The 72,089-nt window shown below is 25.6% G+C and overlaps 6 protein-coding genes across 11 annotated transcripts in view; 4 read left to right on the forward strand and 2 right to left on the reverse strand.

Annotated features, from left to right (window-relative positions):
• Nucleotides 1-2,949: 2,949 nt before the first annotated feature.
• Nucleotides 2,950-6,549, reverse strand: LOC126906909 (uncharacterized). 3 transcript variants are annotated; one of them, XM_050687846.1, is made up of 3 exons: nt 6,263-6,549; nt 5,777-5,884; nt 2,950-5,681 (listed from the first exon to the last, which is right to left on the reverse strand). In XM_050687846.1, coding segments are annotated over exons 2-3 (1,293 nt in total). In that variant the 5' UTR covers nt 5,779-5,884; nt 6,263-6,549; the 3' UTR covers nt 2,950-4,390. The 3 variants fall into 3 exon arrangements, with proteins under 3 accessions (XP_050543803.1, XP_050543804.1, XP_050543802.1); XM_050687847.1 differs by lacking the exon at nt 5,777-5,884; XM_050687845.1 differs by having other exon boundaries at nt 2,950-5,884; nt 6,263-6,548.
• A 2,782-nt stretch (nt 6,550-9,331) lies between these two features.
• On the reverse strand, nt 9,332-17,923 carry LOC126906913 (uncharacterized). The gene is made up of 4 exons (XM_050687853.1): nt 17,691-17,923; nt 10,632-10,927; nt 10,323-10,438; nt 9,332-10,163 (listed from the first exon to the last, which is right to left on the reverse strand). Exons 2-4 carry the CDS (start codon nt 10,907-10,909, stop codon nt 9,367-9,369), a joined length of 1,191 nt encoding a protein of 396 aa, XP_050543810.1. The 5' UTR covers nt 10,910-10,927; nt 17,691-17,923; the 3' UTR covers nt 9,332-9,366.
• Nucleotides 10,808-14,953, forward strand: LOC126906926 (uncharacterized). The gene is made up of 6 exons (XM_050687871.1): nt 10,808-10,916; nt 10,980-11,087; nt 13,816-13,993; nt 14,088-14,173; nt 14,227-14,526; nt 14,627-14,953. Exons 3-6 carry the CDS (start codon nt 13,864-13,866, stop codon nt 14,672-14,674), a joined length of 564 nt encoding a protein of 187 aa, XP_050543828.1. The 5' UTR covers nt 10,808-10,916; nt 10,980-11,087; nt 13,816-13,863; the 3' UTR covers nt 14,675-14,953.
• A 12,230-nt stretch (nt 17,924-30,153) lies between the features above and the next one.
• Nucleotides 30,154-33,942, forward strand: LOC126906908 (cell growth-regulating nucleolar protein). 3 transcript variants are annotated; one of them, XM_050687841.1, is made up of 5 exons: nt 30,154-30,282; nt 30,349-30,497; nt 31,650-31,878; nt 31,961-32,759; nt 33,587-33,942. In XM_050687841.1, exons 2-5 carry the CDS (start codon nt 30,364-30,366, stop codon nt 33,844-33,846), a joined length of 1,422 nt encoding a protein of 473 aa, XP_050543798.1. In that variant the 5' UTR covers nt 30,154-30,282; nt 30,349-30,363; the 3' UTR covers nt 33,847-33,942. The 3 variants fall into 3 exon arrangements, with proteins under 3 accessions (XP_050543798.1, XP_050543800.1, XP_050543801.1); XM_050687843.1 differs by having other exon boundaries at nt 30,154-30,242; XM_050687844.1 differs by having other exon boundaries at nt 30,173-30,193.
• A 2,112-nt stretch (nt 33,943-36,054) lies between these two features.
• LOC126906903 (serine/threonine-protein phosphatase 4 regulatory subunit 3A) lies at nt 36,055-43,378 on the forward strand. 2 transcript variants are annotated; one of them, XM_050687831.1, is made up of 13 exons: nt 36,055-36,776; nt 37,337-37,392; nt 37,467-37,709; nt 37,768-37,972; nt 38,045-38,138; nt 38,879-39,059; nt 39,828-39,977; nt 40,040-40,196; nt 40,606-40,827; nt 40,894-41,407; nt 41,473-41,645; nt 41,963-42,117; nt 42,817-43,378. In XM_050687831.1, exons 1-13 carry the CDS (start codon nt 36,623-36,625, stop codon nt 42,904-42,906), a joined length of 2,394 nt encoding a protein of 797 aa, XP_050543788.1. In that variant the 5' UTR covers nt 36,055-36,622; the 3' UTR covers nt 42,907-43,378. The 2 variants fall into 2 exon arrangements, with proteins under 2 accessions (XP_050543788.1, XP_050543787.1); XM_050687830.1 differs by having other exon boundaries at nt 36,056-36,776; nt 41,467-41,645.
• A 12,091-nt stretch (nt 43,379-55,469) lies between these two features.
• Nucleotides 55,470-72,089, forward strand: part of LOC126906929 (cardioactive peptide) — a 17,777-nt gene continuing 1,157 nt past the window's right edge. The window contains exons 1-4 of the mRNA XM_050687879.1: nt 55,470-55,590; nt 64,556-64,664; nt 65,300-65,366; nt 68,181-68,341. Of these exons, the coding sequence (XP_050543836.1) occupies nt 64,572-64,664; nt 65,300-65,366; nt 68,181-68,341 (321 nt within the window). The 5' untranslated portion in view covers nt 55,470-55,590; nt 64,556-64,571. The remainder of the gene's footprint in view (nt 55,591-64,555; nt 64,665-65,299; nt 65,367-68,180; nt 68,342-72,089) is intronic.

Raw genomic sequence — 72,089 nt, forward strand, 5'->3', positions numbered from 1 at the left:
CAAAATAGTATAAGACCAGTTATTAAATAATGTAACGACACAAATTTATGTTGAAAATTAAAATGGCATTAATCAATAAACACAGCAGAACAAATTAATAAATATGCATTAATTAAATTACATAAATTACGCACAGATCAGTGCGTTCTCTGGGCTTCAGAAGAGGAGATTATATATAATAAATTTTTTGCTACCCCTCCGAAATATACTAGTATCTGTATCATATATTTATTTTCATCATGAGGAGTTATATCTTCCATATCATCCTCGTAAGAACTACCATAGTACAAACGACGATATGGAGAACCATTGGTGCCTCAACAATTCGCTGAGGCTATGGGAAGAAACTTCTGTTTAGCGACGAATGGTATACCGATCGGTATTAGTTAAACTTTGTATCACCGCATATGATAAGTGATACGCGATCAAAAATTGTCTATAAAATAATTTTAATAATAATACAATTATAATAACATTTTGCTACTTGAAAATAATAAATGTTGATTTAAATTTAAAATTAATTTAAATACAAGTCAACCGGTCCAGTGATCAGTACCTGGTTTTGTGTAACAGCTGACCACACACAGTGCATCCCCAAAATGTATGTAACTTTCTACGAACCATGCGGTTTTTCTAAACAACATCGAGATGTTTAGTTGTCAACCATGATGGCGTGAGTCGGTGAATATGGCCGACATGATTGGAAATCACGATGTGTAAAAAAAACGCCTGATATGTAGAAAGTTATTTTAGGATAAGTATTTTAATACATTGAGTAGGTATATTTTGAAATGGTAACAGTTCGTACAGGTGTACGTATATTTCGCTCGCGTTCCATACACTCTCTTGATTAAAGTGCTTGATCAACATTTTTTGTAGAAAAATAGCTAATAAATATCTTTTTTAAAATTTCGAAAAAAAAAAAATATATTTTATTAGTGATAAATAATAAATATATGCTTTAAACAAAGTCTAAGAGCGCAATAATTATTTTGAAAAAAAAATCCAACAAAATGATAATTATATCAAAAGTTTTAAGAATTGTCTGTTAAATATGTTCCTTCTGGAATATAAGTGTTATCAGTTAAGTCTAGGCTTAAATGCATTTTACCACACCATCGAGTTTTTTCAAATTTTTTTTAATTGATTCAGTTTTTTATACTGACTAAGAATATATAAAAAAAATTTCTCGGCAAAGTCCAGTTTAAAAGTTATGAGCTTTCAAAGTTTTCAACCATCATTGACAAATTTTGTTATATACTTCTGTTCTTTTTGTTTTTTTGCATTAATTCATTAGAAAAAGTATTCTCGATGATTTAGTAATCGAATTTTATTTATTTATTTATACTAAAAAAAATATTTATGTGTGTGTAGGTACTTAAATAAAAAAATTTACGACGCGCCGCTCAATTCAAACTGTTGCTGAAATGGTATTGCTGATACTTTTTAACACGCTTATATTAGTTTCACCTGTATGTATGTATGTATGTATGTATGTATGTTTGTAACTCTCCAAACGCCACGCGTTATCGCATATTCCGTCGTCTAGACTAGACTGTCATAACGCATTCACCCCTCCCCACGCCTCGCTCACCACACGACGGCACACTATTCCTATAAAAATTTATTTTTAGTTATCGTACCCGTACACGCGTGCTTGTCATCAATATTATATATATATAAACAAATTTTTATTTTGACTGACCAATACCGCCCGCGTCTAATGCGCCTTACGTATATATATTTATATATTCCTACCACCGTTTATACCTCAGGTATAACGTTAGTCCGACCCGCCCGCCCACAAAATACGGTTATACCTAGTGCATGATACGTTTACGTACTTAAGTTGCATTATTTGTATATATATTCTAATTACTATTAAAATTTATATATTAACACGATTTATTCTAATTAAGAGATATAAAGTATTCATTCCGATTACGAGGGATGATTCCCGTATCGTCATTTTTCGTCACTACCTCCATGTTCCGGGAGTGGGTAATTTACGCGCCTGCTGCTTTCCTTGGATGTGGTAGCCGTTTCTCAGACTCCCTCTCCGGAATCGAACCCTCATTTCTCGTTACCCGTTACAACCATAACTACTATCATAACTTGAAACTAAAAAGTAAAAAATAAATATAGTTTAAAAAAACTAAAAAAACACGATTTTAAAGCACATCGAACTAAAAAGTTCACAATAATTTTTAAAATAAGCTTAAAACAATAATGAACGAAAAATACTAGTATTATTGTAATAAAAGCGTAGGTGCTTTGTGCCATATTTTTCGTATATTGAGCGCCCGACGCTTTTATCACAATAATACTAGTATTTTTCGTTCATTATTGTTTTAAGCTTATTTTAAAAATTATTTTGAACTTTTTAGTTCGATGTGCTTTAAAAGCGTGTTTTTTTAGTTTTTTTAAACTATATTTATTATACATACAGTAACAGTTTCAATTCTAACTATTTATAAAATTTTTTGCATTATTATAATTTACTTTAAATACATGGCTGAAGATTATCACAGCTGTAATTGTCATACCCAAGCATCATTATGCATTACTAGTTCAGGAAGTAATAAGGACAGACCGTATTACTGCTGTGCAAAATCGCGCACGAACCCACAAAGATGCAATTATTTTAAATGGTATCAAAATGAATACTGAAATTTCAATATCTAATGTAATAGTATTTTTTTTTTGTTTTCAACAAGTGTTAATTGATATACATAATATACAATTCTAAGTAAAACACCACATCGTGGTCTTTTTTTTTTTTTTTGCTCAACTTGAATTAATTGAGTTTCTTGTTATTACCTAATCACTTATATAAAATTTTATGAAAACCCCATTTTTATTTCGTATTGCGTAATTTTGAAAAAAAAAATTTGGAAAATCCTTATTTTTAAAGTTAATTTTGATTTTAGGATTTTTAGAATGAGGATATTATGTAATAATTACGTCATTATAGTTTCACAATAGTATCATGAGAAAAAATCCCAAAAATTAACAAAAAAAAACAATTTTTGAGCTATTTTTAGTTTTTGACGTTTCAACTTTAAAAAGCTATAACTTTTGAACCAATTTTTTCAAACACTTTTGAAAAAAACATTGAAAAATACACGTTTTAAAAAAAAAAAAATTGAAAAAACTCGATGGGGTGGTAAAATGCATTTGTTCCTAAGTCTGAGACACATTGTATATATGTATAAAATTATAATTTATGCAATCGCAAAGCTCCAACAATAAATAATCTATACATCTAACAGCTGTATTTAAAGAGTCATAAATTTATACATACATTAAACTTGTGTTTTTTATTATAGCTTTCAATATATAGTTTTGGGTGTATATGAATATCGATCCCACTATGTTGAGGCTCAAGAACTGACGCTATTAGAACGTTATCAACTTACCCCTTAATATTTTGTTTATTAAATAATTTAATTTACCTGTGAAACAAAAAAAAATTTAGCTTGATTTGTTTTTAAAAAAAATTACGTATTGAATAATTATTTTATACATTTTTTAGGAATAATTTTGCTTAATCTATATACAAATTATTTTATTTAGTTCAAAAATTATATTTTGGTGTACAAATGTTAAAATCACGAGATAAGATGAGGTAAATCCCCTCATCTCTTTAATTATCCTATATGGGTTGATGCCACTTTACAAACTTTACTTGAGAACCACCACTATTTTAATGTAAAATTGGAATCCATAATTATTTTTATTGGATAAAATATTCTGATTACCAGTATATTGGAATACAATATTTTAAATTAATATAACTTATAAGAAAGGACATGAAGGTTACCCAACATGACAGTATTCCAATTTATGTATTATAGTAAAATAGAGTATAGCTAAACATTCTTCATTAAGTCTAAATCTTTAAACATCATTATCTTAAAAAGTACTACTTGAAAACTGGTTATCAACTACAGACATAATTTTATTGAGTACGTTCTTATGAATAAAACATTGTTTAAGGAAAACAATTAGATGCTGTATTTTTAATAAAACATGCTGTATAATGCATTTCTTTGATCAAAATGATACTTAAATCTTGTAATTCTGAATGTTTGTTCATTTGTCAGTTTATCAGATTATTTTCTTAAAACATATTTCTTATATATGTATAATATAATAATAAAATGAAATTTAATAAAATAGTGTATGATTCCCTACTCATTTATTGACATTATTTGCTGAATATCTTATATTTACAATTTTTGTTGACATGATCATAATAAATGTTTAAGGTTTCACCATAATTCACAATAACCATTAGACATACATAATTATCATTTAATATATAATAAAAATTTGAACATTATATAAAAATTATTGGCATTATTTCGATATTTTTTTTTTTGTTAACTTATTGCTTACTTATTTTGTCTATATAATTTATAAATGATTTTATAACGCCGAAATCATTTTTTTTCATATTTAATATGATACGATTAAGAAAAATTCTCGCATTGAGTAAACTGTAATGTTCGACGGTTTTAACTTCTGTGGGATAGTGTGGTGGTTTATCTGCTTCGTCAGGAAGTTCATCGCCGAACAACACCATTGGCCTTACTGCAAAACAACCCAACGGTTCGCAAATATCTACTAGAATTACTTTTAAATCAGATAATAGTCTCGAATAGTATTCTCGGTAATAACTTGAAAACTCAAACTTGTCGACTAATCCGTTTGTATATTTTGGAATATATTTAATAAAATTAATAATACTTGTTTTAATTTTGACAATATCAAAATCATTATCTACACATGTAAGCTGTAAAAAATTATCCATTATCAGTAACCATTCTTTTGCAAAATGTTCTACGATATTGATATTTTGGAATTCAAGATATAAGAAATGTTTCCAAGTTAACCTTAAAATAATAACTTTAAAGAAGTTAAAAATCACTACATAAAAATCTTTAATGTTTTTAAAGTTTCCGTCTGACCAGTTAAGTAAACTAGCAGTTTGAAACATAATCTTGAATTTTTTTATCATTTCAACGTTCCAAACAACTTGGACATAGTGAGTATATTCGAAAAAAATTATTGCACTTGCATTTGTTGCGAAATATTTCATAAATATGCTGTTTTTAGTAAATTTTTCGGTATTTTCTGTGAACAGCAATTCAGGCCTATTACTTTCTTTTATAAATTTTTCTATATTCTCTATATTCTTACTCATTTTTGAATTTAAAATTGTATATGTTTCTTTAGTTAGATGATCAAAATCTGTTGTATCACTATAGAATACATTATTTGTATCACAATGGGTAACATCTTGTTGCAAAATTTGCATAATATAATCATGAGTTTCCACAACATTTTTGTACCGGCTATTTTTTCTATTTAGCTCTGGGTTTTTTTTTAACATAGGCATACTTATAAATCCGTATACGCCACTTGAATATATATTTAATAGCCACAATGATCCAATATTCTCATTATCTTTGTCATACAATGTACATATTTGTTCTTTTACAATATCAGCATACTTACTTATGTTCAGTATTACAGTTATCAAACTTACTTTTTCGTTTTTCAACATAAGCTGAGTTATTCTCATATGAGTCAATGCACTAAATAAGTAAGAGCATTTTAAAAAGTCATTTCCCTTAGTTGAACTTAAATCAATTGAATCCATTGTTTTAACATACCTTTGAACACAAAAAACTAGTAAGCATAGCTCAATGATAATAAAAATTTTAAATTTTAACATATTTTTTCAATGTATAAAAATATTTTACGTTACATTATTTAGATCTGCAAGCCGAGATTATACATATATATATATTAATTTCACCATGCATATATACGTGTGTGTTTTAATTCGCAATTATTATAAGTGTATGTTTGTTACCTAAAAATAAAATATGAAATAATTTGTTCTAAAAAAAAAGTACAGATATATGGTTTAGTTAAATGCGATGTCATCATTTTTATAAAGAAATTAAGCAACTAATAATGTAATGCAAATAAGTTACTTTAAAATAGATAAAATATAAAAGAGAGATGAAAACTCCCTTTAAATATAGAAAATGTTAAGAGAGAAGTAAAAGGAAGAGTATATTGTAAATAAAGGGGTGATGTAAATGTAATAACTAAAAATAATATGGAGGGGGTGATATTAATAAAGAAGAATGATAATGGCATCATCTGTAAAGACATAATAAATAAAAGTACTTTGTTTCTAGATATAACTTGATTAGTGTAGTTAGTGTGTTAAAACATCTCTTACCTGATATTGCTTGACAGCAGAGCACGGTCCACAGAGTACAGAGGAGAGATGAATAATGCAGGTTTATTAGATATTAAATAAGAAAAATAGATTGTTACAAAAGCCTATATTATAAATTAATTAATAATTATTTTGACAAGAATATATCTTAAATTAAACTAATGACTTATATTAATAAAGAGACACTAAATCACAATACAAGTGTTAAAGAATAAAATGAAGAAAAACTGCAAAGTAAAATAAGAGGGTTAAGCTAAGCACAAAAGTGTAGTCGCGAAACGAGAAAAATGAGAGTGAGTCATTGACGGATGTCAAAGGACAGATCAAGTCCTAGAGGGTTCTTAGGTCTGTTATAATGAGTCACAGTAATAAAACTTAGTGACAATATAATTTATTTAATTAAAAGAAAGGTATCTTTTACAATACAGTGCGAGGAGTTATTTTAACTACATCATTGTTTGTTTAGGATATGCAAACAAATAATGACGAGTAATATGTTGTATATAGCTAATTCTTATGTGAAATTGTATGCGCTTATTAATAGCTTATTTGGTAAGGATTATGTAAACAAAAATTAAATGATTACACGCCTCAACGGCGTCAGTATATCTTTGCTAAGCGTAGGTGAAATGTATTGATTTTATTTAGTAATGTAAAAGAATATTACAAAATGTACCTCTGTTTTTTTTAAAAAAAGCATGTCCCCATGCTGCATAATAATGAATATGCATATTTTTAACAAAATTTGTGATTATGCTCTCTATTTTAAAGCGGTATATTTACTAGTGTTATATGAGTTGGTGTCAAATGTTAAAATGTATAATTTTTTCATTACTTTTATACAATTAAGAAATAATAATATTATATCAGAAAAAAGTTAAAGGTGATATTTTTTTATTCGAAGTCTTCATCATTTGTTTTGTGTTTTCTCGAGTATTTACATGTTCACTCAAACATTGTCGTACATCATTCTTACTTTTCTATTACCATCGTCCTGATTGACTGGTTGAGTATTATTCTATTTGGTTAATGAAGTCATATGTATGTGTCATACTATGTTTAGCAGACATTTTTTATTTTGTTACATTGTGTCAAGTTCTTTTGCTAATTCATAAGATGAATATTTTAAGATCTCTTATAATGATTCTATTGGATACACATCGGTCGAATGTGCTGTTGAGAAATTGTGTTGTGATTATTTGTGCTATTGTTGTGCTACATCAAGTTGTTGTCGATCTTCTCTCTATGTATGCACTGTCGCCGCCATTTTAGCTATAAGTTCTATGGCGTTTTCTAGTCAGTAGTTTTGTATTTGTTTTGTTGTAAAAGTTAAACATCACCTTTGTGATTGCCGCACCCTTGTGCGCTCAGTATATCGCCGTTGGGTATACATATTTTCTGAGATATATCATAGTACCATTTACAGCATATTGTACATGTTGTTCAGCTACTTGCATTCGACTTCAATTGATCCATTCAATATTCAACATTATCATCAGCCGTTTCAATTAGCTGATAAGTATAATTTTTGTTCATCTATATGACTTACTCACATTTATAATTTATTATTTGTTTAAAAATTTTATTATAATGGTAAATGTTTTTATTAATTGTGGCAAATTTATTGTTACTTAGTGGGTAGTTACAGGATTTCGAATTTCTCTATATATACTTTAAATTAAAGGTTATGTAATATAATTTATTATGGAAAACAAAAATTTTGGAATTTATTTTGTCTTCATGGTGAAAATGGCTACTAAATACTATTATTGTATGAAAATTCTCGATTTTATATTTTGAATTTTTAACTTTATATTTATATAACTTTTTAAAAATATATATGGATTAATAACATTTTTTTATGATAAATACTATTTATATTTTCATTTGACATACTTTTTTTTGAAATAAAACCATTTCCTTTATATATTTATGTATTATAAATATATTACACTTATAAATCATGAAACTTGTAATCAGGATATAAATGAGGAAATAGGAGATCATGTAGCTTTTGGAATATTCCGCCAATTTTTCAAAATTAAACACTATCTACAGATTTGCATCGAAGTGTTTTTTATGATAGTGATTTTAATAAAAAAAGTATTATTTCAATTATTACTTATAACATTAACATACAATTTCATTGTTTATATATTTTTATATTTTTTTTCATAAATTAATAAGGACGATATGAATTATTAGTTATAAATTAAATATTATAAATTATCATAATTTACACACTATTATATCATCTACAAAACAATTACAATTTTTAAAATCGGGGGGTATTTTCTCCATAACAGGAAACGAGAGCACTAGTTTCTATTTTTAAGGGTAATGTCTTCGATTTAAAACAATCTGTGATCTTTTAACGTATCGTTTAAACAAATTCGTTACTAGAAGTTTTTATAATTTTTTATAATTTCTACAAAAATCTCGAACAGTACTCTCCCCGTTTTACTTTTGTTAGTTATTTTTTTTCAACTTTTATATTGATATAATGAAGATCTGATTTATGTCTTAATGATCTTTTATATGAAAAAACTATTGTGTGTACATAAAAAAAAAATTAAAGTACAAATAATTTGATTTTGAATCAATTACCTAACATAAACAATATGAGTTCTTTTAAACATACTATCAAATTAACATAATTGAAGTGTAAACTAAATATTTCAATTTAAAATTGTATTTCATTTATATAAATCTAAAATTTTATTTGCAAAATTGAATCATCAATGGCCATACAATTAATTACTAAAGTGGTAGATAAAACAATTTAGGTTTGAAATAAATCAATGCACATTTTTATTAAAATATAAAATTTATTTAACAAAATAATAATAATAAAATACATTTTTTTAAATTATTAATCAATATTTTATCATTAACAAATAAATCAACTCGTATATAACGGAAAATAATTTTTAAAACATAAGAAAAGATAAATAAAGTGAAATAATTTTCATAAACACATCAATCGTAAAAAAATAAATTTCCGATTAATACAAAAAGTATAAAATGTTGTTCAACTAATGGAAACAATATGAAAACTTGACAGCAATTTATATCATTATCAATTTTTTAACTTACAATAAGTTTTATATGCTGTCATTCTTAAAAATTACCTCGCGCATTTCTGGAATCCAAACGTATATGAAACTGATACCTTCGGTAGTATCTATAGCGATTTTTTCATAATGATCAACTATGAAAGGTTGACCTCCATCACAATTATTTTCGTGAAAATTTGTGTGGTTAAGTGCGCTCATTGGCTGCACTTCTTTTCCACGTGTAGTACTCCTGTCTATAACAGGTTGCTCATCGTCGTCTGAATTTGTGAGATCAATAGTTTCCACATAACTAACGGGAAGTTCGTTCAAAGGGTTCATCAATGTTATATATCTAGGACCTGTATACATATCAGTATGGGTCGTATAAAACCAATCTTCTCCCCATGGAGTTAATATTTTGCATTTGACACAACGACTAGTGTTTGAATAATTTTCATTATTCGAAGTGCTTGGCTCCGAGCAATTATTATTAATATCAACATTCATATTTAGTTGACTATTTTTAGGGTCGATAGGTATATCTTCGTTCAAAACAGATTCTTCATCAACGTCATTTGTAACGAGGATATCTGTATTATTTTTAACAACACTTTTTGAAAAAGTGTTATCCTCCGGATTGAAAACATAGTGTTGTGAGATACTGGTTAAATCAACATTTTCGGAATAACTGGTATTCTCCTTGCCATTATGCGAATTGACATGTTGACAATCAATAGAGTTGTTTATATTTGGTTCTACGTTAGTAGGAAAGTCGCCAGCTAAAAAATTCTCTTCAATTTTTATACCAACATCTGTTTCTCTAGTGACAGTTATTTTTTTCTTGGCTGGCAAAATAAATTATAAATAATTTTAATTATAAATAATTCTACTTATTACAGACATTATAAATACTATTTTATAATTATACGACTATATTATAATTATATAGTCAAGTGTGTATTAAATATAACTGATTGCTAAACACAATTAAAACTTATACATACCAATCATCGAGTTGTCAATACTCCATTTAGCATTAGTTTCACGTTCAGAATCCAATAGACACGGATAATCTTTAAATGACCGATCACCGTCAACAGTATACGGTAACTCACAACACCTTAAAAATAGTTTATAGTTAGTATGAAATTTGTCGAGAATGTATTAATTTTTTATCATCTCGATTCAGAAGGAAATATTAAAACGTTCGTGTTTCTTCGCGTTACCATTTAAAAATGACATTGTTAGACAATTAATATCTTTAATATACATGGAATCTACTAATTTATTTTATGTAATAATAAAGAAATTACATTTTTTTATTAGGTTCATCCAAATATTCATTAAATTTGCGTTTTAAATTAATTTTTTGGGTACGACTTCCAGAGGAAGTCGAACTTTCGTCCGATGAATCTTCGCTACTGGATGACGATGAACTACTATTGGACGATGATGAGCTAACACTTGACAAAGATGAACTACAACTGGACAACGATGAGCTTCCAGTTGAAGAGGAACTTTCGTCCGAAGAATCATCGCTACAAGACGATGATGAGCTGTTACTTGATGAGGATGGACTGTAGCTTGACATATTTTATGTGTGTACACACTATTTTTAATAAAACTATGTTTAAGAAATCAATTTGCTTTTAATATTATAGAAAACTTATTAAATTAAGTTTAACAAACATTCGCCGAAGTATCAAATGCAAGTGACAACTAAATATATTTATCGACTAGAAAACAACTTCTCCAAAACAAACAATGTGGTATCTATGTAAAAAAATTGTAACCAATAATAATATAAAATAATTTTTTTTACATTTTGAGATATATATGGTTGAGTTACACTAAGATATAAGGTGTTCCACTGAAATTGAAATTTTTTATATGAATTTAGGAGAATTGTATTAAAAGTACTTACAAATGCATTTAAATAATAATAATAATATAATTTACTTAAGTTAATTTATATGCGCTTTTTCTCAACTTTTATTTGAATACGACCATATATTGGATGTATGAAAAGTTTTTTCATTCTACCTAATCTCATATCTCTACTTAATTTTGATAAATAATAAAAGAAAATTTTAAAAGTAATATTTTATTTTTATATTAAATCATGACTAGGTTTTACTTTTTATGGACAGATATAAAAAAAATGCAAAGCATCACAAGACCTTATTATTTTCACATCAAAACTAAAAAAACACATAATAAGTTTTTGAAAAAATCTACTCAATTTAGTGTAATTAGAACAATTTAAAATTATTAAATTTTGTAGTTTAAAACCTATTATCATATCAAAACTAATTCGATCATAAATGAATGGCCAGAAAGATTTATTAGGTACAAAGCATTTATGTGAAGACACAGAATTAGTTTCACGTTCAGGATCCAACAGCTACGAGCAACAGTGTCCGCGAGATTAAACAACGCATAGCATTAGCAAAAACTGTCTTTAGTAAAATACATAAGTTGCCCGCTTCAAAAAATTTACAAGTCAATATCTAGAAGAGACTTATAAAAACATATGTAAAATAAAAATGTAATGATAAAAATATTTACTTTAAGAGAAAATATGCAATTCTTTGAAAAAGTATATTCATATAGTACCTATTTGAACATTTTTTATTATTTTTACAATATAGTTAATGTTAGGGATAGTAAAAGAACCTAAAAAATCGGTGTTTGTTCCGGAAACTTTTAAATGTTTAAAAACTCGAACCAGGATAGAAATTTTTATTTTCAGAAAATCAAGTACCGGAAACAAACTAAAATCTTTGAATTAAAAGCTAATGATCCCGTTCAGAAATCATTCTATCAAGAATAAAAAAAATATTAACTCACCTATCAGAAGTTAACTTTTTAACTTTTTCTGATTGCCAAAAGTTAAGAAAAATATATTTTATGAAAAAAAATTTTTTAAAGCAGTAGAAAAAGTAATAATTATAATATTAATTTATGTTACAATAATTTTAATTTCACTGTTGTTTTTTAAATAGGAGTAGAGTCATATTTACGTAGGGATAAATGAAGGTACGTGCATATACGCAATTTGAGCAAAATGGTTGGGGGATCTAACTTAATTTTTCCTCTCCTTATAGATAAAGGAAAAATGATTTATGAAGGGCAAAAGAAATAAAATATACGAGTCTGTTAAAGACACAGCACTCAAGAAAAAGAGTTTGTGATTAGGTTAAATTAAAGAAAATGTATTTAAAAAAAAAACCCATCACAGTGGTGACGCGGCATAGTTGGGCCAAGTATAATGATATCTGATAGTGATTAAAATCACTATCAAAAAAAACGTTTCGATGAAAATCTGTATATAGTATCAATGTATAAAAGATGATTCTTCTATAAAAGTATATCCTCCTTTAAAATAAAAGACATTCACAAAAAAAGTTTAATAAATAAATGTACTTTTCACTAAACTTTTTTTCTTTTATGAAAATAAACAAATAACTTTTATCTATAATAAATGTATTATAGACCAACCAAACTTTACATTTGTAACAGTATAATTTTAAATCATTCATATTTTTTAGAACTTATTTTATAAATATATGCACATTTTTTTTCAAATATTAACCATTTTATTAAAAATACTCCATTAATTAATTCTATAAACAATTTTAATCCGTTGAATTTATAACTATGTAAACTTTACTTCAAAATTCAATTAAAGATAACTGCACATATATATTGATTTATGTAAAACTAAAGAGTCTCTCCTTCCCTTGTGTTTCAATTAATTGATCGAATAAGCCTGGGATTGTTATGAAAAAAGTAATTATAGTAATTACTTCAGTACATTCACACTTCTCCTAAAATTAACGTATTGCAACAAAATTTGGAAACATAATCATTATATAAAGGAACCACAATAGTTTTTTTTAATAAAAATGAAACAATTTGTAACTATAATTATTATTTTTTCATATTAGTTTATCATCTGAAATCTATAGACTAATTTTCATCAATCATAATGGAAATAATATTGCAGTCTTTTTTATAATTAAAATATGATCAAAATTAATTTGTAACTAAATCAAATTATTGTACAAATTAAAATTAAAGGTTTAATATTGTTGCAGTGACTTAGTCAGAGAAGGGGTAAAAATCTGCAGCTTTCCTCAAAATTAAAGTGACTACTGAATTATTTAGTAAAAATTATACTTGGAACTATTTGAACAAAGAAAAGGTCATCTAAAATAATTTTATTATGAAATAATAAAACTAATATCATTAATTCTCTTCTCTCTTGTAAACATTGTAGCTATGCTACTGATTAATATTAAGTTTGTTTCTACGTGTAAAAGTTTAATTCATTTTAATACACTTCAAAAGATCTATTTATATTATTTTAAAATAACTTGGGAATAATGTGCTGGTTGATTTTTTAACATAGAAAAATTTGTTTATATTTTTCCATGTAAACGTGTTTATCTAATTATGTGAATTTATAAACACAAAAATAATTTTTGTCATCAGTTAGTACTGTGACTGTTAGGGTGTAATCAAGTGTGAAATTATTTTTCAATGTCTTGTTCCATTTTGAAAAAATTATCTTTAAAAACGTTTCAAGCGGATCATCAAGTCTTAGAACAAGACACTATGTATATTTCAACTCCTATGTATGAAACGCAAAGTTTCCTCGGGTGTCTTGAAAGTAAGTAGATAATTTTTTATGTAATAGTTAAACGAATACTATTCGTTTTAAGTTGCTAACAATGTAACAATTTTATCGTATATTATAATTTTAGATGCTGCCATGCCTGCAATGAAGGCTTCCAAAAGCTGGAAACACACCATTATTAATTGGATAAAGCCATTGACGTTTCAGCAAAAGGTAAGTTCCAAAATTATATTTTATCTAACGATTGATTGAATTAATTTTTTCAGCTTGAGTTGCACAAATCTATTTATCCTATGATGAAATGGTTAAATACAATGGATCAAATTATTTCGTCTCTCGGATCAGAATTGATCCGAGTTGATAAAACTACCGCACGGGCCAGACTAATATGTTTGCGCCATTTCATGCAGAAAATCAAAACTAAACAGCACGAAAAAGATTGGATTGTTAAAACATCCAAAATAGTTATTAAAAAGTTGGATTATCTAGATTCAATAATTATGGTTCATAAATGGGCCACTGACATTCAAATTAAGTGGATTCAAATTTGTGCAGTGGCAATGAATGTAACTATTTTTCAGTATTTGGCTTACAATATTTTAATTTATATCAATTATTTCAGTTGTAAAATATGTATAATTTTTAAAATAAAAAAATTATTTTTAGCTCGAAAAGATACTTTTAAAAATTTTGACGGATAATGAAAACTGTTGAATGAAGTTTCAGCCGATCATTCGAAAACAGCGGCTGTTTCTATTGTGGTGGTGGTTTGATCAGTTTTTATATTTTTCCCAATTTGTGCCTTCAAATCCTTCAATTTAAAATTATTATCTCAACAAATTATTAAAATTACTTTATACGTGTTATTTAAAATTTTCTGTCAATTACCAAAATTTTGTAGCTGAACTAACGGTAATATGATTATTTTTCATCATTTGATACGTAATGCTAACAAGTTCTGAATTTTTTATTTATATATTTCTATAATTAATAACTTCCTTTATTTTATGTACTATAAACATACTCTGTGTCATTATTAAATTTTTATAATTTATTACTATATTATCATTAAATAAATTTTATACTAAAGTATCTTGTTGTTTTTAGTAAAAATAAATATTATTTAATAATTATTCTACTTCATAAAGTACGTCCCATTTCAAGTAATAATTTAAATAATCTATATAATTTATAATGCAATTAATTTATAATGCAATTAATTTATAATGCAATTAATTTATACTTAATTTTTGATTATTGTAATCTTGAATTTAATTTCATAAATTTTAATAATTTAGACTGAACTAAGAAACTGATTTTTAGTGATGAACGTTTTATATTTGTTAAAGTAGTAAATACGAATAATCGCTTATTGTAAGAAGAGCTTTATAGAAAATTACAATAGCTACAATATTATATATAATAATATTTTTCGTAAAACTAAGTAAGTCTGTAGCCTAAAAATGTAAAGCACTAAATTTTTTCATATTTTTCCAAAACTTTGAGATTTATGTGCGCCCAGTTAATCAAGTAATATAAAGCTCAAATTTTTTAGAGATTATTTTTGGGCACAAAGGAACAAATTTACGCCCGGCGCTACTAAAGTTTCGTACAAAAATTTTCCTTCATATGTAAATAGCGACCACCCTATATTACATATATAATATAATTCAAATTAGAATTATAGTATCTTTCTTAATTATTATATTTATTTTTATTATTATTGTTTTTATATCAAGATAACATGATGAGTTATTCGTAAAAAAAAACTATTTTTAAAATATTGTTAATAAAAAACTATTGTTAAAAAACCAAGTACAGTGGGGACGTGGCATAGTTGGATCCAGTAAATATATAAATGTATAATAATCAATTTTTTAATTATATATTATATAATTTTTATAATTGTTTTCAGATTATTATTGATTTTGATTTTTAATGTTAAAAGTAATAATTTTTAACCTACTTTTTTTTGTCCTTTAAAGTTTATAAAAAAAAAAAAATGAATTTATTACCATAACTTTTAGCTCAATTTGCAAGTTTGAAATTGACATCATTAAATAGAAAAAATTGTATTGTAAAGATTAATATGCACTCAGGAAATTTTATAATTATTATTTACAGTAAATTTTTTATTTCATCCATTGTTAAATTCAGGTGCAACTAAAAATCATTTTTTTTTTTAGATTTATGATTTATATAGCAACATGTTACGAAAAAAATTGGAATGTTATAGACTGGTAGTAGCACACACAAATAGAATAAAAAAATTAATATATTACAAAGTAAAATTATTCACTTTTGTAGTTGAATACTTTTATCATATCAAATCTAAATCGACAATAAATACTTTAAAAATATTAGAAATTAATGATTTTAATTGATTGTATGGAGAAAGCTGATTAAGCTACTTTTTATTTGAATAAGGGATTTATTTTCAATTTTTGAGGATAATATCTTCAAATAAATACGAATTGTAATCATTTAACATATCGTTTAAAAAAATAGGTCAAGTGAGGGTTGGGAAAATAAATCCGCGGTCTCAAAAAAAACACATAGTAAAATAATATTAACATGAATAAAAAATGTCTTCTCTCGACAGCTATTTATACCCATAGAAGAAAAGGTGTCGGGACAAATTTTTTTTTGAACACGTAATAAACACTAGGAGGGAGTGTAAATTATTTATGCATAAAATATAAAATGGGGTAAGGATGAAGTGGTACCTTGGGGTCGAACTATTTTTAGTTATCAAATAATAAAATATCTCTACCTTACTTATTTTTATTCTTGTTTATTACGTGAATTTTTAAGAAGTAAAGCATGCAAATAAATATTCGCACTTACCTTTATTTCCTTTTGTAGTTAACTGAGTTAATTTTATGGTGATTTCTCGCATCAGTGCTAACAATCATTTATAGAGTCTTGCGTTTATTTCGATTAATTAGCCTTTGTGTGTATGTTGGATTTAGAAAAGATTATCAACAATGGAACCTGCGTCTATTATGATTAGTTACCATTTTTTTTTTATACTTTTGTAACTCTTTTTATATTATACAATGTTTTTACTAATAATATATTCAATAGATTCCCTATAGTCGATATCAATATTCTTAAAATTTACTCTGAATTTATTAAAATATAATTATAATAATATGTCTATCTATATTCAATATATTAGTTATTAATAACACATAATAATATTATGTGTTTTTTTAGTTTCGATGTGAAAATAATTAGGTCTTGTGATGCTTTGCATTTTTTTTATATCTGTCCATAAAAAGTAAACCTAGTCATGATTTAATATAAAAATAAAATATTACTTTTAAAATTTTCTTTTATTATTTATCAAAATTAAGTAGAGATATGAGATTAGGTAGAATGAAAAAACTTTTCATACATCCAATATATGGTCGTATTCAAACAAAAGTTGAGAAAAAGCGCATATAAATTAACTTAAGTAAATTATATTATTATTATTATTATTATTTAAATGCATTTCTCCTAAATTCATATAAAAAATTTCAATTTCAGTAGAACATCTTATATCTTTGTGTAACCCAACCATATATCTACAAAATGTAAAAAAAATTATTTTATATTATTGATTACAATTTTTTTACATAGATACCACATTGTTAAACATATAATACTTTTTATGATAAATAATTCAAAACAAAATATAAAATCTTAATTATTTTACTATTTATAGATAAATTTATATTTATACTTGAATATTTAAATTTCAACGAATAGCCAGATTTTAGAGTTTTTGGGGTCTCTAGACACATAGTAAAGAAAGGGTTCAAGTATAGCACTCCTTATATTTGTAGCAATATCTCGTAAAATAATTATTTCTCATAAAATGTTTTTATAGCAATAAAAAAAATAATGTTTTTATTTCATAGTATGTATTTTAAACTCTTAGTAATAAAAGCATAATTAAAAAAAACATTTATTTTTTTTTTTCATCATTCAAAATGATGATGATGATTACGCCCATTAGGGCAGACAGTACAGAAATAATACAAATCAATACAAATAATAACAAACTATAAAACTTAAAACTTTAAAGTTATAAATATTAAACTAAAAATAATACAAAATGATGTAAATACAAAAAGAATGTAAATAAATATAAAGTAAACATTTAAAAGATCACTTAAAATTATACTTTGAAAGTAATACATGTTGACGAATCATGATTAAAATCAAAATTTTTTAATGAATTACATAAGTTTAGCATGCGTTTAACTGGCGAGTTTTTACAATAGTTCTGCGTGAGGGTAGGTATATAAAACATGAAATTATTACGAAGAAATACTTGAGGAACATTGAATGGTATCTTTTCTAAAATTTCGGGACAATCGATTTTGTTATGGAGTAAATTTTACATCCACTTTACATATAAATATTGTCTTCCTCATAATAGAGAGTCCATTTTCAAATTATTAAAAAAAATCTTTTGGTTAATCCTATTTTTATTAAATTTGCCCGATAAAGAGGTTAAGAAACGTTTTTGAATAGATTCAATCTTTTTAATATCGTTGGCTATAAATGGGGACCAAATAATAGAACCGTACTCCAGGTCAGATCTTACAAGAGAAAAGTATAAAGTTTTTAAACAATCAATATCATGATCATTTATATCATGTTTTTTTTTTTTTACATTTTATCCCGTAACCCGTGTAAGTTGTAACACAATCATTTAGTAGTTTAGTAATTTTACATACTTAATTTTTCGGGTTTTTGCAGGTCTGAACTAAGGATTAATATTATCAAATTTTTTTTCTGGGAGGGGTAATATTTTTATAATATCGTTTAACATAAATGTGGTGAATATTAGTTAGATAAAGTTGGACCTTATATATCAAGACAAGACATGGTGTTGAGAAACGTTATGTCAACACAAGAAAGATTAGCTATGACGCTGCGTTTTTTGACCACTGCAGATCGTTTTAAAAGCTTGTCATATCTATTTAACATATCAACCCAAACTGTATCAAGATGTGTACATGAAACGTGTTCTGCATTGATTGATGAACCGAAATATGAAATAAAGGTATTATGAAAGTAGGGTGAAAATGGGCATTCAGCCCGATAGGGGAAGTAAGAGGCGTGGCCTATGTGGAAAGAGTGGGAGAAATATGCGTGTTCTGTTAAGGGGAAGGCTATCACCGCTTCACCCACCCACCCCGTCTTCTGAGTGTATGTGAAGAGGGGGGAGTAAATAATAACAATTAATCTAATTGACGGCGACATCTGCTGTATAAATCTCAAGTGCTATAGTGTAATCATCAATACAGCCATCTGGCACACAATGACTGTTTTGAATAAATCTATGTTTTTTTTTACAAATTAAGTAAAATTAACATTTTTCCGTACAGACTTTATCTAAATATATGCATGTCGCATATCAAAATCCATTTTCACCCTACACCCAAAGAAAAACCTCAATCAAAATTGAAAGAGAAATTTTATCAAGGGTTTATGATAATGTTTTATTAATACGAACAAAATAACTATTCTTATAAATAATTATTGTTCAAGACAAGAAAAAAAAATATCATATTGATAAATATATCATTGATTCAATAGTAATGATATATTTATCAAATTGAACAATAAATTTATTATATAGATCGAGGTTTTTCTCTGGGTGTACTTATGAAAATTTATTTAAATTGAATTTACAATAAATGATGTAATTTAAACAAAATTGTTAAGTTATTAACAAATACGTCATTAAACAATTAAAATAAATGCATAATAAGAATTGATCACTTGTGGCTACTATTATTTAAAGTTAAGAAAATATTAATTTAAAACTAAAAAAAAATTCCTAATAAATCGCGGATACGTATTTCGAGAACAAAGTTACCATTACCAACACTAAAAAAAAACCCAGCACAGGGGGGTCGCGGCACAGTGGTGACGTGGTATAGTTGGATCAAGTATAATGATATCTGACAGTGATTAAAATCACTATCAAAAAAAAACGCTTCGATGCAAATCTTTAGATAGTGTTTAATTTTAAAAAATTGGTGGATTATTCCAAAAGCTTCATAAACTGCTAGTTCCTTATTAATATCCTGATTAAGACAAAGTATGTAGAATAAAAAAGAGATTATTAGAAAATAGTATTTCCCATAAAAAAATTATATTGATCAATACACTTTTCAATAAGTTATAGCATTATAATGTTAAAAATGTAAAAAATAAAATTGAGAATTTTCACACAATAATAGCATTTGGTAGCCATTTTCACCTTGAATATAAAATATAGTCCGAAATTTTTTTTTTCCATGATAAAGTATATTACATTAGCTTTAATTTAAGATATATATAAAAGTGTCAGACTTTCCGGAACACTTTCAAAATTTAAGTTGAAAAAGTCAATTTTTTGTGAAAAAGTTGTCATTTTGAATCCCCCCCTGTAGGCAGGTAAAAAGTCAGATTTATAAAAAAAATATACCAAATGATAGGTAAAGACATCATGCATCTACAAAAAAAAGAATTATATTGATCCATACATCTTTCGAGAAGTTATAGCATTATAAAGTTAAAAATATAAAAAAGAATTTTTTTACAAAAATCGTATTTTTTTTATTAAGTTTAATGTCTGTTTTCACCATGAAGATAAAATAAAGTCCGAAATTTTTTTTTACCATTATAAAGTATATTACATTAGCTTTAATTTAAGATATATATAAAAGTGTCAGACCTTCCGGAACACTTTCAAAAGTTACGTTGAAAAAGTTCTACTTTCTATATGCATTTTTATGTTTTGAATCCCCCCTGTATTTAGGGAAATGGTCCGATTTAAAAAAACAGTATGTCGAATGAAAGATCTATATAAATACTACTTCTCATAAAAAAATTGTAATGATTCATACATTTTTCAAAAAGTTATAGCATAATAAAGTTAAAAATGGAAAATACAAAATCGAAAATTTTCACACAAAAATAGCATTCGGTAGCCATTTTCACCATGAAGATAAGATAAAGTTAAGATTATTCCAAGCTTTTGGAATAATCCACCAATTTTTTAAAATTAAACACTATCTAAAGATTTGCATCTAAGCGTTTTTTTTTTTATAGTGATTTTAATCACTGTCAGATATCATTATACTTGATCCAACTATGCCACGTCACCACTGTGCCGCGAACCCCCTGTGCTGGTTTTTTTATTTAAAATAAATACTGTACAATTTTTATTTAATGCATATTTTAGTATGTAATTGATAATTATTACTATATTATTAATTTGTTTGATCGCCCGCATTGAAATATGAGATTTTCTATGATTGTAAAAGGAGACATTTCATTAATTTGTATGTTTTGGTTAAGACATTATAGGTGGTTGATATATCGAGTACGAGTTGGACGGAGGATATATAGGTGATCTTAGAGGAAGTCGGGTAAAATAGGAATTAGGTACATGATTGGAGTAGGATATTTACTATGATTATTACTTATAGTAGTTTGGTAATTGTACTTTGCATTAAAAATAATAATTGTCAATATCGTGCATATCTATTCCTCTCGTATGCTCATCTAATGATATTAATTTTACCGCCAAAAGGTTAGCATAAAGTGAACATTTGTCGCACACCTCATTTGGCTCATCGCACATTTTTTGGATCATCAGTACGCCTTATCAATTTGGCTTTTAGCTATTTCGATATCATCACTTTTCTTCTTTTGGCCTTTACGATGTTGGTTGTGTATCTCCAATCTCACTTGATTCAACACTATCATCCAGAGGGTCAATAGTATCTTCTAATATACTTTCAGATATATCGGTATCCTAAAATAAATTTCGATCTAGCCATTAAAATTAATATTAATAAAATACTTGTTTGAATTATTGAAAAACCTAATATTTTATTAATTAAAAATATTTATTAATTTTTAAAAACAATTATGCATTATCTATTAATCTATATTAAATTAAATTAACCAGATACCTCATTTAATTAACATATCATTGTACAAGTTATAACATTACTTACAAACAATAACAAACGCTAAATACCATTTTTATTTTATATTTGTTGTCCAGTTATCCATGATAAAGGTTGTATTACCTATACTATATAGTTACTCTAACTATATACTTGGGTAAAAATGACCATGTATAAAAACTAAATTAATTTGGCTGATCCAACCATACGTTACTGGGTAGAATTACTGACAAAGACAGTTGCAAATACTATAGTACGGTTCTCCTAATCATAGTATTTCTAACCATTTACCATACTAAAATCATTTTTTTCCGTGTAGCGGACGATGCTTTCGCTCTTAGTCCGCGTATTATGAAACCCTATCCGGACATACGGTAAAGGGAGCGCAGAAAGAATTTTTAATTATCGTCTCTCGCGAGCTAGACGTGTTGAACTCTTAAAAAAGAAAACTGTGTTTACAATGTTGTATTGTAACGACACCGTATCTTGTCCATATTAAGTACTGTTTTTTAAAGTTTGAAAAAAAAAATTAATATCACCATTCAGCACAGTAATACAATTATAGAACACGATCGATAGGTATGCCGTCACGTGACAATTGTAAAACATAAATAGAATTTCGCGAGATAATCAATTGTTAGTATCAACCAACAAATAACAATTATTACCGATAAAGTAAAAATATACTTTTTTCTCTTTTATAAATATAATGTAATAATATGGAAAATGCGTCCCGTTTGTATTTGGTCGGGACAACGGGACATAATTATCAAAAAAGGAATAATTCCGTTTTAAACGGGACCGTACATCCCGTTTAAAACCTAACCCTGGACTACTGCTATGATTACTGTTACAGACTATTGATACGGATTACTACTATTTCTATATGCTACTGCTTGACACAGTACCGTATAATTTGCGATACGTTTAGTACACTGATACCTCGTCTATCTCATCAACCGCCTGATTACATCGCGTGTACAGTCTCAGCAGAGTATCCCCACTTTGTCTAGGGTGCAAAGTCTAACTACTGGTCGCAGCCGACCACTGAACGTCGGCCATGAACACTCTTGTTTCGAACGTCTTCGATCATACATATTCCCATATCGAAAGGTATTTTTTATATTATCCAAATAATATAAAAAGTTATGTATACTTTTTTTTTTGTACTTTTGTTTTACTGTTGTCAGTGGTAAAAGCTCTTTATTTATTATGATGTGTTATTTTTTTTGTGTCTGTTACCACTTTTTCTCAGCTCTCACCGATTTCTTTCAACGATACGTTAAAAGATCTCAAATCTTACCTAGTCGAAGATACAGTAGAAGTCCGATAATCCGGCATCCAACAGTAGAACAAAATTTTTTGTTTTTGCATACTGTATTTTTAGTTTAATTATTAACGTAATTGTTCTTATAGCAAATCATACACTAAAAGGAAAGGGCACCGCCCGATAGACCGGCACGGAGCCGGTCCCGAACGTGCCGGATTATCGAAATTCTACTGTATTAACCTCAAAAATTGAAAAAATTTCCCTCGTTCCCCTTAAAGGGGGGAAACCTCCAAAAAAATTACAAATTTAAAAATAGCTATTTTTTTTACTTAAAACTGCCATAACTTTTTCAAAAATTACCAAATCAATATGATTTTTTTTTTATACATGTATGAAGTCTTTACCTATCATTTAGTATATTTTTTTTATAAATCTGACACTTTACAAAAAAATTAACTTTTTCAACTTAACTTTTGTGTTCAACAAGTGTTCTAGAAATACTGACACTTTCACATTAAGTGTAAGTATTACTAACTGTTAATACCAGGGTGAGAAATAATATCTCGCTTACTTGATGATTAATAAGAAAGAATCTTTGTATTTAAATTTATGCAGAAAGAAGACTGTGGTTGTTGGCTCACATAAAATTAAGTTTATACAAATAACAATAAACAATTCAGTACAAAATGACAAATTTTATAATCATAACAACCATGTGGTATAATAATAATGAATATAATGAGCTAATAATTTACATAAATGTAACAGTAACTGCCAAACTCACCAATCAGATTTTTGTGTACAAATATTATATGCCAATGTTTATTGGTAAATATTTTAATCTAATGATTCACAATTGAAAGTATAAAACATAATCCGTGCAATTTAAATAATAGAAAACATCATCCGTGTGACTTAAAACGAAAAATAGACTGTCTGGTAAACAAGGAAAAAATTATACTAAAAATTATTACTTAACCTATTATTAAACCTATTATCATACAGTTATCGGCCGGCATTGATAACCGACCGATGCCGCCAAAAAACAGTGAGAGGATGGGTAGATGATTGGACGGAAACAAATAAACGCGCGCTATCTACGATTTGTTTACGGCACGAACACTAACCTTAAATTAAATCTTATGTAATATAATTTATTATGGAAAAACAAAATTTCAGACTTTATTTTGTCTTCGCGATGAAAATGACTACCGTATGCTATTTTTGTGTTAAAATTCTCGATTTCATTTTACATTTTTAACTTTAACATGCTATAACTTTTTGAAAAATGTATGGATCATTGCAATTTTTTTATGAGAAACAATATTTATATACCTCTTTCATTCCCTTTATATCGGTGGGGGATTTAAAACCTAAAACATGCATATAGAAAAAAGAACTTTTTCAACTTAATTTTTTAAAGTGTTCCGGAAATACTGACACTTTTATATATATCTAAATTAATGCTTATGTAATATAATTTATAATGAACAAAAAAATTCGGAATTTATTTTGTATTCATGATGAAAATCGACTTCAAATAAAATTAAAATAATTTTATAACTATTTTAATAAATTATAAAATTATAATTTTTTTAAGATAAGCACTATTTATATACTTTTTTTATGGAGCATACTTTTTTTTAAATCGGACCATTTCCCTTTATATATTATAAATATATATACATTCTTATATTACACTTATAAATCATAAAACTTGTAATCAAAATATAAATAAGGAAATATGAGATCATGTAGTTTTTGGAATAATCCACTAATTTTTTAATATAAACACTATCTACAGATTTGCATCGAAGCGTTTTTTATGATAGTGATTATAATCGTTGTCAGATATCATCTATACTGGGGCCCTAATTATGCCGAGACCCCACTGTGCTAGGTTTTAGCTTCGAAGCGAAGCTGAGAAGGTATTAATTTTACTATGATGTGTTTTTTTATTTAAATATAATTTAAACCCGGTTTTTTAATATAATCAAGTTAATTTTTATGTTTTTTCAAATGACTTTAGATATGTTAAAAAGAAATACTTCAGTAAATTGTACCGTTTTTTGTTTAGCCTCCAATATATACAAGATGTTTTATTAAGCACTACCCCCCAATATTTTGTTCAATAATGATTTTTTTTATAAAAATGTACGATTTAAAATTTGTAATATCTGATTTATTGTAACAAAAAAATTATTCCCAATTATACATTTTAGAAGTAATTTTCGAGAGTTAAACGGGAACCTATTATTATTTTTTATTATTAAAAGATAGATATAATTTGCTTTTAGGCTCTAAAATATAATTGACTTTATTTATATTGTGGGAACCTTTTTATTGTATTAAAATTTCTCTTAAAATGCTTTAATTTTGTACAGGTTTTGATTTGTCAGAAGTCCCGGAATATATTGCAAAATTGAAAATGAAGTTATTTTTTTATTTTGACGGCTGATTTTACATAGTAGAATAATCTTAGGATGGATTTTTTTTTATTCATTTTAAGAGCAGAAATTTTATATAGATTAACGGTTGTCAAACATTCAAAACATTTTTTTAAATAACATTTTTTTACGGCAGTGTAATTTTGAGATATTTTTTTAAATTTCTAAAATTGAAGTTTTTTTAAAATTTTGGTGCTGATAAGTTCAATTAGATTAAAATCGATTTTTTTATCATATTAATCATTAAAATCTGTCCAGTAAGAGCTGAGAATTTTTATGAATACACATAAATAAAACATATCTTGGTAACTTAAATACCTTCTCAGCTTCGTATAGAAGCTACAAATATACTTTAAACGTAGTTTAAGAAGGCAATAGCTATTTAAAAAAAATTTTGACAAAATAATAATTGTATCAAAAGTTATAAATGTTTTCAGTTAAGTCTCAGCACTTTTTAATTACAATAATATTAAAATATTTTTAATTTTAAGGTTTAAATTGACACGGTACCGTGTTTCCCTCAGCCGCACATCTTGTTATCAACCTAAATGAAAGTGTATCGGGATCTGAATCCTAAGTGCACGGTGGCCTAGTGGTAAGGTTTGTCTTAACGACGCCTTGGGTCGCGGGTTCTAATCCCGTACCGTGCCTCTTTTTTTTCACATGATTTCCGGTACACTTTCTATAACCGGCCGTCAATCCCCGGCGGTCGTGTTAAAATGAACTAATCTTAAAATTAAAAGAATCAAATACACAAATACGCATAATTTAGTAGTAATGCAAAATTTAAGGAAGCTCAAAAAATTTGGGGGATTATGCTTCTTTTCTTTTTAACACGCTTTTATTAGTTTCACGTGTATGTTTGTTGTTGTTTGTTGTTTGTAAGTTTGTAACTCTCCAAACGCCACGCGTTATCGCATATTCCGTTGTCTAGACTAGACTGTTATACGCATTCACCCCTCCCCACGCCGCGCTCACAATACGACGGTACACTATTCCTATAAAAATTTATTTTTAGTTATCGTACCCGTACACGCGTGCTTGTCATCAATATTATATATATGTAAACAAATTTTTATTTTGACTGACCAATAACGCCCGCGTCTAATGCGCCTTACGTATATATATATATATTCCTACCGCCGTTTATACCTCGGGTATAACGTTAGTCCGACCCGCCCGGCCATAAAACACAGCTATACTTAGTGCATGATACTTTTACGTAGTTAAGTCGCATTATTTGTATAAATATATATATTCTAATTACTATTAAAATTAATATATTAACACGATTTATTCTAATTAAGAGATATAAAGTATTCATTCCGATTACGAGGGATGATTTCCGTATCGTCATTTTTCGTCACTACCTCCACGTTCCGGGAGTGAGTAATTTACGCGCCTGCTGCTTTCCTTGGATGTGGTAGCCGTTTCTCAGACTCCCTCCCCAGAATCGAACCCTGATTTCCCGTTACCCGTAACAACCATGATATTGATAGTAACTACTATCATAACATGAAACTAAAAAGTAAAAAATAAATATAGTTTAAAAAACTAAAAAAACACGCTTTTAAAGTACATCGAACTAAAAAGTTAAAAATAATTTTTAAAATAATTATGAACAAAAAATACTAGTATTATTGTGATAAAAGCGTGGGTGCTTTGTGCCATATTTTTCGTATATTGAGCGCCCGACGCTTTTATCACAATAATACTAGTATTTTTTGTTCATAATTATTTTAAAAATTATTTTTAACTTTTTAGTTCGATGTACTTTAAAAGCGTGTTTTTTTAGTTTTTTAAACTATATTTATTAACACGCTTATATTAGTTTCACGTGTTTGTTGTTTGTCGTTTGTCTGTTGTTTGTAAGTTTGTAACTCCACGCGGCACGTGTTATTATGTCGCGTATCCCGTCGTGTATGACCTTGAGACTATACTGTTGTAACGCATTCGCCCCACCCCGCTCACCACTCGTAGAGAACAATATTTTCCAACCCGTAGACGCGCGCTTATCATCAATTATATACAGAATGTTCAGTAAGTCAGGAAACGGGTTTCTATTGCTCTCATTGTTTGTAATAATGAGAACAATAGAAACCCGTTTCCTGACTTACTGAACATACTGTATATATAACAAATTTTTATTGTAATTGACACAGCCCCGCGTCGTTTTACGCCGCGGTGCAAAGTCCAGCAAGTGCCGCACGGCCGACGACGTCCCGCCGCTATACCGTAGTCTTCTTCCCATTGTCAAAATAACATCGTCAACAAACTGATCCGCACTCGCGCACCGTCGTCATCTACGCTGCTAACCTATTGACGCCCGAGGATCACGCCGGACATCGCGTCTTCGAAGCCAGCAAAAGTGCCGCGATATTATGCGAAGATTATATATTCCGCTAATATTAATATATATATATTAATATTTATACGTATATGTTAATATTCATTTATATATTCCTACAGACGACGCCTCTGCCGCCGTATATGCCTCGTGTATAATGTTCCCTCCGCCATGCCCGCCCACATAAACACGGCTATACCTCATGCATGATACGTTTACGTACTTAAGTCCCTTTAAATATATATATATTCTAATTACTATTAAAACTTATATATTAATACACTTTATTCTCATTAAGAGATATGTAGTGTATTCATTCCGATTACGGAGGATGATTCTCGTATCGTTATTTTTCGTCACTACCTCCACGTTACGCGCCTGCTGCTTTCCTTGGATGTGGTAGCCGTTTCTTAGACTCCCTCTCCGGAATCGAACCCTTATTTCCCGTTACCCGTTACAACCATGATATTGATATTAACTACTATCATAACATGAAACTAAAAAGTGAAAAATAAATATAGTTTAAAAAAACTAAAAAACACGCTTTTAAAGCACATCGAACTAAAAAGTTAAAAATAATTTTTAAAATTAACTTAAAACAATAATGAACGAAAAATACTAGTATTATTGTGAAAAAAAGCGTCGGGCGCTCAATATACAAAAAATATGGCATAAAGCACCCACGCTTTTTTTCACAATAATACTAGTATTTTTCGTTCATTATTGTTTTAAGTTAATTTTAAAAATTATTTTTAACTTTTTAGTTCGATGTGCTTTAAAAGCGTGTTTTTTAGTTTTTTTAAACTATATTTATTTTTCACTTTTTAGTTTCATGTTATGATAGTAGTTAATATCAATATCATGGTTGTAACGGGTAACGGGAAATAAGGGTTCGATTCCGGAGAGGGAGTCTAAGAAACGGCTACCACATCCAAGGAAAGCAGCAGGCGCGTAACGTGGAGGTAGTGACGAAAAATAACGATACGAGAATCATCCTCCGTAATCGGAATGAATACACTACATATCTCTTAATGAGAATAAAGTGTATTAATATATAAGTTTTAATAGTAATTAGAATATATATATATTTAAAGGGACTTAAGTACGTAAACGTATCATGCATGAGGTATAGCCGTGTTTATGTGGGCGGGCATGGCGGAGGGAACATTATACACGAGGCATATACGGCAGCAGAGGCGTCGGCTGTAGGAATATATAAATGAATATTAACATATACGTATATACGTATAAATATTAATATATATATATATATATATATATATATATATTCATATGTTAATATTCATTTATATATTCCTACAGCCGACGCCTCTGCTGCCGTATATGCCTCGTGTATAATGTTCCCTCCGCCATGCCCGCCCACATAAACACGGCTATACCTCATGCATGATACGTTTACGTACTTAAGTCCCTTTAAATATATATATATTCTAATTACTATTAAAACTTATATATTAATACACTTTATTCTCATTAAGAGATATGTAGTGTATTCATTCCGATTACGGAGGATGATTCTCGTATCGTTATTTTTCGTCACTACCTCCACGTTACGCGCCTGCTGCTTTCCTTGGATGTGGTAGCCGTTTCTTAGACTCCCTCTCCGGAATCGAACCCTTATTTCCCGTTACCCGTTACAACCATGATATTGATATTAACTACTATCATAACATGAAACTAAAAAGTGAAAAATAAATATAGTTTAAAAAAACTAAAAAACACGCTTTTAAAGCACATCAAACTAAAAAGTTAAAAATAATTTTTAAAATAAACTTAAAACAATAATGAACGAAAAATACTAGTATTATTGTGAAAAAAAGCGTGGGTGCTTTGTGCCAAATTTTTTGTATATTAAGCGCCTGACGCTTTTTTTCACAATAATACTAGTATTTTTCGTTCATTATTGTTTTAAGTTTATTTTAAAAATTATTTTCAACTTTTTAGTTTGATGTGCTTTAAAAGCGTGTTTTTTAGTTTTTTTAAACTATATTTATTTTCCGCTAGTGACAATCATTAAAAATAATCTAAAACTGTTACCAAATTCAAGAATTTCTCATAATGTGATAACACTGGATTTTCACTGATATCACAGCTTGTATTTCATATGTTTTGTACTGATATAAAGTATAATTTGTTTATAGCACGTGTTCCTCAAAAAAGAAAACGTGAAGAATTTTTCAAGTACAATACTTTGTTTTCATCATTTTCACTATATATTTTATAATATAGTGTATGTTTATTTTTTGATCACTTTTTTATTAGAATTTGAAGTAATTTAGTTTTTTCTTAAGTTAGTAAAATTTACAACTAATTAAAATTAATTTTGAATTTTTCAGATCAAATCAGAATCAATGGTTGTATTCACTTGTAATAATTGTGGTGATTCAGTGTCTAAACCAAGGGTCGAAAAACATATAAATTATGAGTGTAAACGTAAACACTTTACAGTTAGTTTCTGCTGTGTTGACTGTTTGAAAGATTTCAAGTAAGCACATGGTTTTTTTAATTATTGTCAATATAAGCATTTATTTTCTTCTTAATCATATATTTATTGTAATAATAATAAAATATAAGGCTGTTATTTATCATTTGGTTTTTGGCCTTTTAATGTATTTTAATATTTACCTTATTTCAAGTTAATGTAAAACTTGCTTGACCTTTCATCTTTGTCATTCTACACTAGTGAACTGTGCTATTGTGTCCTGCCAGATATTTGATATTTTAATTAATTAAAAACCTAAAAATAGCACTTAATGATATTTTTGCACTACATACATTACGCACCTAAATGAATCAATACAATTATATTATCTAAAAAGTTTTAACAAAGTACATTAGAAAATTAATTATTTTATTATCTTATATTAGTAGGAGGCGGTTATTATCTATAGACGGTCATTTTTCTGAACTTGTAATCATTGTCAGTAAAATATTTAATTTTAAGAATTACCTACTTATAAGTATGACTAGTTAAATTTGATTTCTATGAATTGTATTACATTGTTTATGATGAACAACTTTAAAATTTTATAACTTTAGAACTACTTGTTTCCACTAATTTTTTTTAAATCTTTTTGAAAAAAACCATAAAAAAACGTGAGTAATAAAAGGAAAATTTAAAAAAAGAAAAAGGTGCTTGTAAAGCAGACTTGTTCTTAATAATGCATAAATCCATTTGAATAGTTTTTATCTGATTAATCTGAGATCATTAATTTTTGTATAAGCACGCCATAAAACAATTTTTAAAAGGCGTTTTTAAATTTAAATGGTTTAAATAATTAAATTTAAAGAATATGATTTAAACTAAATAGTTTAAAAACATTTTTAGTTTTAAGTGACACTAGAGAAAGAAAATCATTTTTGTTGGGGTGAAAATTAAGACCATTTAGCTAACTTTTATAAATTTAATTCAGTTGACTATAATATTTAAAAAAGGCTATTTGCCCATCTAATATATGTAGTTAGTCTCCTTTTAGTGTTGTCCCTATGTGAATCATTATTCTTTTTTTATGTGATTCAATGTAGAATTAAATTAATATTATTGTAAAGATTACTATTTTTTCATTTTATTTTAATACATACTTGAGTATATTTGTCTGGGTTAACATTTATTTCAACCATTAATATCATATTTTAGTATCGATACAGTAAAGGAACATTGTCAATGTATAACTGAAGAGCAAAGATATTCTGCTAAAGGGTTTGTACCAAAAGCATCAGCTGAAAAAGGGAAAAGAAAACAAGCAAGTTGGGTCGATATTGTACAATTGGTAATTGATAAAAAAGATTTGCAAAATGATGAACGTCAATTCTTAAGTATCATAGCAAAGTTTGATAATGTTCCGAGAAAGAAAAATAAATTCCAGGTATTTTTTAGATTTATATATTAGCAATATTATACTATGATATATTTAAATGATTATTTTATTTATTTGTGTTATGTTTTAGAATTTTTGTTTTTCTACTGCTCCTGCATATCGTCAAAAAGGATATTTAGTTGACAAAGTATTTGACATGATTGAAGCTGAATATAAAGCACAGCTATCAGAAAATTCCAACATTAAAACATCAGAAAATGTTAACAGTAATCAATCTACTGAAAGTACATTGCAAACTAACATAACCACAGATAAGTGTCAAATTGACAAAGAAAATAATAATATAGTAAACTCTGAAAAAATTGTAGAAGCACAACTAGAGAAGAAGAAGAAAAAAAAAGTTAAAAACTCAGAATTTTCAGAAAACAACAGTGAAAATTTATCAAAAAATGTAGAATCATCTCCAGAAAAGAATAAAAACAAAAAACATACTTTAGAACTAATTTCAAGTACCAGTGAACATAATCCAGAATTAATTGCAAGTGTAAAGTCAGTAAAAAAGACAAAAAAGAAAAAGAAATCATTAGAAAATAGTGTTTCTACAGAAGAAAATGGATTAAATAATGAAAAACTTGTACAAACTGAAAAAAAGAAAAGGAATAAATCACTTGATAATAGTATTACTAATATTATTGAAAATGGACATTCTAAAAAAATCTCTGAACTAATTGAAAATGAAGAAATTAAAGTTGAATTGAGTAAAAAAGAAAAAAAGGCATTAAAAAAGAAATTAAAATATAAGCAAGAAGTTGAAACTGTTACTAATGGTGTTATTATAGAAACACCAGAACCACTATCAAAAAAGAAAAAAAGAAAGTTGGTGAGTAAAGAAGATACTGAAGAGCCACAGCAAAAAGTTATAAAAACTGGTAAGTATAGTATTAGTAAAAATTAAGATATGTTAATTTTTTTTGGTTTATTTATTGCAGTACTTGAGTTTCAATATTTACTGTTATAATGCTTGTATTAACAATTCAAAACCTATAGTTTTAAGTTAAATTCTATAAATATGTTAAAAAATATCTAATTGAAAACATTATCAATAAAAATGAAAAAACAATATTTTTTAGGAAATTATCATGAAAAATAAAATCATTGAAATTATCTGTTTTTTTTTTGTAAATTCCAACATTGGTGTAAAAAATAAACTTTTAAACATATTCTGAAAAACTTGAAACATTTTTATATAAATCAAATTAAAGCTCACATATTATTCTTTAAGTTAAAAAAAAACTTGTTATCTATGTGAAATCAGCTATCAAAGTATAAGTGGTATATTTTTGTAAAAAAAATATCATTTTTTTATTTCCTAAATTTTAGTTTTAAGTATTTTTAACTAAGTAAAATCTATAGGACTTGCAGTTTTAGGAAACTAGTTTAATTATAACCTAATCTCCTAAAAATTCTTAAATTATCTTCTTTATTACTTACATCAATGTGTTTTATGATACTTATTTTAATCACTGTTCAAATTAAATATTAACTAGTTCCAACAATGCCTAGTCCTCATTACTATTGATTTTCTTTTTAATTAATTTTGATTTTGCTTTAATATTATGTATGGCTAAATGAAATTTAGATTTTAATTTTTTTTTTTTTGAGCAGCATTTATGTACTTATATATTATTATTAAATATCATTCATTAATCTTTAATTTCCTTGATTTGATAACAAATATTTTTTTTTTTATTTTTAGAAAAAGCTTCTCAAATACCAGAAATTCAAAATGGTCGTAAATTTAAATGGAATGAAGCGATCTTTCAAATAATTCAATGTAAAAAAGGAAAACCTATTTCAATAAATAAAATTAAGAAAAAAGTTATGAATGAATACCACTTTTTTAATGAATCAACTAATAAATCTGAATCTGATCTAGAAAAATTATTTCTAAAAAAATTGAAAAAATTAAAAAATGTTCAAATTGATAATGATAAAGTACAGTTAATAGAATGTTAATCTAACTTTTTAAAGTAAATGTTGAATACTATTGTTAATTAATATTTTTTTAATTTGTATTATTGACTTAAAAATATATTTAAAAAATTATCATAAGTTTAGCTTTGTTGTTATTTATTTTAGAAAAATGGTCCTCATTATTTTTATTTTTTTGATATTCAATTTAAAGTGAAATATTAAATTTCATAATGTCTTGTAATATGTAAGTTTTTTATATCAGTTTTGTTCTTTTAAAATAATCTTTGATTAAGTTGATTTAATATATCATAATTATTTATCATTGCAATTGTTTCAAGAATATTATATTGACTATATAACATTTTATTTAACTTATCAAATAAATATTTAATAAATCTATATTATGTTTCTGAAATAGAGAAAAATACATTTATCATAAAAAATAAGAAATGTAAAAAAACTTCAAATATTTTAATAATTCTTCTTCCTCTCCTTAATCCCAACTACTTGGGATCGTTCAAATTTAATAATTAGTAATCTAATTTCTGAAAAGGAGCACACACAAAAAAGTAAATAATTTTTTTATTATATTATTCTTTTCATAATTTAATATGTATTTGTCTACTCAAAACGGTATTGTGAATATTATATTAATAATAACTACATTCAAACACTTTTATTCCACTGTCATTAGTGCCAAATTAAGATCGGCGTCTTAAAGCCCCAGGGATTAATGTTTTTAGATGATGAATTGTTTCTTTTTAATCCAGATCTGTATAAAAATATTTAAATGTTTACACAGATTGAAAATTTTAGTTAAACAAATTAACATGTTTCTTAGGTAACAATATGTTAATTTAAAAGTTTATAATCCTCAATATTATTTTTTAATTTCTGTATTAATCACCTGGCTTAATTGTTTATAAGGCGAATCATTTTAAGAATTGTTTCAAGGTTACTTCATTGAAATGTTTTTATACTAATCATTTGAACATTTTAGTATTTAGTAATTTGCTCAGTTGAAGGTAAATACAAAATTAAAGATAATGTGTTTTCTCAGGATATATTTTGTCCAATTTATGTTAATATTAATAGATTTTAAAGGCATAAATACAACGTCTCATCACTGCATATTTCAAAAATGCAAATTTATCAACTTACAACCCTTGAAGATCTATTATCTATCTCATCAGTTAAAATAAAGATTTTTATCTCGAAATATTTTACTGAGTAATTATTTAGCTGCGCATTTCCTATTTAATTAATATAAATGTATATGTTATTTTATAAATATTAAATCTTATAAGATATATATAATTTTTAAAGAATGTGATGAATGTTAAGAAATATGCCTAGACCATAAATTGAAAAATGTTCTAAATTATATTATTTAACTGTAAAATAGATGTTTATATAACTTCACATAAAGTCTAGCCTCCGCTATTTTTGGTATGAATTATTTGTTTATTTTCTTGAGTAGATAATTACATTTATAAATGAAATACTTACAATAGAAAATACTCTGACCATAGCCATAATTTTAATGTTTAGGTCTACCTTAATTTCTTCACTTAAAAATAATTTTACATAAGAATGCATGTTATTTTCATAATTTATAATTTATTAGAGGGGTATATGATTGAATTTGAAGGAGATAAACCACAATAGGACCTTCAGATCGTGCCTATGACTCTAACATAAGAAACTTTTATTTTTGATGTGTAATAACACTTTTACAACACATAAATTATAATTATATGTTATATGAACGGTTTTTAATAATTTGAGAAATAATATTAATAGTTAATAGAAAAACAATTTTTCCACATTGATAAATTTACGGATATCCATAGATTATTAGCAAATATATGTCATTGACAAGGTTTAATTGGAAGACTGTAAGTAAAAATACCTATAAAATACGTTATGATAAGATACTTTTAATATTCACTAAAAATTTATAAGAAACAATATCAAAAAAAAATTAAGGAGCTATTAAAAATAAGTTACTTTATTTGTCACATAAAATTATTCCGTTTATAGTTAAAATATTAATTTCTAAGAATATAATTGTAAAAAATAGATAAACCGACTTAAGTGCTAAAAATTAAAAAAAATTATTAATTTGGTTGACAAGACAAAACGGTTTAAAGCCGGCAGCGGGTAATTATCACAGCTGCTTGCTATTGGTATATATTGGCCACACTGTACGTCGGCCACGATCGCCCATTGCTTCGTACACGCGCGCCAGTGAGTTGGTGAACGGAACGCGTTCGGAGTATTTACAATATTATTTCTCCCGTCGTATACTAGATATTTTTTGTTTTCAAAATGGCCGTGTGTTCGCTGTTTGTTTAGTGTGTACAATCGCGAAATGTATATATCTCGTTTTCTTATCGAATTTAATTCTAGCTCGTTAGGCGTGTGTACGTCGTGCCGTGTAATTACACTGAACGCGGTTGTATATTAAATATTGTTAATTTTATCGGACGCGTCGTGTCAAAATTCGCGGGTTCTGATTTGTTGCCGCTACTTTTAATTTTGTTTCTATCCAGTTCGCGCAAATTTATAAAGATATCTTGATTGGACATAACTATTTTTTCGTTTTTTTTTTTATCGATACCACCTACATTTCTTGTAAAATGCATCGTTCAAGAAGGTAGTTGGCACTACACTAACTCGCATTGGACGTGCACCTTGAAATTGTTTCTTCTTGCACATTACTACAAATAGTTTATATTTTATTAGTTCTTAAATTAACTGCGAAGGAAGCTTAATTCACATATAAAACTATTTCTCTAGCGATGAACATTGACTTATGTTCGGCGCAATGACGGATACTAAACGTCGAGTGAAGTTGTATGCTTTAAATGTTGATCGCCAATGGGACGATCGTGGTACTGGTCATGTTTCGTGTACTTATGTCGAAAGACTTAAGGGTGTTTCACTCTTGGTTCGAGCTGAAGCTGACGGTGAGTATAGTAAAAATCCTAAGAATATTTGTAATAAATTGTACAATCTCTTCCTATGCTCTAGGATTTCAAAGTATATCAGATTGTTACATCTATTAATTTGGAACCATCTTATTATTGCTGTTGTACTTTAATTATATTTATCAATTGTTATTAATATGCATTTTATTGAAAAAATATAATTAATAAATGTAATATAGCTATTTAAATAAACTAACTTCACTTGGATTCTATGTTACCTAAGTTTGTTCTTAAGTTATAATAAACTACAAATGAATCTTAATAATATAAAAATAAACAGTTTTTTTATAAATGTTACATAAAATATTTTATAAAGATAATTATAAAAAACTTAAGAATCTTAAATTAATAAAATTAATACATATACATTTTTTTTATACATTAATAATAATTTGGTAAACATAATGTATTTTTATTACTTTAAAATTTTAATGTTTTTAATTAATTTATAAACTTTATATTATGTAGAAATTTTTACTAAAAATATAATTCTTACTGTAATTTTGATTAGTTTTAATACATTTAAATATTGTTTTCAGGAGCCCTTTTGTTAGAATCCAAAATTCAACATGATACTGTATACCAAAAGCAACAGGTAAATTCCAATATACTAAAATTAATATTAATAGGATTTCTAGTACAATAATTGAGCTAATATAATATACATAGGACACATTAATAGTGTGGTCAGAGGCTGATAACTTTGATTTAGCATTAAGTTTTCAAGAAAAAGCTGGTTGTGAAGAAATATGGGAAAAAATTTGCAGTGTCCAAGGCAAAGATCCTACTATAGAAACTACTCAAGACATTGTAGAGGAATCTGAAGATGAAAGATTTGATGATTTGTCAGATTCTGCTCCACCTGTTGAATTACCGCCTTGTGAAATTGGCAGACTCAAAGAAATTAAAGATGTAATTTAAATTATTCAATTAATTTATATATCCTGAAATTAATGATATTTTTTATTAGCTCTTTATGACATGTATGGCTACTCCTTTAAATAAAGACCGATTAGCTGAAGCAATAGAGAATGATGGTTATATCCGAAAATTAGTTAAACTATTCAATTTGTGTGAAGATCTCAACAATTTAGAAGGTTTACATTGTTTGTATGATATCATCAAAAATATTTTTCTTATCAATAAAAATGGCTTGTTTGAAATGCTTTTTGCTGGTAAGTGTAGTTATTCAAAAAGTTTTTTATGAGAAATATATGATTTATTTATGTGATTAAATTTTTGTATAGATGACATAATTTTTGATGTAATTGGCTGTCTGGAGTATGATCCAACACAACCCATCCGGAAATATCATAGACATCATTTAAAAAATGTTTCTAGGTAGGTTGGTAGTTTTCATACAAAATTGATTTTCATTTATTTTCATGTAACATTAAATATTTACCAAGTTAAAATTGCATCATAGTATGGCACATAGGATATACTAGTTTCTGATAATATTTAGTCGTATTATGGTCTTGTTATCATAGATTTCTAGATGGAAATTACAAAGAATTTATTATTATGATAAATAATATTAAATCTTAAGTTCAATAAGTTATAGCATAACTTAATGTGTGTTAATTAAACATCATAAATTTAAATAAGCCTTCTAATTCACCAAAAAAATTAATTTTCATTGTACTTGTCTAAAATTTGTTAATTATCTCAAACTTATAAAAAAAACTTCCCTAAAAATAATTTTAAGATAATTTCTGATGTTATGACTTATTCTAAATTTCTAGATAGAAGCTATAAAAATTATGAATAATTAATTTATGTTTTTGGCTTAATTGTTCTGTAATATATATCCATTCTATGTGTTCAAATGCCTTATGTTTATGAGCATTTTGTTTAAAATATGGTAGAATTGTTAATTTTGTCTTAACAAATTTTCGAAGAATGATTATATACTAAGTATTTTAAAATTAGATTACTAAAAATGTTAGTTGTGTATATTCTAAAATATTTCTAAATATTTTCAATTATAAATTATAATAATAATTATTTCATAATGTTATCAACTGTTTTGAATGAAGTATAATAGTATGTGAAGTATCATGTTAATGAATTTTTTTTAGATTTAAAGAAGTTATTATGATAACTAACATGGAATTATTGAACAAAATACACCAAACACATAGAGTACAATATATACAAGACGTTGTTCTTCCTACTCCATCTGTTTTTGAAGATAATATGTTGTCTGCACTAAATAGTTTCATATTTTTCAACAAAGTAGAAATAGTAACTTTAATCCAGGTAAATTATGTAATATGATTTTAACTGTAGAACTTATTTTTTGCATTCTTTAAAAAATAAATTATTGTTACTAATAATATAAAATTATTATAATCTTTTATAATAAAAATTGATAACTTGTGGCTAATACTTTTAAATTAAAACTTTATTAAATAATAATCCTTTTCTTAAATATTTTCAAATGTCAAGAATATTCTTTTTTTGTTACATTTTATATTACTGTAAAATAAGCTTCAGATTATTCGATTAAATAAAATAAGTGATATAACTTACTGTATAAAAGTACCCAATTATCCAACTTACAAACTATTTACTTATAAATTTAGAAGTAACCAATTGTATTCTTGACAGCCAACTTGAACCCATTTTACATTAGTTATATAGAATTTTATTTAACTGGGATTCTTGCATTTAAATTGAAACTAAAACACTTGTCAGTTCTTATTTTTAGTCTTTGAACAAATATGTTGTTTAAAGTATTATTGATATTTTTGTTATTATGCCACTATTGACAAAGTAAAAGATGATTTTTTTTTCATCAAACATTATAATAAATATTCAAAACTTCAAATAATTTTCAAGCTTGATAAAATATTTCCAAAGAAATAACTTAGCTCAATTTTTTTTATTCTCTGGTAATAATTTACAGGAGAATATTTCTGTTATGAAGAATATTCTTTCGTTACATCATTAATTGTAACTAAATAACATTATTTTAATGAGATATAAATCATTAAGTTGTGTATCTCACTTGAATGGTACTTTCAGGAAGATGAAAAGTTTCTACCAGATCTCTTAGGTCAACTACAAGATGAAAATACACCAGATCCTAGGAAATTAGAACTAGTACAGTTCCTTAAAGAGTTTTGCAATTTTTCACAAAATTTACAACCTCCACAAAAAGAAAATTTCTTCAAGGTATTTTTGCTTTAGACTAAGGAAATCAAAAAAAATTCAAATTAACATAATTCAATTTTTAGACTTTAACATCTCTGGGTATTTTACCAATGCTTGAAATGACATTAATGTCTGAGGATGTAAACATCAAACAAGCAGCCATTGATATTCTTACCATTCTTGTAGAATTCTCTCCATCTGTAATCCGAGAGTATATACTACAGCAGTCAACGGATAATGGTAAATTTAAATCATATAAATTCTTAAAAAAAAAGAACAATTAGTTTTTTTATTATTAATTTTAATAAATATTCCTCATTTCAACATAATATTTATAATACATATAAAATGAATGGTCTACTAAAATAACCTGATAACTCCACTTTTTTTGAAAATTTACTTTTTGATATTATATTATATGTAAAAAATACCTCTATTTTATTTAGAATTACATTTAAAAAATGTGATTGATATTTTATCATTGAGTTATAAGCAAAATTAGCTAGTTCTTTTTGTATTATTTAATTGTAATATAAAATTATTTTTTGTTTTTCTTGAAATATATTCAGTAGTGAAGCTATTGTGTTGTTGTTAGCACATAACTTTTCCTTAAAATATAACATGTATTTTTTTTTTTTTTTTTTTGTAGTATCGCAAGCTAATGGCAATGAAGTGGTCGAGCTTATGCTGATGAATGTTATTATCGAGCAAATGATTTGTGATACTGATCCTGATCTCGGTCGTGCTGTTCAACTAATGGGTGTTATACGTGTATTGATTGATCCTGAAAACATGTTGCCTTCATTGAGTAAAGTTGAAAAAACAGACTTCTTAAATTACTTTTATAAAAACAGTGTTCATGTCCTTATTGGTAATATACATTTTTTACCATTAAATTCATAGTATTTATATGTGTAAAAGTCATGTTTTATTTCAGCACCTTTATTAGCTAATACAGTTGATGGTGAACCAGCTCGTGATGATTACCAAAATGCACAGTTATTGGCACATATACTTGAACTATTAACTTTTTGTGTTGAACATCATTCTTACCACATAAAAACTTGTATCCTCAATAAAGATTTACTGAAACGTGTCTTAGTATTAATGAAATCAGCTCATAAATTTTTGGTATTGGGAGCTTTAAGGTTTATGAGAAAAATTGTTGCTCTAAAAGATGAATTTTACAATCGTTACATAGTCAAAGGATGTTTATTTGGTCCTGTAATTGATTGTTTGTTAGAAAATAATGGGCGTTATAACTTGCTTGATTCGGCCATCATTGAGTTATTTGAATTCATTAAACTAGAAGACATTAAAATTCTAATAGCACATATTGTTGAAAATTATGGCAAAAAGTTTGAACATATTGATTATGTACAAACTTTCAAAGCACTAAGAATACGTCATAGTCAACATACAGAAAAACTTAAAGAGAAACCTATAACCAAGTATATTAGATAATTTTATTTCTTTGTTTAGTTTTGTTAAATACTTTTTACTATTTTAGTTGCAGTATGACTGTATCAACTGGACGTTTTAGGCGTGATCCACGACAGTTAGAAGATGAAGAAGAAATTTGGTTTAATAACGAAGATGATGAATTTGATGACAGTGAAGCTGTTGTTCCACACACAGGAATGACTAGTACTACACCAATGACAGCCTCTGAACAATTAGATTCTATTGGTAAATATAAAATAAAACATTAAAAAAAGTTTCAAATAAAATGATATTTATTAATTTTGACTCTCTGACATCATCAAATATTTATAAAATGATTTGTGATTTAAATTAATCTAAACAAAAATAATATTAAAAATCAATTTATAAATTCATTTTTAAAATTATTTATTATTCGTTTATAAATTTTTATTTAATTAAAATTTTAACTAGGATTATTTTATTTTATAATAAATAAATAAATATTCTTTCAAAATAAAATTATTCAAATAATATTGCTTGATAACATTTTAGATATTAGTTACTTATAAATATTGTTCTAGGTAAAAGTATTGATAAAAAATGTGAAGGAAGTAGCACTAAAATATTTGGTACTACGGTTAATAAAACAAATCCAGTTATAAACAATAATTTGGCTGTTACCCCAACACTTGGTTCATCTACAGAAGATCCAAAAAATAATTCTCTTTTGAAAAAAGTAAGTTTGACTTTTTAAACATACACTATGAATCAATTTGATTTTCATTAGATGTAAATTTGTTTTCTTAAAACACTTCAATGTAAGAATGAGTGCAAAAAAAAATATTAATAAAATAAAGGGATTTTCCCCATTTACAGGAAACTAAGATTTTTTCTTTTCAAATTTTGGTAATTAGAGGTTCAACAGATACAATTGGTTATATTTTGATATATTGTTAAGCAAAATGAGTTCAGTAGATGCTAAACATTTTTGTCTACTAACATGCAAAAAAAATATCATTTGAGAGTTTTATTACTTAATAAACTTGTATCCAATTAGCTGGATGGTATTTGATGGAAATATTTAATAACATTTATAAATTTTAAAATTCATAAGTAATTTAGATTACTATATAATACAAATGANGATGGAAATATTTAATAACATTTATAAATTTTAAAATTCATAAGTAATTTAGATTACTATATAATACAAATGAAGAAAATTGGTTAATGTTATTTCATTAATAACATTATTTATGCTATGGATGTGTTATGATCTATTTATTTTTGCATCAATGAATAATAAAATTTATAATTTGTTATTTAAATTAGTGATTATTTAATTAAACATTTTTTATAATTATTATTTATTTAATTTAAAGAATATTTGTTTAAAATATTTATTAGTGACAGTTTTGACTTTTTAATTTTTTAGGCTCTAGTCGACTATGAAGGTGATTCTGATGAAGAAGAAGATGAAAATGGCGACCTGAAGTCCCCCACTAAGAGGCCACGTTATACATAATTTGTAATTTTTCTTAAATTTATAGTTAAATTAATCATTTCTCGTTTTGTCGTACAAAACAAAGTGTCACTTGTATATTTTAAAGTATTAGACTTAATGACATCACCTCCATGTGTAAATATTAGTAATACTACATATTATGATTACTTAGAAAAGTTTTCATATGTGTTAAGCTAAGCTAGGTAAATGTTGCTTTTAAACATTTTTATTTTTTACCCAAAATCCTGTATATTTGACTGTCCTGTGGAATATTCATAATTGTCAGTACTTAACAATGATTATTGTAATTATAATGATATATATCTTTATATATATATTGTACCTGGTATGTATTTGTGGTAATAGAAACCGATCAGCAGTTAACTATTAAATAACGACATGTGTCATTTATGCATGAATGAGCCCATTGGTTATTTAATAAAACTTCTATTTTCTTAACAAGGTCTTTAAATTAAAGCAATTTTTATATATATATGATATTCTGAACTCAAAATTTCTTTCTTTCTTTGTATAAATGTCACTGTCTAAATAATACAAATGTAACTATTGTAACTTTGTAAAATTTAGAGCTTCATGTAGATACTATCATGTTGATGGTGTATATTTGGAAAAAAAATTATACAAAATTAATTATAAACGTTGAATTAATTTATGGTTTTTATAAAACTGTTGACATTCAACATATTGTTAATTTATTTTGGAGTCAGAAAATTTTAGCTGACGTATTTAATCAGGTTGAAAACAGTTAATATTTTTATATTAATGTGAATTGATATAAATTGCTTGTTGAATTAATGCAAGACATATCGTATTCCTTTCTATATAATTATACAATTTATTTCAGATATAATAATAATGCATATTAGTATATTTTTAATTTTATACTTTGTATCAATTAGATAATCAAAGTACTTACCAGATTTTTATTATCAATAAATTTTTTTTATGGTATAGTTTTAAAATTTTGTTTTCATGTTGTACTATTTTTAATGTGTTATTTTTAGCATCTTAAATGAGTTGGTTAGGTTCAGTAACTAACCTTTACTAGAGTCAATAAATTTTTATACTCAGTCTTTTAACTGTTTTTCATATTTAAATATAACAACAAATAATTCAAATATACTGATAGGTACTCTGATATAAGATAACCAATAATTTATTGCAGAATTAACTTTTGATTTTCAAATTATTTGAAATAGAGGTGGTGTAGAATAACTAATATTTATTGTAATATATTGAATATTTTTTATTTCATTTTTGTCTGAGAAACTGCACAATTTTAATTATACAACAATTTTGTATAATTTTTAAATATATAAAAAAATATTTCAAGAAGTCCCAATACAAGACTATTCACAGACTACTTTTATTAAAAAATTATACCTTTCTTCACTGGAAACTCAGTATAGATATGAATTTTTACTTGAAAAACAAAATTTTAAGATCATTTAAATTAATTGAACTGATTTTAAACATAAATTCAAATTAAATAATTTTATTGTAATAATTTGCAAAATTTGTTGGACATTATTTCACAATAAGAATTATTAAGAAAGGATCTAGTAGAGCAGGATTTAGCAGTTTTATTATAGTTTGCTTTTAAGCAAATGATTTATCTTGAATCAAGAGGGAGTTCAATAATATGACGTATTAAAAGTACAAATTTAGACATGTTTGCAAATATTTATTTATATATAATTCCCAAAAAAAAACAATTTTTACCTAAGATATGTTCAAATGACTAATTGGTATAGTTTCATATAAAAGTTGAAATTTTAATGCCAAAATCTTATGTGAATCATTAACAGATGTCAATGGTTCTCACTTATATCACCTAGGTAACATAATTATTTGGATCGTCTTTTTGAATAAAGTTTATAGCCATTTGAAAATCGTTAGCCAGTCGCTGAACACTTCCGAGGTACCTAAACATTTGAATTCGTCCCTAGTCGATGATTTGCTGTACAATTACAAGTATTAATCCTAAAACAATTATGTAAACTCGTTCACGTTCTGATAAACTCCTAATGTAAAAATTAATCTTGTACGTTTTTAATAAAGTGCAAAGTTTTGATGACTTGCTTATAATCTGATAATATAAATATTTATGGAGCAATTAATTTTATGTGGGCATCTAATTGGAGGAGACTGAAGGTAAAAGTAATGGTGTAAGTTAGGTTAGATCCCATTGAACAAAAATAATTGCATGCATGTAATCATGATTAAAATACAGTTTTTAGCTTCGATGCCAAGCTGAGAAGGTATTAATTTTACTATGATGTGTTTTTTTTTTTTGTGTGTCTTACCACTTTTTCTCAGCTCTCACCGAACCGATTTCTTTAAACGATACGTCAAAAGATCACAAATCGTAACAAGTCAAAGACATTACTCTCAAAAATTAAAAAAATTTTCCCTCGTTCCCCGTAAATGAAGGAAATCTTCAAAAAAATTATAAATTTAAAAATCGCTAATTTTCGACATTTTTTCAATTTTTTTTACATAAAACTCATAACTTTTTCAAAAATGACCAAATCAATATAATTTTTTTTTTAAATCTCACCCTTTACCTGTCCACGGTGGGTGATTCAAAATGTCAACTTTTTCACAAAAAATTAACTTTTGAAAGTGTACCTGAAATACTGACACTTAGGTATATACCTTAAATTAAAAGTTATGTAATATATTATTACATATTAACTTATGTATTTATTATGGAAAAAAAAATACGATTCTTATAAAAAATTAGTTTTTATATTTTTAACTTTATGAAAAATGTAGGAATCATAATTTTTTTAAGATAAGTATTATTTTAATTCTTCTTTTATGCAACATACTTTTTTTTTAAATCGGACCATTTCCCTTTGTATATTATAAATATGTATACATTCATATATTACACTTATAAATTATAAAACTTGTAATCAGAATATTAATAAAGAAATAGGAAATCATGTAGCTTTTGGAATAATCCACCAATTTTTTTAAAATTAAAAACTAGATTTGTATCGAAACGGTTTTTATTATAAAATATGTATTATGGAATGAAATTTATACATAATTAGGAAATGATACGACTCGATAATTAATTATTTTTGAACTACATTCCAATTCAATACTGTGCCTACTATATAGTCTGAATTGATTATTTAAAACTTAAATTGGACTTTTTTAAATTATCGATTCAATGACTGATATATTTTAAGATTATCATTAAAATTGAAGAATTCTTCACATATACTTTTAGAGATATTTTTTGAAGAAAGATTTAAAATCTCTCCTAATAATAATTTTGCAAAACATTACCACGCACAAGCGCTTATCGATAGAGAATGATAAAGGCTATTTCCTCTCCTGAAATTAGAAAAATATCTGTTATTTTCGATTTAAAATATATTTAATGAGTAGACAGAAACTCAGAAAATCTACTTCGAGATTGCCCGCAAAGTTTTAAAATATGTCTTCTGTCATTTTTTTTACTTCTTAACTAACGCCCCCATACGAATATGACGCATCTCTTAATAAAAGAAATCTTCCTTATGTATAAAAAATGTAACTATTGAGTCAATAACATAAAAAAACATAAATGAATAACAATTTTTAGCGACGAATAAAAAAAATATAATTTATGACATACAATTCGACGAACTATGGAGAAATTGGATGGGTGTCCGAAATGCAAGGTTACACGCTGACAGCAGCTTTTGAAAACAATAACAAAATGCTGTACAAGGTTTGCTTGCGGGAGCAAAAGGAACGAGTTGCGTTTAACGGGACTCTGCAGGAGCTAATGGAATAATCTCATAGGAGCTCAGCGTGACACGTGTCTGCAACATTTATATAACCTATGAAACAGTATACGGTGCGCTAAAAATTATTATATCCCAATATTTGGTGTTGTCGGTATTAACTGACGTTTAAGAAATAGAAATTTATAAACATTGCTATAATTAATATCGGTTAAAGTTATCATTAGAAGTAATAATTATTATAAATAAGGCATAACCATGTTAGTATAGATATAGGTCAATAACAAACGACAACTTGAAGTCCATCAACCTAACCAAAACGGCTCTAAGAATCAGAAGCGGGTACATAAAATTTATTTATTTATTTTTTTTTTTGGAAGGAGCCTTCGATTATTTTATTGATGAAAAACTTATAGTTTTAGGGCTGTGAATAAAGCTTTTTTTCATATCTTCTTAAACGCATTTATGAAGGTTTAATAGATACCAAAGTGTATTGACAACATTACAATATCCAATTAATTTGCAACTCGTTTTTTTTTTTAGTTTTAATAGTAATATAGACAAGACGTAATTAAAAAACTGCAGCTGTAGTACACCTAAAACTTTTAGACTTAAAAGTAGTAGAAAATTATATTTTCTACAATAAATAAACATTTTATAGGGTGCAAGAAAAAATTGAATAAGGATTCTAAACATGTTATTTTAATTGCGTCAATAAATCTAAAAACATTTCGGAATTACATTTTTGGTCTAACACTCCCAAAAGACTTGATTCCAAACGATTTAGATACTAGTCATATAAATCGTTTTGAAATAATTACAAAGAATAATATTGATGCTCAGTTTAAATTTCAGTTATCATTAAAAATTTATATAATAATTATGTTTGAAATTTTATAAAAAAAAATTAAAAAACATCATTGTATAACCTTTAATTCATCCAAAATTGAAAACTATTAGAGGCAATGTTCATCCAGGAGAGGGATTGGGATTATAAATCATCTCTCGAAAAAACGATTTTTAAATTATAGCCTTTGAAGATGTTTTTTTTTTTGCTCGTACAGATTATTGAATTATTTTTCTTGAAAAAAAAAATATACCCCAAACCTTATCACCAAAAAATTTCTAGGGGTTTTAAATAGTAGGTGCAATGTTCTATTATTTAGGCGTGTACTCGTTAACTTTTTTAGAACTACCTAGGAATGCCACCAATGTCATAAACCTTTTTGGAGGGTTTATTACAAGGAGAGGAAGATAAAGCAATGTGATTGTGAAGCTCCCGTTTATATTCTTATTAATTTTCGTTATTAAAATAACTTTTATGTGTAGTACAATAGACCAGTCCGTCCCTGACAATAAAAAATATTCATCATAGTTCTTCGTGTTCAAGCGTTGCAAATTTTTTTTCGTAAAATTTCTATTATGTCTTAATAGGTAGTCATTTCATACATTCAATTACGTTTGTCACAAATATTCGTAATTGTATTGTATAATATTTCAAAAATGTAAAAACTTGTAGTTATTATAATAATGCGTTATTATATCTACGTTGATCTTTTAACCAATCATGAGAATTAAATTTATTCATTTTGCCTAACATTGTGTTTAAATTGAAAAAGGGTGTTAGGCCATAAAACCTCATTTGTTTACTTCAATTAATAATTCAAGTTTACGGGATAACCTATCAATGTTTGAATCATACGGTTCACTTGTGGGAATAATAAAATAATGCGAAATAATAACAAGTAAAAGATTGCAGAAAAGGTTTTGGACAAAAAAAGTCCATAAATCATAAGGCAATTTTTGCATATTGTGTCTTAATATGTCAAACACTAAAATTGATCTTCAAAAAAATATCGCTTTGTGTCCAGAGGAAATTTATTACTTCACATTTACATTGTTCTATCGAAATCAAAAGCGTATCGATGATAACGTACATATAAAATTATTAAAATTGAAAAAACATTTGTTTCTATATTTGACGTAGTGTCCCTTGGAAAATACTTTAATACATTACTTATCATCAAACATACGACAAAATAGCATATGTAACGCTACAAAATTAATAGTGGAATGTTATGACTAGATCCTCAATGTTATAAAAAAAAAAATTATGCAAATAATAATTTCTCATAGAAACAACAATTGTCAATATAACAATATTTTGAAATATTAAAACAAAAAACTTATTACTCATATACGTATCAGTACTATATAGCAACACATAAATTTTACAAAAAATATACCAACAAAATGATAATTATTAATTTTTATTTGTAACAACTGATAGTTGTTAGCTACAGAAAAAAATGCGCATTATATTACTTTCAGCGAAGATTCTTGGCCTTATGACTCATAAAATCTTTTAATCTACTGACGTAATTAGAAATTTCACTACTAAAGTTGTAAGTGGTATAATAAGGTTAAAATAATATTATAATATAATATCAGACAGTGTTAATTGATATTGCAGTTTTCAATCGGGTTTTAATGAAATTTATAGATTTTGCCAGAATTTCAACCAAGCGGTAGACACGGTCAAATTAATAAAAAATAAATATTTGTATTTTTGCTGACCGCAAATCAAACATAATAATATACTAAGGCAGGATGTGCCATGTAAATATTAAACTTGTGTGCATAAAGATGTAGTCTTCTCTTAGGATTAACCAAATATTAAATTTCGACTGAAATAAATAGTTTAATTAACATACATGATTTATCAAAGTTTTACTGTTAAACTTGATATAATTAAGTAACATTTTCTTATCAAGTAAGGTCACTTTAGTGATATATATAATAACATAGAAGAATTAATTAATATTTTGTGAGTTAAGTTGTAAAATGTCAGTTATTAATATTTTAAGGAACATTAATGAATATTTTATTTTTATCGATATTTATGATTATTTCTGTGGGCAGTTAGATAAGGATAAGTTTTGTTACTTGCTTAGCTGTATAAACACAAAACGAGGAATACTTTTTTCAAAGAAAAAATAAATAATTTTACACTATTTGTATTATTCTACTATGAGCCATTTTTCTAAGTCCAGGAATTATAAGTAGCAAATGTTCAGGATTAAAATTTGTTTGTGATAAGTAATCACATACAAATTAAAAAAAAATACTTATATGGAATAATTCCATATATGTTAAGAACATATTTCATTAAATATTATTTAATATTACATATGCGCTTGTATAGAAATTTCATGTTTTATATTTGTAATATACCTCGAAAAAGTTATTCAATATTTACGTATGACACTATTATTGTTTTATTAGATTGTAAACTATATCGAATAGATTATTAAAAAACTTCCTAAAGTTTTATACAATTTTTTATAGATGATCAACTAAAAAAGATTTATGATTGTCAAAAAGTTTAAAATAAAATAAGTTTAAATATAAAATGGTAGCAAATATTCAAAACAGTGCCGTATTTATGAATTAACATCTGAGGCACATACCAACTTACTTAAAATTAATGTAATACATTTGAAAAAATCAGTTAGAAAAATTAAATTTAATATGCATTACAATAATTACACTAAAATTAATATTGACTATAGTATTGTTAAAAAAACTCATAGGTGTTTATATCAAATATTAAGTGTATTATCATCATTTTTAATTGAGTTATAGTACGTAAACATTGTTATAAATCAATCAAGTCACATAAAAATGATAACGTTTCAAACAAATTATAAAATTCATTACTTATATAAAATTAAGTAAACTTGATTTTATTGCGTTATTACTCACAAATGATAATCATATTATGTTTTTCAACTCGCATCGGTCTAACTGTTCACACCTTATTTTGCTTCTCCTTTCACAATCCTTTTAACAATCTATTCCATTGAAAAAAACTTTCGAAGAATTGTTTTTCACAGCACAACTAAAAGTGTAGTTCTGCAATATCTTATCACTTGTTCACTCGTCGCTTTCATTGAGTTAAAAAAATTAACGCCTTTAGTTACTTCGTAAAGTAACAGTTAAATAATCGTTCATGTTAAAATTCCTAGAACTATCTATATTAAAAGGATGTTTTCTTTTATCATCAACAAACATACTGTTCAAACGGCCAATAGTACATAAAAAATATTTAAACAAACTAGTGCATCTATTTTATTTTTAGTGTAAAAACTTTAAGAACTTTTAAAAATTTTTATTCCATCACAAAAATAGAATATTATTTGAAATTGTTTAACTCTTGTTTCTATTAAATATTTAACTACACTAACCTTTTTTTCTTTGTAGATTATTAACTTAGCATTTGATTGCTAAAAAGTACTTTTTATTTTACAGTTTCACTGATGATATACAGAGTGAATCTTTTAATGTTAGACACTCTATTTCTCTTGAAACAATAATTTTTTGTGCATTTTTTTTTGTCTTATTAGTTAAATATGTATGTCCATTTATATGTTATAGAAACATTTGTATGATCATACCTTAAGTCTTATTGGTGTGTGAACATAATTTTTTTATGGCAAAATACATATTTCACTATCTTATAAAATATAAAATCATGTAATTATAAATATAACTGGTCGACAACAACTTTTGGTTCATTATTTCAGAAGTTATTAACATTACCTTGGCTGTAGGAGAAGTGAGGCCATGAAATGTCTAGTGATAAAAATAGCAGTATCCGCGCCTCACTTCCAGTCAATACTTTGAATTGTTAATAACTTTTAAAATACTGTTCCAAAAGTTTTTTAAGATAAATTGAGTAGCTAGTATTAAAAGGATCGCCCTGTATAGGGCATTCAACTTGCTTGTTACTTAATAACTTTGTATGTTGTTCATTTGAATTTTTTTTTATTTATTAACATGCGTGTTGAATAAAAATATCTTGTATTCTAAGGTAAGATAAAAAAAAATAAAGTCCTTTTTATTGAATTTTAACGTACATTTTAAACTTCTTTAAAATGAAACATCAATAATTTTTCACTTGTTAAAAAGAATATCCTAAAAATTCATTCTATTTTTAAGATAAGAAATATTTACATCGGCGTAATTATAATACAATTTTTTTTTTTATTAATTTAAAATTAAAAATATATTTTCGACTTGTCATTATTTTATTTAGTCTATTTTCCATCTAATAACATAAAAATAATTATGAGTCCTCATCGAATTTCAAAAGTTACTCCTAAAAAGTATCCTTTAGAAATAATTTATTTTCACACTAAATTAATATTTATCATAATTTAAAGAAAAAATCAAATTTAATAAGAAAATTATCATTGAAAAATCATTATTTATCGAAAAAATACCGTGTAATATTCTAATAAATTAGACTGTATATAAAACAGAGTAAGATAATTAACAGTAACTGTAATTTGTAGGGACTAAAATAATGTACAAAATTACTTTTTCTTAATGATAAAAATTAAGAAAAACCCAAACCTGATTCCTTTAGTCATTATTTTTTTTATTTATTAAATAAAAGTCACAGAATAAATTGCTTTTGAGTGAATTTTTCATTATAGAGATGTGACTTATTGAATACAATCTTAAAAAAATGTTAAAATTTGTTTTAACGCGTAAATAGTTTGAGGATCACTGAGCAAAACGAAAAATTCAAGTAATGGTAGTGTTCAATCTTTAGGCAAAATTAGACTGAGTTTACAGTTGTATTTCTAGAAAATATGTTATTAGATTTCTTCAAAAAAATATACAAGATTTATTAACAATAACACAATATTTTACAAACTTTTAAACTCTTCTAATGCAGAGAAATATTAAATATTTTTAATATTTAATATTTTTTTGTAAGTGTACAGTTCAGTATTTTCCTTAATAAAAACGAAAACAAAAAAATTCTATACTGATGAAATTTATGACTAAAGTTATTGATAAAAGAAATATATTAAAGCATATTCAGAAAGAATTCTGTCAAAATAACGTTTTTAAAAATGTTGTAAATCAAACAGTGTAGGTATTTAAACGAATAATATTTAACCATTATTTTCTTATATCTAAATCTTAACAAACCTGTTTATTCACTAAAGTTGATATAATCAAAGTAGAATATGTCAATAGATTATCTACTAATTCAAACAAAAATAATAGATAATACTGATGTATTTTAAAATAATTTTAGTTTTAAAAAATCTGTAATACAATTGTAGAAAAATATTAATTAAACAATCGAATATAAAAGGCTTTAGGGAGTAAAATATTTCAAATACTCTTATTAAATCAAAGTTTCTTTTCGTTAACTTGAGTAAAACGTTTATTAAATTTGATTGTTGATAGTTAAGATTTTCACTAAAAAAGGGTCCCATCACTGGATAGCTTCCCTTTTTCCTGTTTTCAAGTCAAATGTGTTATATTCTATTGTTCACCTATTTGCTTATTATATCTTTTCTTATGTATAGATTGTAAATTTTATTATTTTATAAATAAAAAAAAAAAGATTTTCACTAATTCTAAAGACATCCTATTCTCTAATGTGCTATTAATTGTAATTATAAATTATCGTAGAATTATTTTTTTAGGGAAAATAGATACACCTGAGATTCCTCGAATAACACTCCTAGTTAAAATATTGAATATAATTTTTCACTAGATGACTGTAAATAAGCGCCATTATGATACACTCATAATAATTTAAATAATTGTTCACTATAGTTAATATAATTATTAAAATATATGTAAGTATATAGATGTTTATACTATGAAATCATTAAGATTGCTAAGTAAATATTAAATTTTAATTTAAGGCTAGGTCGCACTTGTAAATTTAACTTAAAATAAAAATTCAGTAATTGAATTATTAGTGTTTTTAATAAATCAAAATATCTAATTGTAAATGGACCTTCAACTTAAAATTGAAACTGAATAGCTAGTTTGTTTTTAGAGCTCTAGGCAAGGCCCTCAAAAATATTTTATTCTCAAATTACTAAAAAAAATTCATCAAAACAGTACTAGAAAGACCAGGACCAAATACTATGGCTCCAAATTATAATAATTATAAACATTATCGGAAAGATTCTCATTCGTTAGTTCATAAACTTCAATATTACTTTTTTGATTAAAAATGCTCTTTTTTTCAAATTGTTTAACGCTTGTTTAGTTTTTTAATAGAACATAAAACATTTTGCCGTAATTTTCAATGAATAACCGTTAAGAACCTGAACCTTCCCTTTTTTCTGAGTACTTTCCTTTTTATATTCCATGTAATTCCTAAACGAGTGCTGAGTCAATATTAGGCCAGTTCCTGGATAAGTGTTGAACAATACGAATAAAGGACCAATGAAAGTAAGATTAATGCTTATCAACTAAAGAAAGAGTAAATTTAGCCATAGTGTTGATATCGAGGGTATTAGACCACTTTAAAAAGAACCTTTAAGAACCGGTTCAAAACGGTTTTTCATGAAGAAAATTAAGTACCGAAAACCTAACCAGAATATCAAATTATTTGTCTTAAAGTATTCTTTAAGAACCTGTTGCATTTATGGTTCATAAAATCAGTTGTGTCATAATTATGTCACCATATATGTCTATAAATGACCACGCATTACTGTGCTAATAAATATTAACGTGTTTTAACATTTCTATGGCTTCTCATTTTTTGCATTTCTATAGCTTTTTAATATTTTATTTGTCGTTTAAAAACTGAAAATAATAATCCTTTCAAAAATGTTTTAGTGTTAATACAATCCAAAAAAATCAATAAAAATTCTGTATAATTATCTAAATTGTGGTACTTTAGCCGTCGGATATAAATTGGTTACTTTTAAATGTAAATAGCATTTATAAAATCGAAAACAATAAATTGAATAATTGTTTTACTTTTATTTGAAGTAGACTATATCTCCAATTTCGTTTAATCGAATTATTTGAAGCTAAGTAGATAAATTTGGAAGTGACTAGTTTTTTACTTATTGGTCAATTCAGGACCACATTACAATAATGTAAAATATAATAAAAACAAGTTAAAATAAGTATTCTTGTCTTTTGGAAAAATTCTCAAGAACATTATCGATAATAAAAAATATAATATCTAAATTTATGGGGGTGGGGAGGGGGGTTCATCTATTTTCAATGTTGGGTTTTTGTTAAGTTATCATTTCTTTTGCTGGCTTAAATAAACAAAATCCATAATTTTATAAGCCCTGAAAAATCAAAACGGACTGTCTGTCCAACTGCTCAAATGATATCCAGCCTGTAATACTGATTATTTTGAAAAATTAACAATTTTTAGTTTCTTTATTTACACAATAAGTTCTAACTTTGTACCAATTTTTATATTTATACTTATACAGGAAGTATTTTATAATTATGTATATATAATGAAGAATTATATGTAACATGGTATATTATCTCATTTTGAAATGGATTAATATTAAGAGCTAATTTTTTTATAGTATTCTAAGCTACTAAAGCTATCTATGTTTTAAATTTCAAAAACCTATTTATAGTATAAGAAGTTAAAAAAAATGGACAAATTGTTTCTTAAAAAATACACTAGCATACTAGAAATTGACCCATCGCACTGCTCTGCGCTCATATATAGATCATATAGTGTCTTAAGGTAAACAAGACTGTGTTACTTTGGACACAGTTTAGATGAGAATAAGAGATTTATTTGTTTGGGAAAATTTTAGTTAAAAAAAAGTCTACAAATTCAAATTTATTTATCTAAAATGGTTAACGAAATAAGAGAAACTAAATACTCATTATTCAGTTTTCCTTTCATTTCACTATTTCCATAATTTTTTTTACTCATAATTTGTTTTATATTGGTAAAAAAATGCCTACATGATGAGCATTTGGTTCTTATAGCGCGTTGGGAATTGTGGAAAGCGCTCTCCGTGGATGTCCCTTAAAGCTTACCTATAAAAACCGATACATACACAAGCTAACAGTGATTGTTTCTATTTGTGTATTTGAGCAAAGTGCACTGGATCTGTGGTTACAGGTAAGAAACATATTTAAAATCGGAATTTAAAAATTGTTCATGCATGATATTGAATTTAAACTAAAAATGTGGCGCTATTTTATGCAATACAATATTATTATAAAATAACTTTAATTTTTTTGTGTGGAGTACGACAACTTTAAGGAAAGCTTAGAATCTGAAAATTAAATTTATTCGTGATTATTTAATTAGAGCAGGCTGTTACAAGTAAAGATCGAATTTATATTCTATTAAAAAACCTGAAATATAAGACTTATATTCTAAGAAAAAATAAACAATTTTCTTCAATATGTCCTCTTAAAAAACCTTAAATATAACACTATTATTCTCCTTTATTCGTTTACTTGATTTTCAAAAATGAAATTAGAAAACTATGCAAAAATAATCAAAATATGCTTAAATTTATAATTTTCAATTGTATACATGAAATACTAAAAACAAGAACTAAAAATGAAAAACCAAAACTCCTTTGATAATTGTTTATTTGTTATTAGCATAATAAAATTGTATTTATATATCAAATAATTAGAAAAAAGTAAAAAATGTCAAACGTTCTAAAAAAAAAAATAATATTTTTCGTAATAATATAATGTTTTAAGTGTCATAGCTTCAATTTTGTATAGTTTTCGAATCCGAATTTTTTTCTAAAGGGCTCAAAGCATATGATCACTTTAAAAAAATATTTTCCCTATTTTCATAAAATTACTACAAAAAAAAAAAAATAGTTCTTGACTTAATATTATATAATACGAAACATTGCGTTAATTTTTGAAAGCATCTATATTATCTCTGTCATCCTAAAATAATTAGGAGGCTATTAAAATACCTCGATTCATCATTGATTTGGTAGATGCTAGATGTTCAATTTTTTTAATATACATAAAAGTTTAACACTTTTAATCTTCATTTATTATTATAAATAATTGTTAATTTTGAAAAAATATAGATACAATGGAATATTGACGCGAATTTTCGATCAGCAAAAAAGCTGATATTAAAAATAATAAATGAATTTTTTTTATAAAAACAAAAAAATGATTAAGTAATATATCTTGGGTTAACTTGTGTGCTGATATTGTGTTAAATTCAGATATATCTAAGGAAGGGAATTCTGTGAGAGCAAGGATGATCTAAGAATTCATATGTAAAAAAACTTTTTTTATACTCTTCGCTCTAAAAACCAAAAATTTAAGACGTATTTATATTTTTTATACACCTCACTGTATAAAAAAAGAAATTAATTTAATACTATATAGTTTAATTTTTCACGCATTTAACTGAGGGCTAATAGACATAAATAGTTTGGCTATATTTAATACTAAGTTAATTTAATCATTAATTATTATATAAAATAAATATAATGCAAGTCAAATTTGTAAAAAAAGATTAATAATTTTTTTTTAATCGAACAAATGTAACAATATATTTACTTTCACTTTTATATTAAAACTGAAAGTGTAAGGACTTAAAAAAAATTAATATCCAACAACTTTACCTATTCGCCAATCAATTTTGTACATTAAAATTTTACCAACGTCATAATCATACATAATATCAGTGGCGGCTCGTGGCTTTGACGCGGAACGATCGAACTCTCTACTAAAATTAATTAAAAGAAGAAAACTAATTGTACATTATTAATTGTACATTTTTATTAAAAACTAGGCTCCGCCTTAGTTGGATTCCGCCCCAGATTCGAGGCCTTACGGCTCTACGCGCCTTTGTCGCGTCGAAAGCCTCTTCAGGACGTCATAATAAGTAGGCCACTGATTCCGGTAGGAATACCAGGCTACGATAAATGTTTGACAGAAAAAATATTACATCAGGAAAATTTAAAAAAAGAATATAGTAAAATGTATTGGGTACAAGGTTGACGTTTGTTAATGAGGTATTCCCCTTAGGCGTATTCAAAAATTATTTTAGGAGGGTATTTAAAATTTTTTTACTTTGTTAAACATGTTATAGAAATTTTTTGCTAAAAATACAAAAAAAAGGACATTAGGTCCTTATTTCTTAGAAGTTGCCTAAAAAAATATTGATAGCACTGATTCAAGGGGGGCCCATAAATACCCCTGGTATCTACAAAAATTATTAATATTCTAATTATAATAATTGTGTTTATATTAAAGAATAATTACAAAAAAAATCAGCATGTTATTATACGTGGGACTATGTAAAAAATTTAATTTTTATAAAAACATTGGTAACTGTGATTTGACGTTAGACAACATAATTGTCAAAGATGGATCCCAATTTAAACAATAAACTCATAGACCATACATCGTATATGATGATTAAAAAGATTATTAATAATGCACTGTTCTGATAATGAAAGTACAAACTTATATAATTAAAACTGTCTTGAAATTTATATATAACATATAACATTCCTTGATAAAATATAGTGCTACGTGCAAATGCAAAATAGTGTCCTAATAAAAATACATATTACACCACATAATTAAGTTCAGAATAAACGTATGCGTAGAAATGAGTCAATGCGCACATTAAAACCATGCTCGTGGACTTAAAAAAAAAACCGCAAAAAATGAATGGATTGAATTGATTTTATTATCATATCTCAGGAGTATCATTGGACGGGTCTGGTGAAAATTTCGAATCTTAAGTCGTAAAACGATGGCGTCAGCGAGCTTTTTTCTCGAAAACGGTCGCAGTCGAGCGGCAAAAATTTTCCGACATTCGCCAATAATTTTCCGGAGTCTGGTAAACGAGTACTTTCATTGGAAAAAACATTTTTGAAAATCCGAGCACGCTAAGTAATTTTCCCAGAAAAGCGTTTTTTTTCTTGTTCTATTTTATAATAAGATACAAATTTTTAAATAGTAAAATATTTTGTCTTGTGCGAACATTAAAGTTGTTTCCCTCAGTTTGTACCGATACGCATACACACACAATGTTAAGACGGCCGACAGCGTCGTCCGAACAACATTCAGACACGTATATTATAAACGAGGCGTCCAATCGTGTGCGTGCGGGTACAGTTCAGTTGCAATCTTATGTACAGGTTTTGGACAACCGACACCGTCGTCCATACGGTAAAATATTAGTATATTACTATATTGGGTATTTTATTTTTAGAACTAAATGCGAGTACGCTTGTAGTTATCGGTTGCTATAATAGTATAATCGCTATTATTATTATTTTCATTTCTATTTTCTACTGCGACCTTTAAGATAATAATATGTGTATTGTGTTTTATTTCATTATATTTAAAGTCGCACCCACGAACCACCACTGCATAATTTAAATCAAATTGTCATATTATTAATAAATTTGAAGTCAGTTTTTTTTTAAATCAATTGGTGTGCAGTATAATGATAATAACAACAACGAGATGTTGATATAAGGTCTGATTGAGAGTTTTTAAATGTGTGAAGTTATAAATGTTAATTAGATTTTGCAAATGTATAATTTATAGTTAATGCAATGTTTAACTAGTAGTCATATAGAGCCAATTTGGTGTAGTGTTAAAGTAGCATAAGTTGAAATTCATGATGTTACAAAATTTTAACAGGAAATAGATATTATTTTGAAAACTGTATGGTGTTTTACCTGATTATCTATAATGATGCGCAATAAATTTTTTTAAGAGTGCTATGGGAAATTTAATTACAACTTGATTAAATCAGAATATTGAGTCTAATAATGAACGTTTCGTTAATGTGATATAAACAGGACCCTCATCTAAGGGGGTACTGAGTGCACGTACCTGGCTGCAGGTTTTAAGGGCAATACTGAAATATGAAGCATTATAAATTATAGTCTTTGAGTACAGTCTTATGTATTTGCAATTTAATAATATTACAAATCAAACTCGAATTTTATTTTATTTGCCTTGTATCATATAAAGACCACTAACGCCGCTTAAAGTATTTTATCTCTTTTTTTTTTTTATAATTATGGCCTTTTAATGAATCATCGAATTTTATTGTATGTACTTAGAAATATAATTATTATTTTAGTGAGAGAAATCATAAACAATGCAAACAATTGTCTTTCATTAATTTAAAAATATTATAATGCAATATGTTTTTGTAATATTGATTCATTATTATTTTTGAATTTTTACAATAAAAAATAAATATTTATTTCTAATATTTATTATCTAATATTAAAAATACCTTACCTTATTTCCTATGTCAAATACAAAAATTAACTGTTTGCTAAAATTTAAACTTAATATGAAAAAACTATAGATGCAAAGAATAAGTTTTTCTATCACTGTATAAACAACTCGTATATTTATTGCAAATACATAGAAATGTGTATTAATTTTGATATTAATGAGATATGACCCCATAATTATCACATATTTTGCATTTTCATTTGTTTTGTAAGATTGTTATAACAATTTTAGTTTTTAAATATCTTTCATAACAACTAGATTCGCTACTGTAAATCTGATAACTTTGAAATGTTGTTCCAAACTCACTAACTCCTGCGTATTTTCTTTTCTTAGAATCTAAAATCTTATTGTTGTATATTGCATTTTGTTGTGTTATGAATTATTTGATCTAAGGTAGTGATTCCCAAGCAGTGGGCAGTAAAACTGATGATTTTATTTAGACCTAATTTTAGTTAAAGTAATATACATAATATGTAATTCAAATATACCATATCATTCAAAATCTATTAAATAAATTAATGTGTCTTTGATTAGAAAAGTTGATAAGTTTTGATCTAAGGGCCGAAAATTTCGTAGATTTAAAAATGATTGCTATTGTAAAAAAATTTGAAATTTTTATGGCTTAAATTATTTTTATGAGTTTTAGTTACTAAAAATTAAATTAATGTCTATTATTTTTCAAAAATTAAATAAATTAATTATAGTTATTATTAAAATACTGTTAATATGAACTCAATCGGTGTTGTAATTGAAGGGAGCATTAAGGACATGATCTCCCCAAAGGTCTATTCAAATTATCCAATTACGCATCAACTATATTCTTTATACAATTTATCTTTTAATTAGATTAGATTATGTTTATTTACACATATTTCATATTTAAATAAATAAAAGAAACTGATGTATAAATTTCTTACATAAACGCTTTGTTTACCATTTATTTAAATTAAATAATTATGTTTATCGTCTACATTTTTGTTTAATGATTTTCTCACTATAATTATTTTAAGCGAAAGAAAATTGATTGTCCACCATTTCTCTCCATTGTTTACATCAAAACTAAAATTAATTTTACTTGAAGCATTATTTCTATTTGATCTGTTATTCTTTGAATAGTTATCATTTAAATTTTCAATGTCTCAGCATTATAATTCCTATTTTATAAATATCCCTTCATAATTTATAAAAAAAGAATTCTGTTCATTGTTTGCATAAATAAACATAAGAAAATATAATTTTACATATTCATAATATTTTCAAATTACAATTTAATAAAATATTTACCCGTATTACACTTGTATTGTTGCAGATTTTAAAAATTGATGTTACAGAAGAAATTTATTTTAATTCCAAATAATTTATTCTCAACTGACCATAATAAGCAATTAAATTGATAAAATATTATATTAANCCATAATAAGCAATTAAATTGATAAAATATTATTTTCAGAACTAGGGCTTAATATTTGTAGTGAGTAGATAGATTGGGTGGAATACCTTCCATGACAACTATTTGGATTAATATAGATAGTAATTTTGTTGATTTTAGTTTCAGTTGATATTTACAAAAAGAAATATTTTGTTTATTACATTTTATTGATGAGCAAAAATAAACTTTTTCTGACTACACTATTAAAAATAAGAAATAATTCGTTAATCATATTATTTATAGCAATATAAATAAAAGTAAAATCTGTTGTCATATAATTTTACTATATTAAAAATTATATTTAGAAATTAATAATGCATATTAAAGCAATCAAAACTGTGACGGAGACATTATCATATAATAAACAGTATTACAATTTGTGAATTATTTTTAAATAATTTCTAATTTTTAATGTTTTCAAAATATAATAATAAAAATTATTTGTTGAACGCCTCTAAAATTATTTATAACATCTTTTAATTTCACCTAGATTGTTTTATTATTCGGTATATAATGTATATTAATCATATAGTTTGAACGACCATTATAATCCATTTAAAAACAGCATACAGTTACCTTTGTGATAACCAATTTGTCACATTAAAACATTTATAAGACGACAAAATATGTGTATTTGGTAAAATTTTGTTAAACGAAATTAACTTAATTACTCAAATTTATTCCAGTTCCTACCCAATAAATATAAATATATTAAATGTATTTCACTTTATAATGATTATTAATATGTTACGTGGAGATTAATATAATGAGAGCAATTGATATCTAAAGTTTGAATACACTGTCGAAAATAAGGAGGCTTAGCCCCCCAAAAAAATAATAAATAAGCCCTTCTAATTTTTTTTAGATTCCTTCAATTTTTTGTTTTCTATTATTTTTTTAAAGATAAGTTCACTACAATGTTAAGTTAAAATGAATTTTCTAAAACTATTGTAAATAATTATTTATTATAGTTTTAGAAAATTAATTTTAACTTATTATATTTATATAATAATTAATTATTAATAATTAAAATTAAATTTTATTATTTTGGTTAACATTGATTTCAATAATTTCTATCATGAACATATATTGTTGATGATAGCCTTTTCACTGATAGCACAACAATAATATAATATAATGACATACACCGGAATAAGACAAAAGTAACGAATTTTCTGATTTTTTCGAAATGTTATAACTTAAGTAACTGCTCACGATCACCAATTTATGGCCAAAAATCTAATTCATATTCAATACACGTTAGTTGTTATTACTTGTAAAGATTAGTAATTAATTTTTGATCATAACACCTAGTTGTAGTATTTGGATTTATTATTTTTTAAATGTGCCGGGACTTCCTATTGAAACTAATAATTACTTAAAAGTAATACTAATTGTTATGACAAAATAATTCGAAAAAATCAGTTATGTATACATAATGATTAATTTATCATGAAAAATTCAATTAATCGAAAAATAAAAATTATTTTGGAGACTTTTTTTTAGTATACGTTTTTTTAATTTACCAATTCATAATTATTCATTCCTTGTAGCCTATAAGGGTGACAACTTTTATTTAAATGTACATAAATAATTAAATAGTTTATTTAATAGATAATGCTCTAATTAAAAATGACTGATTGATAACAACTTTCGGACGAGCATTTTGGAAGTTAATGACATTTTATACTAAGGATAGAAGTCAGACGTGGGTGCTGCTATTTTTATTATTAGTTATTCATCGGTCGCATTTTTTCTCCAGCCTAAATATAAATATGTCAATAACTTCCAAAATACTGGTCCGAAATTTGTTATCAACTAGTCATTTTCTTTATTAAATCTTTATGCATACAAAAATCTAGTTAATTATGTATGTTTCCATTAAAAAAAATAATTTTGATACCCTTATAAAATTTAAGTAATGAATCGAAAAAGTACATAATAATTAATAAATTGATAAAACATGGATCTAAAAGAAACCAAAAATTACTCAACATTACTATTTTTGGATTAATTATGTGATTCATAATAAATGATTCACTATGTATAAAATGAATATTTGCTATTGAGTTTTTATTTAATTGTTTAATTTTTGTTTTTAGGATGTTAATTACATTAGTAAATTTAAACAAAAAGAAGTTATTGATTTATTGTAATTTTATAGATTTCATGTAGTATAATATATTATTATTAATCATATTAAATGAACAAGTAATACATACAAATAACGTATATTTATAAGAAAAAATATTAGAGCCCCAAAAAATTTACATTAAATGTAAATTATTTATAGTCATTAAAAATTGTTTGAATATAAATNTAACGTATATTTATAAGAAAAAATATTAGAGCCCCAAAAAATTTACATTTATATTCAAACAATTTTTAATGACTATAAATAATTTTTCGAGGAAAATGATAAGAATACACATTATGGTAATGTATTTTAAAAGGATATGATTGGGTTTACTTATAGTAATTATAGGAGTATTTCATGTTTTTTCGATAAAATCAAAAAAAAGTGCGATATTCTTTGTTCATTTGTGCGTTATTTAGAGTTGAGTAAATGACTGTTAAAAAGTATTGAAATCACATTACTCGTTACTTTAAAATTTTGTATCACAATTGCATAATTAGTTACTTTTAAAAAATTCCAATAAAGGTGGTTTCACGTTACTGCGACAAAGTAACTCATTCGTTACATTATTATTATTAAAAATAAAATATAATATAAATATTTATCACAACCAAAAGAAAATGTTTAATAATTTATTAATTCCTTACTTTCATATACTTCAGTAATAATAATAACAACAAAAATTCACTTCTATTAAGTATAATATTTTGATGTATATTAATATTAGGATGTATTTGTATATTAAATGACAAATTCATTAATCGAACTATAAAAAAATACAATGTGTCCGCAAATGATATGCGCTATATATAGCATATATTGATAAAAACAAATTAAACCCAAAATATACGAAGGGAAATCTATTTATATGAACGTAATAGCTGCGCTCGTATTCGCCACGGGCGCCTTATCTAAACAATATAAAAATAAATAACATGTGCGTTCACAAGAAAATCAAATTACTGTGATTTTTAATTGCACGCTATCCGATATTCGGTTACTGGTTAGTTATGGTTGATGACCAACCTGGTGTAATATTTTTTTACGTTTGTTCAAAATATGGACAATTAAAACCGTAACGCAGAATATTATGTTATTTTAAATAATTTCGTTATAGTATCGAGTAACTGACGTTACGTTATTATCCACTACTGGTTATTTAGAGTAAATAAACAAATTAAATTGTACTACGTATCTTGTAATTTAAACCTATATGATTTTATAATAATTTATAATGTTTGCTTGGTAAAGGATATTTACAAAAACTATGAGATCCTCTACGTTAACCTTGGTCTGGTTAACTGTTTTAGTGTCTCTAGTTCAAATAGCTTCCGCCGATGATGTTATCATGCAAAAGAGGGTAAGTTATCGTATACTGATTTACAAATAAATTGTTAGAGTAATACTTAAACTAATAAGTAATTTTATTTGACGGGTTTTGTTAGAAGATGATCAAGTCAAAAATGGTACTTTTTCAAGAGACTGAATACACGGAAAATTTAGGGATGGTGGTGTATGAGACTTTGAATTTAAATTGTAATAAAAATATAACTACACCTGATATTATGAAGTTATTACTAAATATAGTGATAAATATCAAAAAACATTGATAAACAACTCTAAATGACAAATTTTGACTTGACCAACTTCTCATAAAAACTATTTAATTATATTTTAAAAATAGCATAATTATAATTCAATTTTTATTAATAAAATATTTTCCTATTTTCCTTCAGGGCATAATAATTATTTTTATTGATTGAAGTATATTGTGTAACCTTACAAAAATTAAAAAAAATTACTATACATTAAATATTATTTAAAGAACAGTATTCATTTTTTACACGTTTAAAAAATAGTTTGAAGTTTAGTTGCTATAGAAATTTTAATTTAACTAGTATTTTAATAAAAATTTAGTATAATTATTGAACATTTTAATTTAAACAGTTCATTTTCACTAAAAAATTTAATCAATAATGTAATTTTTTGTACCAGTATTATGATGAAAATATGGCACCTGAACCAATCAGAAGAAAAAAACCTTTTTGCAATGCATTCACAGGTAAAAATAAACAATTAAATATACAAAAGAATAATTCATAATTATATTATTTGCTTGTATCTTAATTGCGGTTTTGCAAATATAATTTGTTATAAATGCAGTGGTTATGTGTCAAGTATGTTCAGGGTTTTTTAAATATTTTAAAAATGTTAAGACTAATGACGTGATGTAGGATGAGAATATACCTATCTCCCTGTTACTAAAATAATTTGGATACATTTTTTTTTATTGAAGGGATAGTAAAAATTTTTCCTATATATACCCCCATTAAGAAAACATTGATTGAATCATTTATTTATGTTATAATTATATTAAAAATAAATAAGGAAAAACGACAATTATATCATCATGTCATTTTATTTTTGACAAACATAATAATAAAATTAAAATTAATTTAAAATATAGATATTAATTTTATTTTATAAAAAATTAATTGTATATCATTACAATTACTCTCATGTTTGTAATAATAATTGGTTAATCAATGCCAACTTCGCTATAAACCATGTAATTATTAAAAAATAACATTTTGCAGATTTCTTAAAAAAAATCCAAAATTATCAATAAATTCGAGTCAATTTTGTTCAAATTAAATTATAAAAATTCTTTTATAAAACTAAACAATAAAAATCACTGTTTAAAATTAAATATTAGTTGTATTTAAGTTGAAAAAATAATGTCACTTTTAAAATAAAATGTAAAATGTTTAAAATAAATAATTTAATAGAAATAAGCCCTGAGTTTGGAACATCACTCACAATTAATAAAATTAATTAACTTAAGGTTTCAAGTTTTAGGAAAGAATAAAAAGTATATTATACTTGTTATACTTAAATAGTCATTATGCTGATTTTATAGTGAAAGCTTTGCATCTAACCTTCAAATATTAAGATACAAAAAAATGTCAAACTTGGATTTAAAAAAATCATTCAATATTGAAATCGGAATATTATTTGCATATTTTGATTAATATTTTAATATCAGTTGAAAAATATTCAATGTATTACGTAAAAATGGATTTTTATGGAAATTATTGATTTTTATTTAATAACTTAAGCATTCCAGTCATGACTTTTATTTGATTAATATTTGTAAATATACTATCCTACTATAACATTAATGAGAATCTCGAAGAAAAATAAAGTTTAATTTATGCTCGTAAAACATATGAAACAATTTTAATACTTACCAATGAATACAAATATAGATATTGTTTATTAAATTATTAAAAGTAAACAAAAAGTTGTAAGAGAGAAATCAAACGATTTTGAAAGTAGTAGTAGATACATAATTTCTATCAACTGTACTTCTGTTTCTAAGTATAAATATTAATCACTGATAAATATCAAAAAACCTTTGTCAAGCAAATGCTAATACAGTTGTGATAATCAAGTTTCTAATAAAATACCTATGTAGTTATTCTATTGGTTAATAAAATAACTTTTACTAGTATTGTATAAACAATTTCTTGTGTCAGATTCGGCGAAAAAATGTTATTGATAAATAATCGTTACAAAGTTTAATAAAACGATTGAAATTTATCTTGATGTCTTATAAGTTTTTTTGTTTAAAACTTTGCTGAACATTTTTAATAACACACCTTCTATACTTATATAACTTTTTAGCTCCATCAAAAATCATTTTATCAATAAATAGGTTGTTTATGTAAAGTTTATTAATCAAAGTTAAAACAGAAATAGTTATTTTCTAATTAAATTGTAAAAATTATACATTTAATTTTTTATACGCCCTGAGACTTGATGTTTTTCCCTTGACTTATATAAAAATGTTAACTAACCATCTGAAGTTTTTCTTCGAGGAGAATTTGCAAAAAATTATAATATGCACTACAACACTTTTACTACTCCTACGTACTCTAGTACATAAAAGAATTTACAAATGTTAAATCAAAAAATTTGAGTTTAGGTTTTTAAAAAATACACTTAGTTATACTTCAACTAACTTTTTCAAAGAATTTAGAACTATTATTAACATTTATTTTCCTCAGAACAACGAATGATCACAATTATAGTTTCTTTGAAAACTTTCTGATTGCTTTGAATAAAAAAAAAAAGAAAAGAAAATCATGTTCTTCTTTCAGACAAGACTTAAAAAAATTAACATATATTTGAATTCCAGAATACAGTGTGACAAGTAGCTTAAAAGAAGACTTTTTATTCAAACACGGATAAAATATTAAACGCGTGTTACACTCATTTGAAAAAAAAAATTATTAGTGATATCATTTGAAGATATTTAAACAATGTTAAATTTAGAATCAATAATTTTAAGTTAAATTAAATAATACTGAATATTTACTGATAGTTACTATCATTACTTATTAGTTTTTGTAAAATACTATTATTAGATAATCGGAGTCAAAATCGGAGACATAAAACGAAAGGTACTTATTATTGAAGTTGTGCACAAAGGACCAACAGGTCTGAGTGCATGGGCATTATGCCCATCTCACTAATAACTATTATTGAAATTATTGAGTTATTGTAAATTCTAGATTCATAGTTATTTTAATTGAACACATAATAAATGTTTCCTTTTACTTATTTTGTTTAAAATGTTTACTATTAAATCTTTATTTTCCTCGCCTTAATCTCAATTACTTGGGGTCGGCCAAAATGTTTATTATTAAATATTATTATTTTATAATGGTCGAAAAAAATTGTATTGAGATAAATTCGTCCGTTAAGTTTAGACTCGTCAAACTTTTAATTAATATACAACGTTTTAATATTTTGCATCTGCATTAAAATATTAGCATTTTTCAATTGAAAATATTTAATTGTTTATGTTTAGGATGTGGTCGTAAAAGATCAGATGAATCGATGGCTACGCTAGTGGAGCTTCGTTCAGAGCCAGCCGTTGAAGAATTAAGTAGACAGATTCTATCTGAAGCAAAATTGTGGGAAGCTATTCAAGAAGCACGCCTTGAACTGTTACGCGATCAAAGACATAAAGTAAGTTTTATATATGTAACTTAGAGATAAAACAACACCATATCACAAAATTTTATTTTTTAAGAGGTCAAATTTTGGTGTTTTCTTCCTATTAAAATTGATGGACATGGTTCTAATTTACATCATCTTATTTCCATTATTCATGATAAATGATTATAGTTATATACCCTATATCTTTACTTAGAAAAAAAACCCTACAATATAAAAATGAGACCAACTTTATTTCTTAAAAATGAATATGGTGTCTTTCACCTTTGAAGTACAGATATTATTAATTCATCAATAATTATATTCAATTTCTTACTATATAGCACAATCCAATAATAGGTTCTATCTGATAGCTATTGATAATTCATCAAGTTTGTATTAAATGACATTTTTTTAATATTTTGCATTTTAGTCATATAGTAGCAAACTTTTTTGTAAGAATTTAATATAATGAAATGTTGGAAACTTTTATAACCTTAATTACACTATGAACCTTGGTACATAGTATGACGTAGTATTATTGTACCTGATTAATCTCTCCTAGCTACTGTAACTTTATATCAACGGAAACGGCCTGGACCTCTCGTATCATTTTCTCCGTAAAAACGCCTTTATGGCCACTAATATTTACGATAGTAATTGCCAAAACTCATTTTCTATGTAAAATTATTACTATTGTAAAGAGTTGAACTTTAAATTATATGCATACATATTTAAAAAAAAAATGTTTATATTGCCACTTGGTTTGGAGACTCATTAGATATGCCCCTCCTCTAAGTTGCAAAATATTCTAGGGTCTTCGACAATTGTTAGACATCATGTTAGGCAAGACTGTATTTAGTGGGTAGTTCAGAGAGACAATAGTCCTTCAAAAAATAAAAATAAATTTAAGAAGCGAATCTCACTATTAAATAGATAGATAATTATTACTAACGATCGATAAAATATTTAATTATTTCATTATACGAAATAATTTAAAAACCAACAATATATATTGTTAGTTTTCCATGGGAAATATTTATATAATCGATGAAAATAATCACAAAAATAAAAGGCTGTATAATTTTACTTAAAGTAAAAAATAGTTAACATTAATTGAAATTGAAATTCAATTTGAAAATTGTATTCTCATCAATCGATCGGAGTTATGAAAAGACCTTTATTTTTGTTCATCAATATTATTTAAAAAAGTGGCAAATTGACTTACTCGCCAAATTTTTGTTTTAATTATCTGTAAACAATTATTGATTTTTTATATAATTTACTATAATATATTGCATTAAAAATCTTATTTTTAAATAAAAATAAACTATTTTAATTTTAAAACATTGGTTGATTCTTACCACTTGTCCTTATCATACTATCACTTTTTATTAGTTTTATGACACTTGTTAGTTTTCATCAAAGTTATTTCGTTATAAAAATTTCAGACGCAGTCGGGCTATGAAAAGATAAAAGTGGTTGCGACCGGGAAACTCCCCAAAAAATTAAGAGTGACAAAATTTATCCGTGCTAAAATTTTAAATATGTTTCTGAGAATGGGAAAATGGTTTCTGATATTTTTGGATGATAATTATAAGCGAATAAATGTAAATTATCGGGAGTACCTAATTACTATTTATCGTTTTATCACATTTCCTTTAGTTTTTCAAAAGTTGGAATTAATCAATCGTTTGTTAGTTAAATACCATTAGTTGAAATGGTATATTTTTTGTTTTCTTAATGTTATCTTTATATCGACATAATAATTAATTTTAAATGATTTACCTGAATTATGATAAATATTAAATACTAGGTTATATGATGAGCATTAAATCTGTCATAAGTTTCGCTTATATTACAAACAAAATGTTTGACTCTTGTAAATATTAAAAATTAATTAAACCAATGTCATTGAAAAAAAGTAGTCAAAATTAAAAAATATTATATCTTTGTGTAAGGAAATTTGCATTTTCTGTAGGGTAATATCACCAATTAATGAACACTATCAGTGAACAAACACTGCTGAGTTTTTAAGTAAAAGATTGTCTAATTTGACTGTAACAAGTTGTTGCTAGTAGTTTTTGTAACAAACAATATCTAGATTAAGGCTTACTGCAATTTTTTTTTTTAAGGTAAACGCCCTGTAAGCAATAGACTACATGTATCAGTAATTAATATACAAAATACAACAAAAATAGTAATTAGGCACTAATATATAAAATAATAATAATAATAACAATACAAAATATGTAAATGAATAATCAAAACAAATATATAAGTATAAATTAATCATACGTTTAAGAATATTTCAATTTTTGATACAATATTATTAACTGTTCTTTTACTGAGAAATTCTAATTTTCAACGTTTAATAATAAAATTAAATGTTTGTGTTAATTATAAATATTTTTAAATTATTATTATAGAGAATTTTCCAGAAAACAAATATTTATTAACTTAATAAGTGGGACATCAAAATATAAACTAATTAAGAACTTAAAAAATGAAAAATTCTTAACTGTTCATTCTTTGGTGAAGTTATTCTATTTCTGATGAAAAAAAACGTGCATAAATTGTATAAACTAAAAATCATACAAAAAAAAATTTGTATACTGAAATTATCATGTCTGATTTCCTTTTTATGAGTATAGTTACCGTTAATTTGAAATCTCTAGAAATCGAGCAATTATTATTAAATTATTATGTACAAGACGACATAGGCATACAAAAAAACAACACAATATTTGTGTTTATCCAATACTAGTAATAATATTTTTCGACATTGGTGTTTTTTTCGAGAAAAATAATATTTTTCTAGAATTTTATTAATAAGACAGAAATATCTTTAAATGGCATTTATACTTTTATTATGTTTTTTTTAAGAGTAATAAGACTTTTGAAATAATAGATTTAATAATTAACTGATGATGTAAGTATGAAATATTATTTACTATCATAATTTCGTTCTAATAATTAGGACAACAATGACTGATTTAGTAGGAAGTCCTATTTATCAATTATTTTTTGAAACTTTCTTTTAGTTCTATATATAAACTTTTAATATCATTTTTACTCATATTAATTTATTTGTTGTTTGTAGGTAGTTCCTCGACAATTTACAGTTTAAATATAAACAAAAATTCAAAATTTATTTAAACGTATAAAATGGTACAATAGTATATACAAAATAATAATTATTAAAACCTCCATTGACAGATCCCTATTTATTTCGTTAAAACCGGAGTGGATCCAAAATTTTTTTTAAGGATGCACAAAAAATGTGGATGTCAAAATCAATTTTTTTGCCAATTTTATTATTTAAAAATACCTTTTATTCCTTTTTTTTTAGTAGACGATGATAATTTAAGAAGGAGCACGTACCCCCTGGATTCGTCACTGCTCCATACCTATAATAATATTCATCTCTTAATGCATTAACCAACTGGGTATTCACTTAACGTCTTATTTTTCCTCGCCTTTATCCGAACTACTTGGAGTCGGGTATTCCCTTAGTATATTTCCAATATTTTTACCTTAAAAAAAATTAAAGTTTGGTGAAAAGGTGTATCTAAAACACTAATCAAAAAAAAAAAAAAATTAATTCGATTTGAGTTAATAAAAAAAATTATAGTCATTTAAGTTTACCAAAAAATACTCTTTTTATTTTTAAGTTCTTATTCAAGTTTTTTTTAATTCTAATAAGATGAATAAAAAATGAATTATAATATTTATTAAAAATATCAGAAAATCCGTTAAAATGCAGTTCTAAAGAATTTTA

The sequence above is a fragment of the Daktulosphaira vitifoliae genome, unplaced genomic scaffold, assembly GCF_025091365.1.
Source record: "Daktulosphaira vitifoliae isolate Bord-2020 unplaced genomic scaffold, ASM2509136v1 Scaffold_5, whole genome shotgun sequence".
In the NCBI taxonomy this organism is placed as follows: domain Eukaryota; kingdom Metazoa; phylum Arthropoda; class Insecta; order Hemiptera; family Phylloxeridae; genus Daktulosphaira; species Daktulosphaira vitifoliae.

Bases quoted from the DNA above. Each gene is read 5' to 3' on its own strand.
- LOC126906909 (XM_050687845.1), bottom strand. From the start codon at position 5,743: ATGTTAAAATTTAAAATTTTTATTATCATTGAGCTATGCTTACTAGTT.
- LOC126906913 (XM_050687853.1), bottom strand. From the start codon at position 10,909: ATGTCAAGCTACAGTCCATCCTCATCAAGTAACAGCTCATCATCGTCT. The intron at 10,439-10,631 runs GTAATTTCTTTA...ACTATTTTTAAG, and splicing joins GATGAACCTAATAAAAAAAT to GTGTTGTGAGTTACCGTATA. The intron at 10,164-10,322 runs GTATGTATAAGT...TTATTTTGCCAG, and splicing joins TATTGACAACTCGATGATTG to CCAAGAAAAAAATAACTGTC.
- LOC126906926 (XM_050687871.1), top strand. From the start codon at position 13,864: ATGTCTTGTTCCATTTTGAAAAAATTATCTTTAAAAACGTTTCAAGCG. The intron at 13,994-14,087 runs GTAAGTAGATAA...TTATAATTTTAG, and splicing joins TTTCCTCGGGTGTCTTGAAA to ATGCTGCCATGCCTGCAATG. The intron at 14,527-14,626 runs GTAACTATTTTT...AATTATTTTTAG, and splicing joins TTTGTGCAGTGGCAATGAAT to CTCGAAAAGATACTTTTAAA.
- LOC126906908 (XM_050687841.1), top strand. From the start codon at position 30,364: ATGGTTGTATTCACTTGTAATAATTGTGGTGATTCAGTGTCTAAACCA. The intron at 30,498-31,649 runs GTAAGCACATGG...ATCATATTTTAG, and splicing joins GACTGTTTGAAAGATTTCAA to TATCGATACAGTAAAGGAAC. The intron at 32,760-33,586 runs GTAAGTATAGTA...TTTTATTTTTAG, and splicing joins GCAAAAAGTTATAAAAACTG to AAAAAGCTTCTCAAATACCA.
- LOC126906903 (XM_050687830.1), top strand. From the start codon at position 36,623: ATGTTCGGCGCAATGACGGATACTAAACGTCGAGTGAAGTTGTATGCT. The intron at 40,197-40,605 runs GTAAATTTAAAT...TTTTTTTTGTAG, and splicing joins ACAGCAGTCAACGGATAATG to TATCGCAAGCTAATGGCAAT. The intron at 41,408-41,466 runs GTATATTAGATA...TTACTATTTTAG, and splicing joins AAAGAGAAACCTATAACCAA to TTGCAGTATGACTGTATCAA.